The following is a 72,089-nucleotide window of genomic DNA, read 5'->3' as shown; positions in this document are numbered from 1 at the left end:
AGACGATGCAGCAGACTGAAAGGGAGACAAAGTAGAGCCCAAACGAAGTCCAGCTAAGTCCAGAGTGCCCAGACAGTAGAAGAAGGAATGATGTCTGATCTAAATCTTATTCCACGATGAATCTAGGGACCCACCCACAGGTAAGCTCTTAAGTGCCCTTAGGAGAGAGTCGGGACAATTCAGGGAACCCTACCAGGGGAGGTTCTTGATAGTGGGGAAGTTACTCCCAAGTCCTTTGTCCAGTTTCGTGCCAGAGCAGGAGCCAGTGGCCTCCAGGACTGGTTTGAACTGGGTGGGGATACCAAATGTGCCCCACATGCAGACTGAGCGGCGCTGGCAAGCACACCCAACCTGCCACAAAATACACTAAATCCTGTCTGGGAGTTGGTTACACCTCCCAGTGACAGGATGCATATTGTTCTGTTCCCCTGCTTGAGCTTGGCTCAGCAGCAGGAGGGCAGAATCGTGTCTCTGGTCGGCAGAACGATTTTGTGCTGTCTGGGTCTGGAAGACTGGTACGGGGGACATGGAGAGCCTAACGGAGGGCACTTGCAGTGCTTGCAATCATACCTCCCACACCATTTACAGTGTGGGAGGTATGATTCCAACATGTTTGATACCAAACATGATAGGGTAAGTCACAGCCATTTTCCCCTATATATGGTATATGGCTGCTTCACTGACAACCCAGGAGAATGGGCTCCGTAGGCTGGAGGGGTGTCTTGCTCATGCAGGGGCACCCTCTCACTTAGAACCAAGCACCCTGCCTTCAGGATTGCAAAGGCCTGCTATAGGGGTGACTTATAGGTTTTAAGTGCAGTGTCCCTAGATATAGGAAACCTATATGTGAGGAGGACGAGTGCGGCCAGACCCGGAAAAGCTGCTGGACGAACAAACCACTCCCACCCAGCCGATGCCATAGAGCGGTCTAGCCACAATCAGAACTCACGGAGAGAACCGGTAACATCAGTGGAGGAGCCGGCTACATCAGCGGTTAGGGATATCCCATGGAGGCAGACCGGTGGAGGCTCGGAAGCCGAATTGAAGGCAGCAGATGGAGAAGGTGGAAGCAAGCGACGCGGCGAGGACGGAGTGAGCGGAACAAAAAGGATCCCAACAACCATCAGCAAGATATCGCGAGAACCTGGCGGGCTGCTGCAGGGAGAAGACGCCCCGGGTCCCTACGCCACGGCCCTGGAGACGGGTCGCGGCTCAAGGCGAGTACCACTTAGGGCAGTGGTTCCCAAACTGTGCACCGCAGCACCCTGGTGCGCCGTAATGAGGTGCCAGGGGCGACAGTCTAGGGTGACCAACCGTCCGTAAATTTCCCGGACCTTCAGTACGCCTTTTGTCTGTAATTTTGGGCATCACAGGGAGCAGCGCTGCTCCCCTGTGAGAGGCCTCACCCCCGCTGATGTGGCCGCCTCGCACTCCTCCTAGAGCACAAGAGCAGCCCTACCCGCCCATTGTCATTCAGTATGCCGCTGATTGCCACACACCGAATGACAATGGGGCAGTCTGGGGGTGTTAAAGCATGTGGCAGCCTCCTCCTGCCTCAGTGTACAGAAGGGCATTCTGTTAGAAAAAAAGTAAAACGCCTGCCCATGCTGCAACGTTAGAGAACACTTCATTTAAAGAAGCCTGTAAAACAAGTTAAAAAGAAGGGGTTATTGTTCTTTCTCTGTCTCGTCATTTTCGAACTGAAGTATTTTCAATATTATATTCAACAAAGCCAATAGTCCTGGCTTGTTGTTGGTGTAATGATACTTGCTGTATTATATATCTGGATGCAATGACAGAAATAACATAATACCAGTCGGGCGCAACACTATGCTAAGAGCATATTTTTAGCCTAGGTGTTTTAAACTACGCTCTTAATTACATCCAACACCCCCTTTGGGGGAAGAGACCCCCCCCCCCCCAGTTTTTTTACACCACTTAAAGCCCTGGAAACAACACCATGTTACAGTCACCTCACATCCTGACACTGTGCATCATGTGTGACTCATGACTTCCACGTTTTCAGTCTGCCTATGTGCAGGGGCATAGTGAACTCTCCCCCACCACACCCCTTGCTCTAGTTCGTTCTTGATAGGCCTCTTCTGCCTGCAACTCTGCAGACAAAGGCTCAGCTCATAATGTGAAAAGGAGGGTGAGTAAATAAGTAAAGGAATGTCTGAATGGCTGGATGGATTACTGAAAGGATGAATGGATGAATAAAAGGGGGGAATGGATAGATAATGAAAGAAAGGATGGATGGATGAGTGAATGAGTGGAAGTATGGATTAGAGAAAAGGTAAATAGATGGATGTATGGGTGGAAGGGTGGATGGATGGGTAAAAGGGCAGCTGATGGGCGAGTAAATTGGTGGATGGGTGTGTGAAAGGATGGATGAATGGATGAATTAAAGGGTAGATGATGGGCAAGTGAATGTGTGGATGGATGAATTGATAAGTGAAATGGTGCATGGATGGATAAGTGAAAGGGTGGATGTAAGGATTGATGAGTGAGTGAAAGGGGGTAGATGGACAAAAGGATGGATAGATGAGTGAAGTGAAAGATGAGATTAATAATTCAAGCATTCCAACCATTATAATACCTTCATTGCGTCCCAATTACTTTAAGGAAGACAACAGGAAGTACATACCACCCACTGGTAAAAAAAATGGTGGGGAGCCACGGCCAACTGCCGGTTAGGTCAAGGGAGCCACAGGTCAAAAAAGTTTGGGAACCACTGACTTAGGGGATCGTTCTGGTGGGGTTGATGGGGAATCACAAGGAGCTGAGATGCACAAGTGTTGTTTGGAGCACACACTACACCCTCATGGTCCCTTCTCCCCTGGTGATGGCAGCACAGATCACTAAAAGCAGAGAGAGCCCGATTTTAACCCCAACCTGTTTTGTCTCCCTTTCCTACCCCGGCCTAAGTAAGAGAAAAGCGAGTGAGAGGCCCAAAGCCCAGAAGGCACCACAAGACCTGGAAAAGCAAGAGAAGATCCCTGAGAAGGAGAAGGAAGAGGACGATTGTCCTAGATGCTTTGTGTTCTTTTTTTTGTTTTGACCTGTCCTGAGGAGACACAGCAGAACTGTTGGGAAGCCTGATACCCTCCCTCAGGGAAGACCTACACCTAAGCTTTAATAAACAGCCCGGTTACTTCACTATGGTCCCTCCCCTTCTTGAATGCCCCACACCCTAAAAAGTGGTGTCAGAAGTGGGATTGACATCCCAAAGTGTTGCATCATGACACAGCTAGCTGAGGGACAAAGACACCTGCAGCTGGTGTTGGAACAACAGGCCCAGACCGCACAGAGAGACAGAGAAGCCCTGCAGGACGCATTGAAAGAGCAGGACGCCCTGCTCACGGCCAATCAACAAGTGCAGGACACTGCGATCTTGAGGCTCACAGGCGCTATCGTAAGCACCAAGGTACGTCCCACTGTCCCGGGATCAGTACTACAAAAATTTCAAGAGGGGAAGGACCTCGACTACTTTTTCATAAACTTCAAAAGGGTGGCAACCACCGTGGCTTGGCCCCCAGAATGATGGAATCAGTATATTGCAGCCCTATTCTCAGGAGAACTACAGGCAGCCTACCAAGCTGTCAATCCCGCTGGCACTATGGCATACGAAGAGGTTAAGAGGGCTATCCTGGAGCGCCTGGGTTGCGACCCAAAATTCTACAGGACGAAGTTCTGAAAAGAAAAATGGACGGCATGAGACAACCCTTGCACTCTCTATTACTGAATTAAGGACTTGGGTAACAGGTGGTTGACGACCCATACTTCCACTGCAGAAGAATTAACCAAAAAGGTATACCTGGAACAGTTCCTGGTGGTGTTACCTAGGAACACCCGCGCATGGGTGAAACAGCACCCTAATCTAAACTCTACAACGGCAGTGGACCTGGCTTGCGCATTCCACTGGTCCCCTGAGTTTAAGGCTGGTATACCACATGTACCTTACAGCCCTCCAAGGAATACTCCTCAACCAGACCCCAAACCACAGACAGTTACCCGTATGCCACATAGATATACTTCCCCTTCCCCCGGTCCAAGCGGACCCGGACTGCAATGCTATCATTGTGCTGAATGGGGCACATAGCCAGACAGTGTCCCCATCGGGTCCCGGCGGAAGAACCTATGGAAGTGGGGTACTCCAGAGGGTAGCATATGTGTAACAGGGAAAGACCCACATCAGTACAGGAGGGAGGTACTCTTAAAGACAACAAGCTTTGTTGGACACAGGATGTCGTGTCACAGTGGTGGACCAGGCCTTAGTATCCCAACCACAAGTAAGGGAAGCTGAACATGTGAACGTCACATGTGTACACGGGGCCACTAAGACCTATCCGGTAGCAGACGTACTGTTAGACATAGCACATGATCCCCACCTGCGGAAAATGGGTGTCATTCCCTCTCTACCTGAGGCTGTTATTATTAGTAACGACTATCCTAGATTCGAACAGTACATCGACGAGACCAAAGAGAACACCACAGCCTGGTTACACGATGCTCCATATAGCAGGAGCGACATTGAGCACACAAGAGGAAGGGACAAGAAGAGCAAACAGGAAAAACGGAGGGAGAAGCATGTCTTTATACAGTCACGACTATCACGCCCTGCTTTTCCTCTCTCTCTTGCAGACACGAGTAAGACGGCTCCAGTTAGTTTCCGCACAGCCCAGCGAGAGGACAACACCCTTACGCATGCTTGGGAGCAGGTCCAAAACAGAGAGCCAAACCAGGTATGACCCTATTTTTGTATTCAAAAAGGCTTATTATACAGGGCTGTGAAAGGGGACATGCACACTATCACCCAGCTGTTAGTTCCCCTTCCTTTCCGTGAGCACATTCTACATTTGGCAAATTACAAAACCGGGGGTGGGCACTATGGAAAAGAAAACACCCTAAAGTACCTGTTGGGTAGGTTTTTTTTGGTCTGGAGTCTATGGGGATTTAGCAAGACACTGTGTACAGTGTCAATACACTAACCCAGGACCGGTAAAAAAGCCCCCTTATACCCGTTGCCCATCACAAACATCCCATTTAAACAGGTAGGGATGGACTTGATTGTCCCTTACCCCCCTCAGGCCATAAGTACGTTCTGGTCATAGTCGATTACCCTAGCAGGTACCCAGAGGTATTCCCTCTATTCAGCATGACCACTCCCACCATAGCACATGCCATGATATCTTTCTTTTCAAGAGTAGGGTTCCCGTCTGAAATCCTAACAGACCAGGGGACTCCTTTTATGTACGTCAATATGGAACAAGCATTAAAAATGCAATTGGTCTCGGTTTTTTTGAGTTAGAGAAAATGGCCTTGTAAATGGCAATGTATTTTAGGCATGTGTCTTGGAGTGTGAGCATGTGGTGTGTGTTGGAAAAATGTGTTTGGCATTTGAATATTAGCAATGGTGGCGTGCTGTGCTTTAACGCATTATCTTGAAAAGGTAAAGTGTAGCATAGAGCGATTGCTACAGTATTTTATGGTGGATGCATTAACAATTGTTAGGTGCATTGATGGGTGGTGGATGTGTGTGCCTGTAGGAATTGTGCAGTGATGGCTGGTGGTGTGTGTGCTTGTGTGGCTGTGAAGCGTACAGAGATGAATGGTAATGCGTGTGCTTTGTAAAAGAGTGCACTGACAGCTGTTGATGAGTGTGCTTACTGAAAGAGTGAACTTTGGTGGTGTTGTGTGTGGCTGATGAAAGTGTGCAGTGACAGCTGCTGGTGTGTGTGTGTGTTTGGTGAAAGCATGTACTGACATTGTGTGTTGTGTGTGTGGTGGATTTGCGGCACTGATGCATTGTCGTGTTTGTGTTTGGTGAAAGCGTACATTGATGGCTGTTGGTATTTGTGCCTGGTGAAAGTATGCACTGACGGCTGGAGGTGCGTTGTTTTGTGTGTTTTTTTGTGTGTAGTGATGAGTGTGTGCTGGTGAGAGGCTGGTGTGTGTTTAGTGTGTGTGGGTGTGGTATGTGTGTGTGGTGTATGTGTATGTGGTGTGTGTGGTGTGTGGGTTTGTGTGTGGTCCTATGTATGTGTGTGGTGAACTTAGTTTTAGTGTTTGTCTCCCGCACACTCAGACAGTGTCCCTAAACACATACACTGCTCACTCTGCACATCCACACTGTTCATTCGCATAGTCACACACTGTTCATCCTGGACACTCACACACTTTGCACCCTGCACACTTACACACTGTTCACACTACATACTCACATACTCACACACTGTTTACCTTGCACACTCACAGCTGCAGTCACTGTCACTCTGCAGTCACTGTTACTCTGCAGTCACACTAACTCTGCAGTAACTCGGCAGTCACTCTGCAGTGACACTCACGCTGCACTAAGTCTGGAGTCACACTTATTCTGCAGTCATTCTGCACTCACACTCACTCTGCACTCACTCTGTACCTGATCTCACTCTGCACTCACTTTGCACCTGCAATCACTCTACACTCACTCTCCAATCACACTCACTCTGCAGTCACTATGCAGTCACACTCACTGCAGTCACTCTGCAGTCACACTCACTCTGCAGTCATTCTGCACTTGCACTCACTCTTTCTGCACTCACTTTCTCTGCACTCTGCACCTGCTCTCACTTTCCACTCACTCACTGTGCACCTGGACTCACCCTGCACTCACTCTGCAACTGCATTCACTTTGCCCCTGCACTCACTGTGCACTCACTCTGCACTCCGCATTCTGCACTCACTGCCACTCTGCACTCATTCTGTACTCACTCTTTCTGCACTCACTCTTTCTGCACTCTGCATCTGCTCTCACTTTGCACTCACTTACTGTGCACCTGCACTCATCCTGCACTCGCTCTGCAACTGCATTCACTTAGCCACTGCACTCACTGTGCACTCACTCTGCACTCAGCACTCTGCACTCACTGCCACTCTGCACTCATTGTGCATGCGCTTTGCAGTAAATCACACTCGGCACTCACTCACTGTCACTCTGCACTCATTCTGCATGCACTCTGCACTAACTCACACTGTACTCACTCACTCTCATTTTGCAGTCGTTCTACTTTACCTTTGCGCTTATTCTGCACTCACTTCTGTCATTCTGCACTAACTCACACTCTGCACTCACTCTCACTCTGCACTCAGTCTCAAACTGCACTTACTCTCACTCTACACTCACTCTCACTCTGCATTTACTCTCACTCTGCATTCACTCTCATTTTGACTGTTGGTACTTATCTACACACAGAACTCTACAGCACACAGCACTCTTCAGCACACAGCACTCTACAACACTCTACAGCACACAACACTCTACAGCACACAGCACTCTGCACTCAACTGCACACAGCACTCTGGAATCAACAGCACACAGCACTCTGCACTCTACAGCACACAGCACTCTACAGCACACAGCACTCTACAGCACTTCTCAGTACACAGAACTTCTCAGCACACAGCGCTTCTCAGCACACAGCACTCTACAGCACACAGCACTTCTCAGGACACAGCACTCTACAGCACACAGCACTCTACAGCACACAGCACTCTACAGCACACAGCACTCTACAGCATACAGCACTCTGCACTCAACTGCACACAGCACTCTGCAATTAACAGCACATAGCACTCTACAGCACACAGCACTCTACAGCACACAGCACTCTACAGCACTTCTCAGTACACAGCACTTCTCAGTACACAGCACTTCTCAGCACACAGCACTTCTCAGCACACAGCACTCTACAGCACACAACACTCTACAGCACACAGCACTCTACACTACTCTAAAAGAAAGTAAGCATGAATGCACTATTTTCCTCACACTATTCCCGACATTTTCACACCTAAGCAGAGTATCACTGTGCACGATAAAAACAACCCCAAATAACTTCCTCCTTCATACCAAATTATTTCTTTATCGGCCACACTGCAACCACACACGTCCGTGTATGGATACTTCAGTCTGCGCCAAAACAAACAAGTTTGCATACTGTGAAATGGAGCAACACTACTGACAGAAGCGCAGTATACATACATCATGTAATACTATGTTTGGTCAAATCACTTCGCATTCTTTTTATGCTCAAGTCTTGTTGAATTTTGTTAAAGCATGTCTATACCAAATTCAAGATAATCTGCTTAATTCCGTTTCAATAGAAAGAAACTGGCCTTCACTGAACAGGCCATTGTATCGCGGGGCTCGAAATAAAGCTAAAGAAAACATTGAACATTCCCCGACATAGTTCTAGCAAGGCAAATGTTTAGGTGAATTCTTCTTAAAAAGCAAACAAAAAATGCCATCAGGATGTGCAAATCGGTGAATCTGAATGAAAACTCGGGAGCCATCATGCGCGCACACAGAGCTGAAGAAAAATAAAAGCACAGCAGTGAACACGCTACAAGCATCTGCCTTCAATTACCGGCACCTCTGACAGCTGGTAATTGAGAATTTATGGCATTCTCCTGGACGGGGAGACAGCATGCGCGCACACACAGCTCAAGAAAACTACAGAGTTGTGAATGCGCGAACGGACCCTGACATCTGGTAATTGGGAATTTATGGCATTCTCATGCGCGTGTTAGCACGGAATATGCAGGAAGTGGAGAGAGCAAAATTCCTAGGGCCTATTGCGTGAAGCCTTACAAAAACACAGCCGTGAGAGGACCAATTGCCATGCAGATGGCACACAACACCACGAAAAATTCTCGCGCACTAAGGAATTTTTTCTGAGCATTTTCTGAGCCCCTTAACAATACGGCTCGGAGCTCCGCCCCACTTCTGACGAAGTGGTGACGTAGGCCGAGCCTTAAAAAGCACAGGAAACACAAAAAGCGTATTACGACCAGAACAGCCAAGAAAGCGAATTCAGCCCCGATGACAAGTTGCTTCTTGTGCTCCCATCCTCCGAAAACAAACTGTTGACCCAATGGCAAGGCCCCTACGTCATCAAAAAGAAGGTAACCCCAGTCACCTATAGTGTCCTGTTGCCCCGACGAGCTGGGGCAACAGGATCACAATATCACTTGAACCTCCTTAAAAAATGGGAGCAAACTGCATTGCCCATGGCAACAGTTACGCCTGCCCTCCTTGTAAGTACAAACAAACCCCTAAACATTACCCTAGCATGAACTCAAGAACCCAAGATCGAGGCAGTTCCAACCGGGGACGTCCAGTCCCCTTCACAAAAACCTCAACTGTTTTCTCTATTAGATGACTTCCCAGGCCTTTTTTCTTCCACTCCTGCATTGACCACTCTGGCACACCACAACATTATATCCCTGGACTGTACCATCGTAAAACAGAAATCATATTGCATCCATGGAGCAAGAAAAGAAGCAGTAAACAAGGAAGTGACTGCCATGCTGAAGGCCCACATTATAGAGCCCTCCCAGAGTAACTGATGCTCCCCTGTTGTAAACGTGCCTAAGCCCGACGGCAGCCTGCGCTTCTTCATAGACTTCTGGCAGGTGAATGAGATCACCAAATTCAACACCTACCCTATGCCTCGAATTGATGAGCTTATTGAAAGATTAGGAAAAGCTAGGTACATGTCAACCCTTGACCTTACCAAGGGGTATTGGCAAATACCCTTGACCCCGCAAGCCAAAGAGAAAACGGCATTCGCAAATCCTTCGGGTCTGTACCAATTTAAGGTATTCCCCTTTGGCTTACACGGGGCACCTGCGACATTCCAATGACTGATGGATAGAATACTGAGACCCCCATCAGGAATATGCCGCCGCGTAACTTGATGACATTGTCATTTACAGCCCACTTGGGAAAAGCACCTGAAGCACCTGGCCACTGTATTTTCAGCCATCCAAGCCGCTGGTCTCACTATAAACCCAAAGAAGTCCCTGTTAGTGACCAACTCTATCCAATACTTAGGATATACAATACAGGAGGGCCTCATAAAACTGCAAGTCAGTAAACTGGAAGCCATCAGCGTGATCCCTGCCCCCACTACCAAACAAGACATACGTTCCTTCCTAGGTTTCATAGAGTACTACCATAGGTGTATCCCAAACTTTTCCTCCCTCGCCAGTCTCCTGTCTGACCTACTAACAAAAAATACCCTTCCCATATACCCTCCTGGGACCTCGAACATGAATGTAGTTTCCAAGTCTTGAAAGAAGCCATCTGTTCAGCCCCCATGTTACACTGCTCTGACTTCCATAAGACCTTCATCCGACAAACAGATGCTTATGGCTTAGGGTTGGGCGCCGTGCTATATCAGCCTGACTCTAACGGTGACCTCAAACCTCTCTTCTACCTCAGTAGAAAACTGTTCCCCCGAGAGAGGCATTACTGATAGAGAAAGAGTGCTTGGTGATAAAATGTGCTGTGGAAGCCATTCAATATTATCTGTTGGAACGACCATTCCTTGTATTCATCGATCACACCTCTCCTACCAGGCTTGTAAAGAACAAGAACACCAACCCGCGAATCCTCCGATGGTTCTTAACATTACAATCCTTTTCATTTTAGACAGTACACATTCCTGGAACCAGGCAAGTCAGCACTGATTACCTGTCCCAACATCGGTATACTGAATGGGCCCAACGTCCATTCCTAAGGGGGGAGGTCTGTGAGGAGGACGAGTGTGGCACAGACCCGGAAATGCTGCCGGACGAACAAACCCCTCCCACTCAGCCGATTCTGTGGAAATCAAAAATATTCTCTGTTAGCATAAGCTGAAACCATCTAGTTTGAGACATCCATTTTGTCAGCTATGAAATTCTTCCATCCGCTGCTGCTCGTCTTTTTCCCTGCCTGTGCTGCCTATTTTAGTTAACCTCCTGACTCTGCTAAAAGCAATATGCATGCTAAAGAGTTTGTAGCTGCCAGAACACCTGGTCTCAGACTCAACTGTCAATCTCTTAGTGCTGCCATAAGCACCCTGCTCCCCCTCCCACTTTGCTGACTAAGTGATTTTCACATTTTCCCATGTTTGTCAGTAGTTATTCCTGTGTAGGCCTGAACCTTCTATTTGTAACTACATCATGCTTAGCAGTGCACAAAATCAAGTATAAAAGGCCCATGGTCTGTGCATTCAAGTCACTACCTCCTGGAACACTCGAGGGTGTTGTATGGACGTGGTCTCAATCATGAGTAAATAAACTTGTTCTTTTGAATTTCAGTTCCAGTGTCAATCTCTATTTTGTTGGTTTGAAGGACCAGTGGACAAAGATGAGGGTGACCCCTGTACCGGTGTGCCCCTAAAAAGGCACATTTTCAAAGTTTGGCACCCAACGTGGAGCTCATCGGAGACGTGGCTGCCTGAAGGAGTGGTCTTGATGGAAGGATGGAATCTTGCTGAGGAGACGTCCTGCATGAGGAGACCCTGGTCTTTGCAGACCGAATTGTTTTGCCGGTTTTCTCAATATTGACCCTCCAAGTTGTGGCCAGTTTTGACAGATTTACTTTGGCGCCCGTTTTTGCATTGACCAAGAGATTGGCAGTTGGAGGTTGGAGACTTTTGTTTGGTAAGGTCGCTAAAGCGGCACTCTTGATTTTGGATTTGCTTGGCCAAGATTCTGTTTTTGTGTGTTTGTTTACCTATTGCAATAGTTAAAGGCAGGTAATGTGGAGATTTTTTTCTACTTTCATATATCTGGGATAAGTAATATTTTACTATAATTTGGTAGCTTTCCTGCTTCTAGCACACTTCGTCGGTTGTGTTGCTGTCTTGGAGGTACCAAAATGGATTTAGAAAGAAGTCATCCGGCTCCCCCAGAGGGGACACCTAATAGGCATATGTACATTAAATACCGTATTTCTTCATTAATATATAGTACACTGTGGAACAAATATACGAAAAAGAGTCCTGATCTACGATGGCCAGTAAATGGGTCATTTGACTTTTAAAAGATTCAGTATGTAGAGCAGTGTCTGTTTGAACAAAAGAGTCGACAAGATATGTTTGATTGTGTATGAATGTGAAGAAATGGAGAAAGAAGTGCAGGAGAGAGGAAAGAAGAAGCTATAGCAGAAAAAGAACAGCAAAAACAATCTATAAAAAAGCGTTAGAATTAAAAAATAAGAAAATGAAGGAAATAAAAGAAAAAGAGGAAAGGGAGTGTCGTTTAGAGGTAACTGGCCAGTACCCTATTAGGCGCCCCATTTATCCCATACTTAATAGACCTCAAGATGATTCTATTTTGTTAGATAGACTTCCGTCGCCATATAAATTTCCTAGTGCCCCCTAGAATGAAGTTTCTGATGAGGAGCATTGGTCTTCGGATGAGAAAGATAAGGATAAACAAGACTAGCGGATGATTCGCTCTAATTTAACTACTGAACGCAAGGCCACTCTTAGATCCGCTGCTCGTAAAGCAGCTCATGGAAGTGACTCTGCCCCAGACCCCATAGCAATGGTTCAGCAATGGTCAGATTTAGAGCAGTTATATTTTTTAGAGACGTTTACTTGGGAAGTAATACTCAGTTTTAGAAAACATTCTGATGATCTAGAGCCCTCTGATGTAAATTCTGATTATAAACAGTTTAGTGATGGCAGCTTTCTTTCTCCACAGGCGCCCGATTTAATTAGGCAAGTGGTTAAAATACGAATTGACACATTCCATCTGCGAGAGAAGAAAAAAGCAGCTAGCAAAACTACAACAGAACACATAGTTCAGACGGCAGTGCAACAAGAAGGAACTACAGGGACAGATAAAGACACTAGTGATATTGTAGTTACTGTAAAACCGATGCGTGAAGCTGTGCCTTTGTATGTTCCTACAAAGGGAGCGGGAACAAGTGACGATACAAATTCAGATGATGCGAAGGGATATTTTATTTATAATTGGGTCTATACCCCTTGGAGTAGAGCGGATGTTATGGTTCTTAAGGCTGCTTTGCCTGATCCGCGGAAAAATCCGGCCACTTTTTATGAAGAAGTAGAAGGAGCTATTAGCTCCTGCACTATGACATTGCCTGATATTGACATTTTTTTTTACTTATTTTACCCCCTGATATGTGGAGATCAATTCGGAAGGTAGACAATAGTGCAGCTTATGGTGATACTTTGGTGCATTTAGAGGAAATAGATGTGGCTAGAGTACCTGTGCAGAAACCACAACAGGTGATATTAGATCTTCACAAAGCTATTGTAACCAAGGTAAAAACTCGTATACCCCCTAAGAAAATAGATTGAATATCGTTAGCGTCTTGTAAACAGAAATCAGATGAGTCTGTTTCTGATTTCTTTACACCATTTGAAGAGACATTCCATGACTTTAGTGGGCAGTCATTGACAGATGACACGGGTAAGCATCTGTTCGTTGACAAATTTGTAGCTAACATGTTGCCAGAAATAGCTAGTCCCCTAAATGCCAGCGAAAGTTCATGGACTACGTCTTCCCCTGTCTCCCTTTTGACTATGGCCCAGTAATATGAGCGACAGGAATCGGAAGCAAAAGGCAAGGAGGATAAAAAGGTTAAGGATTTGAAAACTAAAGTTATGTTGGCTCAACTCTAAGGTCCACCATTCAGAGGTAGTGGAAGAGGTGGACGTGCAGTATATACCCCTGGTGTACCCCCTTTCTCTCAAGCAACTTTGTCTTCTGATCAGTGTGATTATTGTAAGGAGATTTGACATTGGCGTTCTGAGTGCCCCCTTTTGCGAGGTCAGCAGTATCAACGGGGAGAGGAAGCATGAGAGGATGCCCAGGGAATTCAGGACAAAGGGGAGGAATAGGAAATCGTACCAGATTTGTGGCAGCTGAACACAATCCGAATTATTCTAATACCTTTGATAGACGAAACCAATACCAAATGTCTGATTATTCGGCTGATAGTCCTAAGGATTCTGATTATGCCTAGGAATGCCCAGGATGGGGTAAGGAACCGGTTGAGGTCCCAGTAGATCAGAAGGGTCCCTATGTCGATGCAAATGTCTTGGGTTCTACTGATCGCTTTCTGGCTGATACCGGAGCTACTCGTAGTGCTCTATCTCACCAATAGGTTCCTAGGGCTCCCCTATCTGGCACAACAATAACATCAATAGGATTCGATGGGACACCAACACTTAGCCCACTGACACAGCCACTTGCATTTAGTCTTGATAAATTAACTGCAACATGTCCATTCCTGCTTTCCCCTAACATGCCGGATAACATTGTGCGTATCGATATGCGTAAGCATTTTCATGCTACAATACGTTTTTCCTCAGAAGGTGTGCGTGATATTTTAAACGATAACTATCCAATGGTTGAGAGGTCTTGTCTCATTAAAGAGGATGTTGCTTTGACATCGTTACCTGGTACCTTGTGGGCTATATCAGATACTGATGTGGGTCAAATGGTTATCCCACCAGTACATATTCAGTGAAGGAAGGTGCTTTGTTGCCTCGACTGCCCCAATATAAAATATCTCGGGTCGGCGAAGAAGCATTAATACATGTTGTTCAGGATTTGGTCAGAGTGGGGGTCGTGGAAGAAGTCCCTTATAACATTTGTAATAGAACTATTCTTCCCATTTTGAAAAAAGACACTGATACTAAGGTTTATAGATTTATCATTGACCTCCTAAAAGTCAACAAGATAGTAGCGCCCCAGTATCCGGTAGTCTCTGATGTCACAACACTTCTTACTATGGTTCCTCCTCCTGCAATTACATATAGTGTCATTTATTTGAAAATGCAATTTTTTCAATACCTGTTCATCCTGACAGCCGTTATTTGTTCGGCTTCACTTTGAATAATCGATCCTTCAGATTCTGTAGAGCTCCACAAGGGTATACCGAGAGTCCTAGCATTTATAGTCAGGCATTGAAAAGGCAGCTTGAATCTTTCTCTGTGCCAAAAGGGGTGGCTCTTATTCAATATGTTGATTACATCTTGTTGGCTGCCGATACCCCTGAACAGTGTGAAAAAGGTACACTGCCATTGCTCTCATTCCTTGCTTCTCATCATTACAAAGTCTCTCGGAAGAAATTGCAATATTGTAGACAGCAGGTTACCTATTTAGGTCACCTCCTGTCTAAGGAGGGATGTGCACTCACACCAGACCTCATTCAAGCTATTTTAGACACGCCTGTGCCCTGTACTCAGAAGGATGTTTGTGCACTGATTGGCCTTACTTCTTTCTGTAGGCAGGGGATCCCTAGTTTTTCTGACATTATTAAACTCTTGTTGGCCCTTTTGACTAAAGACACTCCGATGCCTCTCCCATGGACTACTGAATGCCAGAATGCTTTTCAACAGTTACTTCAAGCTCTTTGTTCTGCATCAGTATTAGGAACTCCAGACTACACTAAGGCCTTTACACTTGATGCACACAAGAGGGATGGTTGTCTTCTCAGTTTTAGAACAGACACAAGGTGATAAGCAGCATCCTTGTGCATATTTCTCAGATGTCCTTGATCCAGTTGCTCGTGCGCTGCCTGGTTGTTTTCGAGCGGTGGCAGGGACAGCTGTGTCCATACGTCAAAGTGAGGGAATACTCTTGTCACATAGATTGCTTGTGCTAGTACCCCATTCAGTTGATGCTCTGTTAAATCAAATGAAAATGCAACATATGACTAGTGCCCGTTTGGAAGAATATGAATTGACACTTTTTGCCCCTCATATCAGGTTGAAAAGATATTTGACTCTAAATCCTGCTACATTATTGCCATTTCCAGCTACTCAGTCTCAGTCACAAGAGATACATAACTCTATATACAAAGGGTCGTGTTGACCTACAAGATATGCCCCTTTCTAGTGTTGATGGAGAACTGTGGGTTGATGGGTCCTGCTTGAAATTGCCTGATGGCACTACATCTGCTGCCTATGCAATCACAACACTTCCGACAGTAGTTGAGACAGCTTGCATCCCACAGAAGTCAGCTCAAACAGCCGAGTGGACAGCGCTGACAAGAACATTTGAGCTTAGTACTGATCTGCTTGTTAACATCTACACCGATAGCCATTATGCTTTTGGAGTTGCTCATGATTTTGGGCCACTCTGGAAGTAAAGAGGCTTTCTTACTTCACATGGGACACAAATACTGCATGGTTAATTAGTTCATAATCTCTTTACTGCCTTGACATAGCCCAAGAAAGTAGCGATTGTTAAGTGTATCGCTTTCAAGAAAGTGACTGATAAAATAGGACAAGGCAATGTCTTTGCATAACACACAGCTCGTGAGACTGCAATGCAGCGAAGTACTACACCTATGTATGTATTTAAGTCACAGGCTGAATATTGGCATGATGCCAGGCAAGAGGTGTTGGACATGCAACGATCTGCATCTTTGGATGAAATAGACCAGTGGTCTAAGGAGAGAACATTGGATGATGAGGGCTGTTGGAGGAATAAAGAAATGACAACATGGAAGTTACCCACAGCCTATTTACATCCCATGATTCACAAGGCATCAGTGCTGGCACATGTTGGAGTATCCTCAATGACGAAGCAACTTATGCAAGTTTGGGATCATCCAGATATTACCGGCACAGCTAAAAAGATAGTCCAGTCTTGTCTGATTTGTCTCCAGTATATTCCTGGAAAAGGAACACGAACTCCAGCAGGAGGGTTTGCCATACCCACTGCACCTTTTGAGGTCCTGCAAATGGATTACATCCAGCTTGAACGCTGTAATACTCTGAAGTATGTCCTAGTAGTGGTTTGTGCCTTTAGTAAATGGATAGAGGCAGAAGCCACAAAAGATAATACAGCTCCTACTACAGCAAAGGTGCTCCTAAAGGAGTTTTTCCCCAGATTTGGCATTTGTCGAGTTTTGTGGAATGACAACGGAACCAATTTCATTGGGCAAGTTGTTGATTACCTCATGAAAGGATTGGGAATGAAGCAGAAGTTCCATGCTGCTTTTCACCCACAATCAGCAGGGCTAGTAGAACAAAAAAATCTACCCTTAAACTAAAGTTAGCCAAAATACAAGTCTTCACATCTTTGAAATGGCCTGATGCACTGCCCTAGCCTTGCTATCTATTAGATCAATACCACATACAGGATCTGACCTCACACTGTATGAGGTGGTTTTCGGGAGGCCAATGAATATTTGGGGGATTCCTAAACCACGCCCTATACATGCTGTACCCTATGTATTGATGAACGACTATTTGTCTCAGTTAACTGACAGTTTATCTTCTATTTATCAACAGGTTCAGGAGACCCTTCCAGACAGTTTGCAGGGTGAGGGCCATAATCTACGGCCTGGCGATTTTGTGTTGATGAAGTCCTTCCAGAGAGCCAAATCCCTAGCACTGAGGTGGCATGGCCCTGAGCAGGTACTCTTGGCTTCCAGGACTGCAGTTCGAGGGACCAACCAGAAGAACTGGGACCACACAACACATTGCAGGAAAGTGTTGCAGGACCTAGTGAGCCCAGCTGTGTTAGCAGATCATCGTGACATCCTAGACACAGAGAAAGGACAAGCCACGTCACCTGAACGACCTGAGGAAGTTTTCACAGACCACACGATCCCTGGTACATCGCGATATCTGCTGAGATCCCGAAAGAGAGACACGTCATTATTGAAAAAGACTGGTTGAGTCACTCCTGGGTAGTGAAAGCCTGAGTTACAAAGGGGGGTACTCTTTTAGTGGCTACTTGTCTCAATCTCAGTGAAGAAACCAACGTCTGCCCAGGACCTTAGTGCACCATCTGTTTTGTTGTTCAAGGCCGAGATGAAAATGCCTACAGATAAGAGATCAACTGCTGCAAGAGTTTGTGATCGAAAGAGCATGTTCATTATTGGACTCACTTTGATTGTTGTCATCATTGCTACGATAAAATGGGTTCTAGAGAGAGTAGCTCCTGCTCAAAATCTACTGACTGCTACTACTCCTGCCCCCATTGAGCACATCTATTACACTCTTCACTATCATGAGAAAAAGCACAAACTGTCTTATTTTAACAATACGTTCATTCAAATGTTGCATCAGACCCATAATGCTACGATTATTACCAACTGTTGGGTGTGTGGAATGATGCCAGCTCATCAGAAAAAGGGAGGAACGCCTTTTATTCCTCTGCCGTTTACACACAATGGTTCTTGTAGAGCCTGGTTTGCGCTACTATGGACTTCAAAAGTTGCTAACATTACATATTCTGATGTAGGTGGACAGAATGCCCAGCCGAACAGAGCTTGTTACCCTGATGAAGAAGGAGATCCATAAGCTAAACGAACTGTATGGAAAATGGAGGAGTATCGCCGAGGAAATTCCTCCCCGCACTATGTTTTCCCTAACACTCGACTGTCAAGTTTAATGGACCTCCTGTTATAGCTGTTACTAGAGATTGAGCAGACCTTTGTGTGAGCAGTATTGGCAGTATTCCTGTGGAGAAAAGTGACTGTACTATGGGGTTAAATGTTACTGAAATAAACAATTGCAGTTTTTTTGTCATCACATACTACCTATTTCATTTGTGGAAGTAAAGGCTATTACCACCTATCTATTGGGTGGTCTGGAAGCTGCTATGTGTCCTTTTTGCTACCACCTGTGTTTTTGGCACCTGCATCTTACCATAAAGACTATAAACTGTATAATGACATTTCTAAGAGCCGATATAAGAGGACAATAAATCACGATGAGGTGAATCAAACTAATACTGCACTGCAGCAGTATGTTGACTTTAATTTGGGACTATTCTTCTTTGTTGGTGCGGCCTTAAACAGCAGAAAGATTAGGTGCTTGTCACATTTTGTGGAGGCTATAACCAATCAGACAGCCATGGCACTTGGAAATATCACAAAAGAATTACAAATTGCGAGAATCGTGGTACTCCAAAATAGGATGGTCCTTGATGTCATCCTGGCCGACCATGGTGGAGCATGCCCCATCATTGGGAGCAGTTGCTTTGTATATATCCCTGACCACGCCCCTTCAGTTTTTTGAAGCCATTTCCAAGCTGCACAAAATAGCCACTGAAATCCATCAGGATTCAGAGACATGGACTTTGATTGGATGGCTATGGACTATGTTTACTGTATGGTACTGGAAACTATTGTCAGCCCTATGTATATTTACTTCGATTCTTTTAGTTTCTTGCTCATGTATACAATGTGGCCCGTTGCTTTGTTCCCTTTGTATTTCTACTTGTACCTCATATATACCGACTAAACAAAATGTCACAAATGTAAATGCTCACTTGGCAATGGACCAAGAAATCACTGAATTAATGCAGATAGATGTGCAAAATGTTTTCCATACTCCCTCAAAAATATAGGAAGATGTCTTTAACATATGCTAAAAGGCCCGTCTGTTGAAATCGCAAATAATCTCTGTTAGCATAAGCTGAAACCATCTAGCTTGTGGCATCCATTTTGTCAGCTATGAAATTCTTCCATTCTCTGTTGCTCGTCTTTTTCTCTGGCTGTTCTGCCTATTTTAGTTAACCTCCTGATTCAGCTAAAAGCAAAATGCATGCTAAAGAGTTTATAGCTGCCAGAACACCTGGTCTCAGACTCAACTGTCAATCTCTTAGTGCTGCCATAAGCACTCCAGCTCCCCTCCCACTTTGCTGACTAAGTGATTTCCACATTTGTCCATGTTTGTAGGTAGTTATTCCTGTGTAGGCCTGTACCTTCTATTTGTAACTACATCATGCTTACCAGTGCAGTAAATCATGTATAAACGGCATTCATGTCACTACCTCCTGGAGCACTCGAGGTTGTTGTTTGGACGTGGTCTCTCTCATGAGTGAATAAACGTGCTATTTTGAATTACAGCTCCAGTGTCAATCTCTATTTTGTTGGTTTGAAGGACCCTTGGACAAAGATAAGGGTGACCCCTGCACCGGTGTGCCCCTAAAAAGGCATATTTCCACAATGCCATCAAGCGGTCTAGCCGCAATCGGAACTCACGGGGAGGAGCTGGTGATGTTGGAGGAGGAGCCGGCTACGTCAGTGGAAAGGGATATCCCAGGAAGTAGACCAGCGGAGGCGTGGAAGCCGAATCGACGGCAGCAGGCGGAGAAGGTGGAAGCAAGCGACGGAGGAGACAGCGGCGAGGACGGAGTGAGCGGAACAACGAGGAGCCCAATGACCATTGGCAGTATATTGCGAGAACCTGGCGGGCTGCTGCAGGGAGAAGACGTCCCTTTGCCATGGCCCTGGAGATGGGTCGTGGCTCAAGGTGAGTACCACTTAGGGGATCGTTCTGGTGGGGGTGGTGGGGAAACACTGGGAACTGAGATGCACGAGTGTTGTTTGGAGCATGCACTACACCCTCACGCTCCCTTCTCCCCTGGTGATGGTAGGACAGATCACTAAAATCCCTGAGAGTCCGGTTTTAACCCCAACTTGTTTTTTCTCCCTTTCGTGCCCCGGCCTGAGAAAGAGAAAAGAGAAGGAGCGGCCCAAAGTCCAGAAGGCGCCACAAGACCCGGAAAAGCAAGAGAAGACCCCTGAAGAAGAAGAAAGAAGAGGACGATTGTCCTAGATGCTTTGTGTTCTTTGTTTTCTTTTGACCTGTCCTGAGGTGACACAGCAGAACTGTTGTGAAGCCTGATACTCTCCCACTGGGAAGACCTACACCTAAGCTTTAATAAGTAGCCCAGTTACTTCACTATTGTGTTCTGTGGTCCCTCCGCTCCCCTTCTTGAACGCCCCATACCCTACACTATATCTTTAGTAAGTGGTGCTAGCACCATCTTACACAGACTGCAATGGCAAGCCTGTAGTTCCCTTTTGCATGGTCTCCCATAGGCGGCATAATGCATGCTTAAGCACATGGGGGACCTCTGGGGTACCTATGCCCTGGGTACCTTAGTATCATATACTAGGGACTTATAAGGGCAACCCATTATCCAATCTGGGATGCACGTAAGTCCTGCACATAACAATTTATGGATAAAGCAGATAGACTGGGGTCCTGATTAGCAGGGGCTCAGTCAGACTAGTCAATAACAGCTTTATACCAGGCAAAAAGGGGGGTAACCATAGAAGCAGATCCTACTTTTCTACAGAGGTTAGAACTAGACACCGTTCGGGGTGTCCACGGCCATCTGTGGCCAACAAAGTGGCATATACGCCGGAGTTAGTTGCAAAGATGATTTCATTTTTTATTAAGTCTGGAAGGGATCCCAGACGTGGTCTTGATAAAGGACTAAAAGGCTGTCAGGATCGGCTGCTTGATGTTTTTGGACCTTTAACAAAGATATTGAATTTATGTGATGAGGCATACCTGCAGGAGTATACAGTGGATGTGCTGGAACTGAGCCAATGGGTCCAAAGAGCGGTGTGTTTGTTGAGGAACACAAACGCGGCATTATGTGCAGAACAAAGAAAAAGTCTATTAACCCCTTCGACGCTCATGACGAGCTGGGCTCGTCATGAGGTAGCCTCCTCGCACGCTCATGACGAGCCCAGCTCGTCATGAATAAAGGGATTTACAAATTCTCAGCGTGCCAGCTGAATTCCGCCCGCACGCATGCGGTTAATGAAAATAGACCCCAAGTTAGCTGAGCTAGCAGGCAAGGAGTCAGGTCAAGAGGCAAACTGCCTTCTTTTTGGAGAGGAGTTTGTTAAAGAGATGGCTCTTTATGCTGGAGCTTTTACTCTATTCAGAAGGTTCTAAAGATATTAGGAAGGTTTTTGGAGGGGCCAGTAGAATGCGGGGTCGATTCCCTGGCCGTGGTTTTGGAATCACTAGAAACTCCTTTTCACATGGAATCAGACCAAGTGGGTATCAGAGCTTTGGATCCATTACACCCGGGCTTCTACCGCCAGAGGCAAAGGGGAAGAGGAAGATTTAGAGGGGAGGGAAGAATGAGACAAGGTATGTTTAGGAAAAGACCCTTTGTGTATTGTGGAAAGATTGGGTGGCAGCATCGCCCATTTTTTAGACAGATGGGAGGAAATAACTTCAGATCCCAGGGTTTTGCAGACCGCAAGTCAGTATCAGATAGATTTTATAAAAAATCCAATCCAGATAGGGTGACCATGAGCATTGTGTTTTTCAAAAAAGGAAGAAAAGATGGTAGTTCAGGAAGTACAGGAATTTGAAACGAAGGATGCCATAGAAAAAGCAGACGATTGTTCAGCAGGTTTTGTGAGCAATTTTTTCCTTGTGGAGAAAAAAGCCCAGGCCATGAGACCAGTGATACTTTTGTAAGAATTGAATGATTGGGTGCAGTACAATCACTTCAAAATGGAAGTGATTCATATGTTGAGGGATCTCTTGAGGAAAGCGGATTGGTTAACACGGTTTGACCTGAAGGATACATATCTAACAGTACCATTATGTTACGAACAAAGGAATTATCTGAAATTTCAATGGAAAGGGATTATGTGGAGGTTCAAAACTCTCCCTTTCAGTGTATCGTCGGCTTGTTGGTGCTTCACAAAGATGATGAGGCCAATAATCGCTTGGTTGCGAAAGAGAGGAGTAAGGCTGATAGTGTACTTGGACAATATCCTAATTATGTCACAAAGCAAGGAATTGGCAGGGGAGCATACGATGTTGGCGGTCCGTATTTTAGAGGATGTAAGTTTTGTAGTAAACAGGAAAAAGTTGTGTCTGGAACCAACACAGGAGACAGTGTTTTTAGGTTTTCAGATTTGGACGTTGGATTGTATGTTGAGGTTGCCCATAGAAAAGGTAAAGAAGATTTGCAAAGAGATTCAGAGAATGCTATCCTTGAGACAGATAGCCAGGGTACTGGGCCTATTTTCAGCTTCCATTCAGGCAGTATTCCCAGCACCATTACATTATCGAGCCCACCAGAGATTGAGGACGAAGTTCTTACACAGGGGAGTGAGGTATTCGCAGGAGGTACAGATCGATGGAGAAACGAGAGAGGAATTGGATTGGTGTTTGGAAAATTTGGAAGCATGGAATAGTAGGGCAATTTTCAGCCCAGTTCCAGATATGGTGATAGAGTCAGATGCCAGTCTTCAGGGCTGGGGCACAAGATGTGGATCATTGACAACAGGAGGGAAATGGACAGGTCAGGAAAAGAAAATGCACATCAATTATCTGGAGTTGTGGGCAGGTTTGTTTGCTGTAAAGAGTTTCATCAGGGATCATGTAAGATGTTGTGTACTTTTAAAGATGAACAACATCTCTGCAGTACGTTATGCCAACAAATTTGGGGGGACCTTGTTCCAAAGCTCTGGCTGATTTGGCAAGGGATTTTGGGCATTTTTGCCTGAGCAGAAACATGATTCAGGCTCAATACATTTCAGGGATGAGCAATAGAATAGCAGATTGGAATTCAAGAGAGTTAAAGGATGTCAGCAATTGGAGAATGGACAGGGAGGTGTTTTGGTTGATCGACAGCAGATGGGGTCCTTTAGTGGTAATCTGTTTGCGAACAGAGTGAATGCTCAGATAAGAAAGTTTTACAATTGGAGACTGGATCCGGAGGCATTAGCAGTGTGTTCCTTCAGGATTGGAGCGAATTTCGGGGGTATGCCTTGCCTCCCTTTGCTCTGATCCAGTAGGTACTATTGAAAGTGAGGAAAGAGGGGGTGCAGTTGGTGTTAGTGGCACCGTTCTGGGCATCCCAAGTTTGGTACCCAGATGTGATGGAGATGTTGATAGCCGACCCAGTACTTCTGCCGAATATTCTGGACTTGTTGATGAATGCAGTGGGAGACAGGCACAAATTGATTCTGGAAGGACAATTATGGTTGATGGCTTGGTTGATTTCGGGAGAGACTGGCAGGTGTCAGCGTTATAGTTGGAAGCTTCAAAACTCATCAAGGAGTCATGGGCTCCAGGGACTTCCAATGCATACAGGTTGGCATGGAGAAGATGGATTTGTTGGTGTGTTCCAAGGGGTTTGGATCCCACATCTCCCTTTGATCGATGTGGTGAATTATTTAACAGAGGTCTACCTCAAAGGAAGGTCATATAGTTCACTGAACATTATCAGGTCGGCAATTTCAGCCAGACGTGATTTGGTGGGTAGTGTTCCTTCAGGACAAAATCATGTAGTAAAATGACTGGTAAAAAGTGTAAGGTTAAAGTCCCCTCCAGGACCGAGGTATTCGTCTTTGTGGGATGGGATGTGGTACTTCAGGAATTAGCGATCTGGTCAGAGAATGAGTGTCTAGATTTGAAGAGACTTTCTTTGAAATTGGTTCTGCTTCTTTGTCTAATTTCATTTGGGAGGGTCTCAGATTTTAAGGCCTTGAAGGTGTCATGATGGAGATATTTACCAGAGGGAGTTTGTTTAAATATAACTAGGAGAACAAAGATAATGTCCAGAACTATTTTATGCACATTTGGATGAGTGTAGAAAATGTTGTGCTGTGAGATGTTTGCATGAATATGAAAAAAGAACTGAGAGTTTGCGGGACATCATGGATGTACAACTGTTAATTTAATTCAGGAAAACTTACAAAGCTGTGTCTACATCTTCTTTGGCTAGGTGGGTGAGGAAGGTTATGAAGAAAGCAGGGATAGATCTTGCTAAATTTGGGGGGGCGTGGCCTGGAGCTGTTGATGGTGGACGTGTAGTTTGACGGCTCCGTCCTGTGCCCTGAACACCAGCTAAATTATCCTATGATCCCCTGCCTGCAACCCGCCTGATTCATATCCAGATTGTCTCCGGGGACAAGCGGCGTGTAACGGTGCCACGTTGCCCTTCTGGAACCGCTCCTGTGAGAAGTTCGGCCGACGGACCCTGCTGCGGCCTGCTGCACTAAGTGAAGCCCCGGACTTGCGTGATCGGCCTGGCCGGCCTACCCCCATACTTCTTCGCGGTCCAATCGGGACCCAGGATCGGGCTGCGGCCGCTTTGCCGACCAGGGACGCGGGGTGAGACAAGGTGCCCACACCCCCTACCGAGGCTCTGTTGCCCCCCTCCCCCTCGGCTTATGAAGCACGGGCTGTCCGCGCTGCTGCGCAGCCCCACCGAAACGCGGGAGCGCCTCCGTGCAGTCCCCCTCAACCCGCCAAAGTGATCGGCGGGGCTCCGGCGCTGCCACCACTGGGTCCGAGACCTCAGGAAGGGCGACACACACGGCATAGCCGGCGCCGCAAACCAGCATTGTCCCGCACGGGATACCGGAGTCAAGGAGCAGGCCTGGCTGGCATCAACAACACTCTGGCGCCATCTTGTCGCTGCGTTGGGGCTAAGTGGTGACTCTTGAACCCCTGATCAATCAGGCCACGTGAAACAGGGTGGCGGACACTGGAGACCGGCAGCACACGCAGGTGGGGGACCGTGGAGAGGTGGGGTGCCTCGCGCATTGGCGCCTTCATGCAGCGCTGCGGCCCAGACATCTTTGCGCTCTCGTCAGCCACGGTACATTCACTTTGAAGCGCACTGGTTCACATCACCCTTGCCATCTGCGCGAACCTCGCCAAGGCACAGGCGGCGTATCGACTCATCCTTGGTTGACGCCTCATCTGGGTATCCTACACCTCCCTTACCAGCACTGAGATATACGCTGCATCTACCTCTTTGCAGTACAAAGTGGACAGGCCATAACAACTGCCGTACATTCAGAGGGCACACGGCGGTCGGCTGCCTCTACTACAGCGCCACCCTGCAGACAAGGTCTATGGGCAGGACGAAGGGCAAACGGCAGGATCAGAGCACCCGAACGGACATGCAGTCCACCAGTTCGGAGGACCCACTGGCCTCCTCTAATATGGACATCATCCCGCCGACCGGTAAGGGGTCTCAAGACGCCAAACTAGATCTAATCCTGAATGAAATACGCGCGACGCGCGAAGCGCTAGAATTGCGCATAGACAATATGGCGACCGGCCTATCCTTACTTAAAGCGGACCACAACAAATTGGCGGATCGAGTGACGGAGCAGAAAATAGCGCTAGACGACATTATCCCGCAGCAAACGGAACACTCTGCGAAACTAGAAAATGTGGAGAAGCAACTGAAGCAGCTGTGGGGAAGGGTGGACGAGGCGGAAGGACGGGCCCGCCGCAACAATGTCCGCATCCTGGGCATTCCGGAGAGGAGCGAGGGGAGAGACCCCACACAGTTTGTAGAGGATTGGCTTAGGAAGCTGGTGGGCCAGAGAGCTCTCACCGCTCTCTACAGTGTGGAGAGGGCGCATAGGATGCCATCACGGCCCCCACTATCTGGGGCACCCCCGCGCCCACTGATCGCTCGTCTCCTCCATTTCAAAGATCGTGACACTGTCCTCCGGGCGGCCAGGGAGGAAGCGCCGATACGCTTCGAGGACAAGACCATCTCGGTCTACCCTGATTTCACGCCCACTGTGCAGCGAGCCAGGTCCACCTTCATGGGGGTGAAGCGCAGACTGCGTGACAGGAACATGAAATATGCCCTTTTGTTCCCTGCTCGGCTAAAAATCCTGCATAACAACAAGTCCCACTTTTTTGACTCGCCTGAGGAAGCATCTGAATGGATGGAGGTCGCCCTGACTCCGCCGACGTCGCAGGACCAATTCACAGACCACCACAGCAACGCCAGTAGGGGCTCGCCAGACCGACGGAACGACACTCACAGCCCTGGGCATCACTCATCTCATGGAGCATCGGGGGCGGCGCATACTCTCGGACACCAGGCGACGGACCACACGTCATCATCCACACATCAGCGTCTCACTGAGGCGGCCCTGGCTGCCCACGACGCGGGAGCAACCGGAGACAGACTCACCGTTACCACTGACACTCATACTGAGGTGTCTGGTTCAGTTGACAGCCTACAACTTTTCCCGAAGGTCACGGCACAGATGGCAGCGGAGTTCTGAGCCACGACACGATTACTTCTCTCCAAGTGGTAACGTATGTCAAATCCCCTCCCTCACATATGGTGGGTTGAATGTGCAGGGATCTATCATATTGTGGGCTCTCACGCCCACGCAGACAGTTCAGTGCCAACCGTCGGAGGTCCACCACCCCCCGGTATGCACACGTACTTGACTGTGTTGTGCCCACGTTGGACACCATGGTTTGGCTCCTGGGTACGTTGGCTCAGGGACCTTTTTGTTTGGGGGTTTATTGATTGCGAGACACTCTTCTATTTTAGCACAGCAGGACATATGGGGTCGCCCAGTTGTTACACCTTGCCACACCGCACAGATGGGAATGGGACCTCTTAACAATTACCACTTGTGCACCTGGAATGTTCGTGGCTTGGGATCAGTGCATAAACGTCATAGAATCCTTGCACAACTCAACCGGAGGGGGACACAAATTGCCTGCTTACAAGAGACACATTTGAACGCTGCTGAAGCGGTGAAATTGCGCAAGAAGTGGAGAGGACAGCTCTATGCCACCTCATACTCCGCATTCTCAAGGGGGGCGGCAATTTGGATGCGTGGGTCTCTTCCTTTCCAGTTGTTGGAGCAACGGGTTGATAAGGAGGGTCGCTATGTGTTTGTGAGGGGTCTGTTGGATGGGGAGGAAGTTGTTGTGGGATGCATGTACTCGCCTAATACGAACCAGTTGGAATTTCTGTCCAGTGTCAACGGGGTACTTGCAGACTGGGCTGACCTTCGCTGGGTAATAGGGGGAGATTTTAATGCTGTACTAGATGTTCTGCTGGATAGGTCACACCCCCCCTTACTGGCTACTGAGAGCAGGAAACAGGCTGCTGCGCTTGCGAGTTGGGCTGAGGGTTGGAACTTGGCGGATGTGTGGCGTAGCATTCACCCCATGGACAGGGAATACACCTTTTTCTCCCCTCCCCACCAGCTTCACACCAGAATCGATCATATTTTCTGCTCAAGGTCCTTTACTGCATTGATTGTCCAAACACAACACATGGGGAAAACGTTCTCGGACCATAGCCCCGTGGAAATTACATGGCAGTGGGGTAGGAGGCTAGCCCCCATACCGACCTGGCGGCTAAACCCTGAACTCCTAGAGGACTCGGTTTTCCGGTCCTCCCTCTCCGACACTATCGATACCTACTTCTCCACGAATGCGGGCACGGCTAGCTCCCGGCAGGTAGAATGGGACACTTTCAAAGTATGTCTGAGGGGGGCTGCTATGACTACTAGGGTGGGAAGGAAGCGGGAGGTACTTAGCCAGCTTCAGGAGGTGGAGGGCTCGCTTGCATCCTTAGAGAACGAGGCAGCGGGTACCAACGCTCCCTTTCCGCCGCTGCAGGAGGCACGTATTAGACATGCAGAGCTGCTGGAAGAGCTGCGAGTTATTGACTTTAGGGAATTCACGAATAGGCAGCACACACAGGCCGATCGGGCCGGCCCCCTACTTGCCCGCATCCTGCGGGACTCCCCGATCAGCCAACCCATTCTGCGGATTTTGGACCACTCTGGCCAGCTGGCTACCACCCAAGTAGGGATTAATACAGCATTTAAGGACTACTATACCGCACTATATGGCCCCCCACTACCCCTGTCCGAACCCGCATTAGTGACCTTCATGGCGGAACTGGTTCTCCCGCAGCTTACTGCAGATCAGAATAAAGCCTTAAAGCGTGCCATAACATTGGCAGAAATCAGACAGGCAATCAGAACCCTCCCTAAGGGTAAGGCCCCTGGAACGGATGGCCTGCCAACCGACTTCTACGCCACTTACATGGACCTCCTGGCCCCGCGCCTACACATTGTTTATCTGGAAGCTCTACGCACAGCCTCTCTACCACAATCCACCATGCAAGCTCTGATTACGTCCCTCTTGAAACCGGCCAAAGAAGGTTTGCAGTTGGCCGATTATAGACCCCTGTCCCTTCTTAATACTGACTCAAAAATTTTAAGCAAGATTCTGGCATCGAGACTCGTACAATACGTGCCACATTTGGTCCACCAGGATCAATGCGGCTTTGTCACAGGTCGTAATACGGCCATGAACCTTCGGCGATTGGCCCAGCTCATGCTTGGGAGCGATGAGGGTATGGGCTCCGAAGGGTGCATCTCTCTGGACTTAAAACAGGCTTTTGATTCCTTGAGATGGGACTATATGTTTGCCACATTATCAAAATATGGGATCCCGCCGGAATTCCTCGATTGGGTCAGATTATTATACACAATCCCCACGGCGAGGGTACGTACTTCCAACCAAATCTCGGGCCCCATGGCCATTGCCAGAGGCACCAGGCAGGGCTGCCCACTTTCCCCTCTCCTCTTCGTTCTTGCCCTCGAGCCATTGCTCTGCAGACTTAGGCTGCTAGCCCCCCGTTACGGTATACGGCGGCATGGTAAGGACCACATTGTCTCTGCGTACGCGGATGATATCATATTATATCTCCGAGATTTGAGGGGTGAGCTGGGCCAAGTCTCCCAGGTTTTTGAGGATTTTCGAGAAATATCTGGCCTCACCATCAGCGAGTCTAAGTCCTACGGATTCGCCTTTGTAGCTGCGGGTGATTCGACCCCCCTGTCTTTTGCCCCACATGAATTCCAGATGGCGGAAACCACTTTCCGTTACCTGGGAATACAGATATATAGAGAGGCGAGCATGATGATAGACGGCAACCTGGGGAGGGCCATTAGAGCACTGAAGTCACAAGTTCAATTTTGGCTTACATTGCCGCTCTCCATACCTGGCAGAGTGGCAATTTCCAAGATGGTGATGTTGCCCCGTCTTATCTACTACTTCACCAACCTGCCGTTCCAGATCCCAGCGGTAACATTCAAGACCCTCGACTCCCTGCTCACAGAACTTGTGTGGGGACATGGCCGCAGGCGAATAGGGCTGGCTAAGTTGCAGCTTCCCTCCAACTCCGGAGGCATGGGCTTACCGGACTTCAGGGCTTATCATTATGCATGTCAGCTACAATGGTTGGCTTACTGGGTGGCGGGCCGCAATCTTCATGAGATTAATCTGACCCAAGATGACCATGCTAAGGGGAAAATACACATCTTGCTCCTGCCTGGATCGGATCTACCTAGAAACACTACGCCACTCCTCAAATTGGCGGTCACACATTGGCGAAGGGCATTGAAATATACGTCCACTGGGACACCTTATGCCCCCACAATACCACTCTTGGGCATACCACTGGGCCCGGGCACACTTACAACGACTCTACTGGAGCCCTGGCGTGACGCGGGTGTGACACATGTGGGTGACCTGTTTGCGGAGGGGCACTTGTTGTCCTTCGAAGACTTCAGAACCACGCAGGGCATACACGGCGGCTCCTTTCTCCTGCATGCCGGTCTCCGACACTATATCTTGCGCAACTGGTCACCCGACGGACGGGAGCCTATTGCAAATCCTCTAGTCACAATGCTTTATCTCATGGGGACGGGCGGCCATCTAACTAAGTGGCTCACTGTTAGCATTAAATCGGGGAGGGCGCTTACACTGGCACCACTAAGGGCGACATGGGAAGTGGATATTGGGAGGCCGTTAAGAGATAAGGAGTGGGAGCGCATACTGCAATTCCCCAGAAAGGTAGCTAGAAATCCCAAGTACAAGTTCATCCAACTGATGTTGCTGCATAGAGCCTACCTAACACCACACCGCCTACATATGATGTTCCCTGCATCCAAGAGCAACTGCCCCCGATGTGATGCAGACGACGCATCTCTGGTACATATGATGTGGCAATGCCCCAAACTGGGGTATTTCTGGACCACTGTCCATGACTCACTTGAGAAGGCTGGTACATTGACCCGATCACCTACACTGGAACACATGCTCCTAGGGCTAGGTCCATCGACCCGCACCAGGACCGTGGCGGCGCGCTTCTCGGATCTGGCCCTGTTGTTGGCTAAGCGTGCCATCACGATACGGTGGAAGTCATCGACACCGCCCAACCCTGACCTATGGAGGGCGGAAGTTGTACGTTGGGGTAAGGCTGAGGGCGAGGCATTACAAAGGGAAGAGAATAGGGGCCTTCGCAAGACACCTATCTCACTGGATTGGTTTGCCACTTTGGGGGTATTTGAGGCTGGCGATGACAGTGATGATGAGGATATTAGGGAATAGCCAATTGGGGTGCGGTTATGCCCGTACTCATTCTTATATGCACTACCACGAACAATACCTACGATGCACTATGAGGCAACACGGGTAGATCGAACCCGTCTGTCGCATTCCGTTACCTAACCAATCTGTGTATTAACCTCAACTATGTGTAAATAACTAGAGTGTGACCCAAATAGCGATATTTAGATCATGTGCCTATTTAGAGAGTGAATAGTGGGAACTCGCAGGGTGGAGGGTGGGATCGGGAATCAACGGGGCTTGTTAGTTGTTATGATTCATCGACAAAATGAAAAATCGAATTTACCAAGTTTGTATATTCGCTATGAGCAACCGCATACATGTACAACAGAGTTTAACATTGGTATTGTATAAACACATCTATATTCTGTTGTTGCTCTTCAACTTTGCTAATAAAGAGATTTTCAAAAAAAGATCTTGCTAAATTTGGTGCACATTCTACTAGAGGTGCTATGGCATCTAAAGCATACTTATTGGGAAGTGGATTAACTGGTATTTTTACGGCAGCAGATTGATCATCAGAATCGGTTTAAAAAAAATAATATTTCAAACCTGTGGATTCAGTGGTTAAGAATATTATGGCAAGGCTTTAAACATGCATAATATTGGCCTCCATACCTTGCCATCAAATTCAGATTTTCCACAGCTGGGTGGGTAGAAAATCATGGAATATTAATCGAAGGTGGACATTAAAGTTTGTTTGCAGCAAAAGAAGGAAGATGGCTGCCTGACAAGAAGTTACATACAGAACGGAATGCTAATAGATTCTTATTCTAAGTTCTTTTTAATTATTGATGTTGCTGCTGTGAGTTGGCAATTAAAGAGGTATGCATAATATCAGCCTCCGTGTCTTTAATAAAATCATGATTTTCTACCCACAAAGGGAGCTGCAAACATGCAGCACCCTTTGCCCAAAAGCAAATCTGTTTCGCTTCACGGAAGCGAGAGCCGTTTTCCTGCTCTTGCTTCCATGAAGCGAAGCAAAAGTTTGCTATGGCTGTGCTCCCACTCTGCCATAGTAAACTGCAAAGTCCCGGGGTGGGCACCCCGGGACATTGTTGGAGCCGGCCCTGCGAGGTGGCGGTCCCCAGGGCCATTGAGGGCTCCTGGAGTGGTACGCACGGCCCCCTCTCATCTTCTGTGCAGCCCCGGGAGGTAGTGGTCCCCTGCAACGGACCCCGTATTTTAATTAATGAATGCCCCTTGGAGATGCTGGTCCCCGGGGCAGTGTGGGGTGCAAGAGCCACCCTCACACTTCATTTAAGAACTTGAAGCCCTGGGGAGGTGGTTGTCCCCGGGGCTTGGGGGGCCCACAAGACCCCACACCCATAATTAATGAATGCCCTGGGGAGGTGGTAGTCCCCGGGGAAACATGGGGGGCAGGAGCTCCCCCCCACATTTTTACTAATAAAAAGCCTTGGGGATATGCTGGTACCCGGGGCTTTGTGGGGGCTGCGTGCCGCCCACATAGCCTCAAAATTGTCCCAGGGAGGGGGTGGTCCCCGGGGCTGCGGGGGCCCCATAGGGCCCCCGCATCACATTTTGGCAATGGCCCCAGAACCTGGGCCAACTGGGGGCTTCATTAAATGAAGCGCGGGACACCGTCCTTCATTTTTTAGGGTGTTTTTTTGTTGGTGGAATTCGCATAGGGTCCGCGAATTCCGCCATAACAGTATGTTTTTTTTATGCTTTTTTGGGCCCTCTTTGTCCCTGTGGGACCCCCTGGGCAGGCCTAGGGGGTCAGGGAGTTTCTACCCTGCTCCCTTTTCTTGTTTTTTTTCAAACCATTTTTCTTGTGACTCGGTTCTCAAGTTTAGATGGAAAGCAGCTTCTGTATGTATTACCTACTGGCGGTCGCCAGTAGGTATATATAGTTAGGATTTTTTCTCTATGGGTTTTTTGAAAATTCTATGTCTAATAACTTTGGCGTTTGTGGACGGAATTGGCTGAAATTTTCAGGAAAATGGCACATTTTGTTTCTGAGCAGCCCTTGAAAATTTGGGGGGGGTTCGTCCAGTGGGGGCCGAGAAAAAATGGGGGTCCCAAAACGTGTTTTTAACATTGAGTTTTCCATAGGGCGGTTGGCCTCACTTTTAGCCCGAACGGCTGAATGGATTTGCACGAAACTTGGCAAAATTGTAGGGACTGGTAGCCCGATGTGCCTTTTGTAGGTCTCAATATATGTGCTCCAGTGGATTTTGAGAAATTAACGTTTAAAAAAAGATATATATCTGTAACAGCGGACCGGGCAGCGACTCCAGGACGCGTACTTTTCGCGCAACGGAGCTTTGTGAAGCGAAGCTGATTGGTTCTCTGGCGTCTGTCAACATTCCAAACAGTCCGTAGCGGCCGCCATCTTGTCTCTCGGTAGGATCGAGAGACAAGAGGAGGCCAAAGCGAAGGGGCAAATGACCATAAGGGGGAATAGTAGATCCTCGCTGACCCCCTAGGTTTGATGTGGAGGTTTTAAAAGGGCCCCGCGGGGCAAAAAAAAAAAATAATAATAATAATCGAACGGCTGAATGGATTTGCACGAAACTTGGCAAAATTGTAGGGACTGGTAGCCCGATGTGCCTTTGCTAGGTCTCAATATATGTGCTCCAGTGGATTTTGAGAAATTAACGTTCAAAAAAAGATATATATCTGTAACAGCGCTCCGCCTCGCGTAACGGAGGTTTGCGAAGCGGATTGGTCATTCTGTCACTGGGCTATAGTTGGGCTACATCTGGCTGATATTTGGGCTACATTTGTTTTTTTGTGTGTCTGGCGGCCATCTTTGGGCTACATTGGGCTACATTGGGCTTCATTGGGCTACATTGGGCTACATTTGGGCTCCAACATATATATAGGCCAATGTAGCCCAATATATATTTTTCAAAGTTAATTTTCGTAAAAACCACTGGAGCATATATCTTGAGACATAGCAAAGGCACATCGGGCTACCAGTCCCTACAATTTTGCCAAGTTTCGTGCAAATCCATTCAGCCGTTCGAGCTAAAAGTGAGTCCAACCGCCCTATGGAAATGAAGGAAATGAATGGGTAATTTGTAATTAGCAAATAGCTAATCGCAAACTAGGAATGGTAAAGAATCGCTATTTATTCCTTAAAGTTCGCTATTTAGGAAATGCAAAAAACTTTGATGATACATATGGCGGTTCATCTCTAACAAGATAAGAAGCATAGGGATACATTTATGATGACTGGCGCATCACCAGGGATGTGTTAGTCATTCTGTGCCGCTGTTCCGTCACCTATGGTGTGCTGCATTTACAATGCGGCGCATCATGGGGCAAAAACAGCACAGATGCGTGATGTATCTGTGCCGTAAAGGTGGCGCATTGCTGGAGTTGTATCGCAAGTGTGATGAAGCTCCAGCAAGGGTCGGGGGTGCCCCTGTCGCAGGGTTTCTGTTCTCACACAGAACTGTGGACAGAGGATTGGAACCTCGGCGAATTAGGGTGTCCCAAAACTCACGTTAGTAATCAAAAACTCCTTAGCAAGCTAGGTACAGTGTCACATTGGATATAACAAACTCTCAATGTTTAGACAATCCAGAATATGAACTTATAGTACCTCAGGATACGTGGAACTCATGAACAGTCGGTCGTTATATATTTCTTAGAAACCAGAACATGGAGTTAAGAAGAACACATGTGTATTTGAAATGTTTATTTACTAATGCCGTCTTCTGAGGCGTAGTATCTTAGATTATACAAGTACACATATTATCAGTAGCAAAATTACCAGCATAGTCAGTAGTACATAAAAAGCGAATGGTGACAGTATGTTAACATGCTGTAAATGAATAAGAGTTAGCAACACTTATAAGCAGCCGCGGGCCGTGGAGGGAGTTACGGTGAGGCAGGGAGGCGGGGAGGGGGAGAAGCAGGGTGGAGAATACAAGTACACATATTATCAGTAGCAAAATTACCAGCATAGTTACTAGTACATAAAAAGCGAATGGTGACAGTATGTTAACATGCTGTAAATGAATAAGAGTTAGCAACACTTATAAGCAGCCGCGGGCCGTAGAGGGAGTTACGGTGGGGCAGGGAGGCGGGGAGGGGGAGGGGCAAGGTAGAGAGGGCTCCACCCTGCTTCTCCCCCTCCCCGCCTCCCTGCCTCACCGTAACTCCCTCCACGGCCCGCGGCTGCTTATATCTCACCCTCCCTAATACACATATTATATTTTTTGCTAAGAAGGTCTCTTTGTGTTGGTTTAGGGCGTGCCCATACTTTAGTGTCTTAGATTTGAAGGAATCACATCAGCATACACCAGCTCTCTCTTCATGTGAACCGCATCAACTGTTGTGTATGTGTGTTCGGCAAAGCAATATAAAACCCGCCTCATGCCCAGAATTGGCAGAAGTTGCACTTATGTTATGAGTATGAAGTCGTGGAGATCAGACCTCATAACAATTCTGTATCGTGTTGTTCTTGAAACTTTAGCACTCGCTGTACAGATATAGTTTAACAAGCAAAGCAGATAGTAGAGCAATAACATATTATTCTCATGTAAACCACGATGAACTACTAGGTGGAAAGCTAAAGCAACAACTAAGTCTCGTGTGCAGAAGTTGCAAAAAAGGAAAAATGGCGTTTAAACCGGTAATGAGCCCATGCTAACTTAACACGGTGTAAAGATATCCAGGACCTAGATGACACCTCCCCATGATCCGGAAACGAACTGAATAAGATAATAGAAGTGCCATCTCATGAGAGTAGATTGCAAGTTTATATGTGGACGGTCCGCAAGGTAAAGCATTAAAAACTAGGAAAATTTAATGCTAAAGAAAAATAAAACAGCCAAGTACTTTATCGAGTCTTAAGCCAATAGGCAAGGTAAATAATAAAAACTTGACAAATAAGTCAATGAATTGTCAATGAAATGCTAGTACTCAGCATATCAAACATGAAAAAGGTCTATGACATAACTGTGTATGCAAAATAAGCTGCAACAGCCTCCAATAGGAAGTCACCGTCTTCATCCGAAAACAGTTCAGCCATCCAATTTAAAAGCGGAAAAGAACATACGTGCTCTCCCAGCACCGGATCCTCTATCACCATCAGAGGACAGCTCGGTGGGTTTTCAAGAAAGCTCTGTTCCAAGAAAGACTGTGCTGCCGCCAGTAAATTCCAGGGACCAAGTAGTCCATGCATCAATGCCACAGCCATAATCCTTTCGCCAGGACAAACCAACTCGTGAGTAATGATAGGAGTCATCAGCTGATTAAAGTCAACGTCAGGAGAAACCGGTCCGCAGAGACACAAATCAATGGCCCAATCGAAATCACAGGTCAGGCAGTGAAATACAGGCTGGACACAGGTGAAGTAGGAGAATCGAAAAGATAATCCATATGCCGTGCTTAATATCGCCAACGGCATTGTGCCATAATATTCTAGCATGCGATTGCGGAACAGTGTCAGCAGCTGCAGGGTGGGAGGTTGCATAGGAGGGACATCCATATTTAAAAATGTAAAAAAGCACAAGAGCGTCCGCTGGTAATGCAAGTAAAAATGCCAATCCACGAACCAGAGTGGAGAAAATAGAATGAAAGGAAGCAGGGATGACTCCAAAGATTTTCTCAAATGAAGTCACGAGACCACTGGTAACAACTTTTAAAAAAGTGCGCCAGGGTCTTTGTGGAGGATGCGTTAAAGATAGTCGGAACCATCTTGCTGAAATTGAAAGGCAAATCTGAATTAAAAGTATTCCTTTTATCGTAACAGTAAGTGAACGGGTTATTTGCTGCAGAAATGTTCTATTTCCTCCCACACATGAACATAGGGAGTTTTCAATCTGGCCACAAATACCAACCTTGGGACAGATTTCAACGGCATGGCAAGAATAAGAGCTCTTTTGTCTCAGAGAGAGGTGGCCTTGAGTTCGGCCCGTGAAACTTTCGTGCTTCACATAGCGAACACCCGTACAGAGGTGCAGACCCTTTTCAATTAACTCAGAACAATCTTCATTATTGAGCATCAAATAACTACCATTTTCCAATAACTTGAACGTGGGGATGATAGCAGGAACTGGCGTGCCTTGCAACACGCAAGCCATATTTGGTCGGTGTTTGTTGCATGAACCGTGTAACTGTATGTGCCTACACATTAGTGAATGATCTGGCGTCTCAGTGCATTCCTCTCCATTCAGATAAACTTCTTGATCATCTTTGAAACATCTGTATGTGTATGGAAGCGACCAGACCTCATGAAGAAAAGCACTACCTAAAGGTTCATAACGACCTATTGGTATATATTTCAGACAATTTGAAAACTTATATAAAGCAAAAGGCAGCGTTATTAAACCGTGGATAAGGCACGTTGCCAAAAAACCCGCAATCCTCTGCTGATGATGTCACTGAGCATGTCATGAATGATGTAATATGTGACATCATCAGCAGTGGATTACGGGTAATAGTATCTCTAGTTTACTCCCCTATAGCTGTCTTTCTTTTAACATAAGTGTCTGTTTCCTTCCCTTATACTTACTGTTTTTGGTTCGCTTCTAGTTCGCGTACCGGCGAGCGAACTGGGAAGCGAACTAAGAGAAATAGAGGGTGGCACAGTTCCAAATATTGTACCAATTTTTTAATAACGGGGAGGTAGTTCTGAAAAGAACTTTTTTTTTTATTGTTTTTGTTGTTTTATATTTTTTTTATTATTTTTCGGAACATTTTTTTACTTTTTTTGAATTTTTCTGAGGTTTTATATTTTTTTGGGTTTTTCTTGGAGGGGGCAATGAAAACGATTCATTGTAAAGGGCTCAACAGGAGCAACAAAACAAAAAAAGAAGTATTTATTATTTTGGGCGTTTCGTACAAACTTGCATATGATAGTCATTAGCTCTGTTGATCAGAGTGATGCTTTTTTCTCCGTAGGAAATGAATCCATCGCAAAATACGCAGGTGTGTTTTACTTCACCAAATTTCATTTGTATATTTGGCACCATCTCCCTGCCCTCTGGTCCCGTTACTTCCGGTACAACAGATCTTCTGGCCATAATAGGGAGATTATCTAGGTCGTTCCGAAACTGTGCAGCACTGTAGTTGTTAGGATGCCACCTAGTCATATGGCGATGCATTGTGTAGTTTCCGAAACTGTATTTTTTCTCGGTTCCTCTGGACAGTCTATCTTGACATATAAGGCAAGTTACGTATCTTGCATTTACTTTTTTCTGACCTTTGGGAATTTTAAAAAATTGCCAAATGAAGTTTTCTTTCCGGTGAGACGTCTTGGGCTGCTCAGGCAAAAACTGCCTCTCTTCGTGCTCGTCGTCCTGTTCCTCTTCTTCCTCTTCTTGTTGAATTATAACTTGAGCAGGTGGTCCACTCTTCCTTGGATGTGGTGGAGGTGGTGGGGAAGCCCCAGCTGAAGCTACTAAAGAAGCCATTGCTCAGTGATCACAAAGGGTCTTTCTCTCACAATGATGAAAGTCAGAGTGAGGAAAGAAGGAGGGATTTTCATCATTTGGGAAAAACAAGAGTTCTCAACCAATCAAAAGTGTTCATTTTAGATTATATGACCTAGTCTTACATCATTAGGAAACCAAAAGTGAAATGAACCAATGAAAAGTGTTATTACCAAGTCACATGACTTGCTGTGTTTACGTTAAGCGCTTTGCAGGGCCTCACGGTTTGCTTCCAGAAACCTGCGCTTTGCGACTCGCTTCGCGTACCAGTTCGCTAACGTAGCACGTCATATGACGTATCACGCGACAACGTGGAACGTCATGCGGACGGGAGGCGTCACGATGTTGTTTTCTAACGCGGCACTTGCGGTAAAGAAACGTTTACCGGCTCGCGGTCTATTTCGCGGCATCAAGGTCAGCTAACGGGAAGCTTCCCGATTCGCGAAGCGGGAACGTAGAAAAAAAAATATTAAAAAAAAAAATTATTCATAAACATATAAAATATATTTTTGGATTTAAAGAAGAATACATTTTACAGCTACAGATATTAGCTGTTAAAAAACCAATGAAATTCACAGAAAAAACCATAGGTTATAGACCATATATAGTTAGGAATTAGCATTTACAAAACCTTGAAAATTCACTGAAAAAACCATAGGTTATAGACCATATATAGTTAGGAATTAGCATTTAGAAAACCTTATTTTACTCACACAAAACCATTGAAATTCCATATATAGTTAGTTGCACTAACTATATATTGCGCACCCGCAATCCACTGCTGATGATGTCACATATTACATCATTCATGACATGGTCAGTGACATCACTGATGACATCACTGATGACATCTCAAATGACATCACTGATGATATCTCATTTGACATCAATGGTCACATCAATGATGATATCATTAATGTGACAATACAATGCATCTCCTCACACTTTAATATAACCTCTGTTACACCCAGTGTTAAATACAGAGTATAATTTTTGAAACCATTGACACACCAATACTAGTTACTACATACGCACTCACTGATTCCTACGTCTACACACACATTCACTCATTCACCCATACAATCATTCATACATACAATCACTCATCTTTACAACACTATCATATACACTCATACACCTATACAGACACTCACACTCTGCCACTCATCCATGGAGTTACTCACACACCTAGTCAGTCCTGTAAAGAATCAATCACAGTTCCATTTTCTAATCTACACAGTTAAACATAGAGTACCTTACATTTTCAAACATATACTAACACATACTTACTCTCTTATAGAATCACTGATACAAGTACACATTGATCTGCACAGAGTCACACACCTCCCAGCCAGCCATACACACACTCAGTCTCCCATACAAATACTTGTGCAACCAATCAATAACCCATATAGCTACTTATATAGCTACTGATCAACACATGCAGCAGCTTGCACAACAACAGACATGCTGATGCACACTTTCAGACAGTTTAGTCACTAACCCGTGCATTTAGTAAGACGCATTTAATCACTCACTCATACAGTCAATCACGCACCTACTAAAACCTTCATTCAGACACTTATACATCCACTCATTCTTCAATATGTAAAACATATTTAAACTTTACAGAAACACATAATCACTGGATGTTGTCATCAGTGATGTCATTTGAGATGTCATCAGTGATGTCATCAGTGATGTCATCAGTGATGTCACTGACCATGTCATGAATGATGTAATATGTGACATCATCAGCAGTGGATTGCGGGTGCGCGATATATAGTTAGTGCAACTAACTATATATGGAATTTCAATGGTTTTGTGTGAGTAAAATAAGGTTTTCTAAATGCTAATTCCTAACTATATATGGTCTATAACCTATGGTTTTTTCAGTGAATATATATATATATATATATATATATATATATATATATATATATATATATATATATATATATATATATGTGTGTGTGTGTGTATATATATATATATATATATATATATATATATATATATATATATATATATATATATATATATATATATATATGTTCATGATTTTTAATATGACTGTTATCTGCACTCACGATTAAAAGAAACGTCCAGAATTCTCTGCATTAATATCGTAATATTGAGAGAAAAACGCCCGATCGCGCCTAGTGAGACTGGAGGTCACGTCACGGGTCGTAACATTGTATGGTTTTGCGTTTTGTGTCTCAGGGGGACATTAATAACACTGGGCGTGAATGGTGATCAATAGCTGTAATAGGAATGCTGGTGAATGGGCAGCTCGCATGTAACAAAGATACCACGAAGGAGTCAACAAGCCATTGACAAACCAGGGCTGTTCTCTTGCGTGAAAATGGCAATGAAAGCCACTATTGTGAAATCTAATAGGAGCACGCGTTTTTAATGACAGCACAGACACTCGGAGATAGAATAATTTAAGAATACATGGGTTGATAGTTACAGGTTATTAATATCGAAACCCGATTGAAAATAAAAATATCTAGAAGGAAAGAGAGACCCAAGCGCTCAGAATAGGGTGGTGGCGGAAGTGTGAATGGGTATTGTTTTCAGCACACACACCACTAATACAGGGGCTCGCTCTAGCCTCGCTCTAGCAGGTGTGAGGTGCACCCCTGCGTCCTCCCCGAGGCAAGGTTGCGGCTGTCATGACAAACAGAGGCACCGGTGTTAGGGTATACCCTGCGCCCAGTCTGGGGGTCGTGCATTCCAATTTCCAATTGTCCCTCTTAAGGCGAGACAGTCCCAATTTCGCGAAGTAGAATTCAGCCTTTTGATGCATGTACCTTCTTCTTCCCTATTACTCAATTATTTCGGTTCGGACTGGAACCTACACGTCTTTCTGACTCCACACGGACCTCTTCTGATCGGAGCAACGTAGAGTAGATAATGACATTGACTAAAGTGCTCGAATGAAGACAAATGTATCAGTAAAATAGTGGCACCCAGTGGTTTGTTAGTGAATTGCAGTAGTAGACGGGAACATTCGTTGGCAGAAGTTTCAGGCTCAGTTGATGAAGAGACAATTATATTCACTGGTGTTCCGAAGTAGTAGTGTACCCGTTACACCAGGGGCGTCTAACGTATGTGCAGGTTCATCTGATACTTGCTAAATAGTCAGGATAACTACGAAGTCATAACAATCTCTATTTAGATATTCCATGTCTGTATGCATTTGTATGCTTTTGGATGTACTGAAAATATGGCATAGATCCATACCTTCTAAACGTATGCTTTACACCTCTGAGTTACAATAAGTGGCCGACTAGAGCGTGGATTTGGTGGTTTAGTAAACAATAATCAAAGTTTAGGGTGCCATTGACATCTGATGGCAAGTTGTAGCATGGCACATGCTGGGGCAAAGCATGGTAGCAAACATTGGGGCAGTAGCGTAACCTCGTGGCTAATCAGAGTATGGTTTGGCTGCAGTCCTAAAAGGAGAATTCAGCCAAACTGCCACAACAGTTGCCCCAGCGACCGAACGACTATAACATTTGCTGAGACAATCGAAGGAAAATGCAAACACCGCAGTAAAGTTCTCTCAAAGTGGCCAGACAGAATGTGGCCATGTTTGGGGTTTGAGGAAAAAAGACAACGGTGCAGGGAAGGTGGGCCAGCTTTCCAAAAGAAAAAATAACGGCCCTTTGTTCATGTTGTAAAGAGTCGGCAAACGCCTGGACTTTATTGGAACTTCATTTAAAATCACCTGTATTAGTGTGTAACATAACTTTTCTGTTTTTGTTCTCTTTCCTTATCAGTCAGGAATGATTAAGCAGCTTTAAAGTATTTGTTTCCTTATATTTGCTGTTTGAAACACGTAGAAATAAAGGGGGAGGGGGGAATAATGGGGTCAGGCGATTTTTTTAAATTGTGGTACTGACCGAGGTAATAAGGTAACGACCATGCCGGTAGAAAACCGGTCAGGTGTCAACTTCAGGTGCAACAGTTCCACATACTGGCTGATATGACCCTGACTGAATGAACTCCAGGGGGAACAGAGTAGCAGTTGAGAAGCAACAAGCCCCAATAGTGAGCGAGATTCTCTCTTTGAATAGACCATGCTGGCGATATTCACCTCGCTGAAGAAGTGATGCAAAGTGACCAGCCAGGATATGCCATCGGCAAGTTACTGGTGGCAGCAGAGACACGCCAGTCAGAGCATGGAAACGACTCAAAACTTGTAGAAGATAGTCACAGTCATGTGTGTTCACAAACTATCAAGGCAAACCATGCCTCTAACCTCCCAGTCCCTGTCCCTTGCATGGGGTTTACTACTTTGTCATTCTATGCAGTTAAAGCATACAACAATCCAGTAAGACCTTTTGCTCTTGACAGGTATTCATTCTTTTGTGAATAGCTGTCAGGTGTAAACTGAGCATTTATGGTGATAAACAGAGATTTACATCTGTAAATCGCTTTGTGAATCATGCCTAATAACATTTTACAAAGTACCTAAATATATACTAAAACAGTGTTTCCAAAACCGTGGGTCAAGACCGACGGGTGGGTAGCAAGCCCATTTTTGGTGGGTCATGAAAGTCCAAGCAATAAATAAAGATTTCTTTAAATTCTGTATTTTTGTGACATTTGCTGCGCTTCAAAGACAGAGGTCACATTTCAGGCCATGCCTTCAGACAAAATGCTGCTTATTGATTGGGAATTGGTGTTTACACCTCATCTAACTTTGCAGTCAGAAAAAGAAAAGTAAAGTGAATGATGTGACAAATCTTCCCTGGGTTACAGGAAGTGTGAAAGGAAAGGCTATAGGACAGTGGCGGCTCGCAGAGGTAACGCTGTGGGGTGGTGAGGCGGGCGGGCTGGGTTGGGGAGTAGTGGAGTCCGACATACGACGGCAAAGGTAAACATTAATAAATAAATAAATATCTACCGTCATATGTTGGACTTCACTACCACCCACCCAGCCCGCCCTGCCTCACTGCCCCACAGCGTTACCTCTGCGAGCCACCACTGCTATAGGATGTAATTTTTTGTAGCCCACAAGAAAATGAAAAAAAAACATGTAAATGAACTGCACACATTCAGCAGTTAGGAAAGCAAACATGAAGTACATTTTTTTGTAATTCAGATGTGATGGAAACAAAGATTTTAATAGGATCAAAACGAATCAAGACACTTCACTTGGTGATGCACAAATGATAAACATTCACTAAAACTCGATTTCCACATATTGTTTGAGTGCAATATAGTTTTATCAGTAAATCGTATGTATGTGCAAATTTATTGGCCATTTCAATGGAAAATATGCTGTCTATATATGACAGTGTGCTTTCACCGGTGGCTGGAAATCTTCACTACATGCCCCAGCCTCACTTGTGGCAACAAGGGGCTGCCGACGCTCTTTCCATCCCAGGAGGCGGCTAAACAATGCTCTGTGTTCTCGCAGTGTGGGAGACTATCACCGGTGGCTGGGGGTCCTTCACTTCATTCCTCAGCCTCACTTGCTGCAAACAGGGGCCATCAACGCTCTTTTCATGCAGGAGGTGCTTACACAATTCTCTGTGTCCCTGCAGCGCGGGAGACTTTCACTGGTGGCTGGGGGCCCTTTACTTCATGCCCCAGACTCACTTGTGGCAACGAGGTGCTGCCGACACTCTTTCTGCACCAGAAGGCACTTAAACAACGCTCCATATCCCTGTAGCATGGGAGACATTCACAGGTGGCTGCTGGGTCTCTTCACTACCTGCCGCAGCCTCACTTGCAGCAGAGGGGCCACAGATGCTCTTTTCGTACCAGGTGGTGCTTAAACAATGCTCAGTGTGGGACGCGCCTGGGCGCTTGCTAGGGCGAAGCGCAGGCCTGCCTGCACCAGTCTGCAGCCGGACGAGGCTGGGCTGGGCCACCCGTCTTGGCTCCATCCTGCAGGAGACTCATCAAGGTACTGTGCAATTACTGTCTCATTCCTTTAGCTGTTTTTGATGGTTCGTTCACCTTTGACTCATTGAACCATGGGTAAACGAAAAGTCCCTCCTCCTCTTCTAAAGGCTGGTGACTCCATGCTAGATGGCTAAATTAGGAAAGCAGTGGGAGCCCTTAACAAAGAAATAGAGAGCACGGAACAACAACTATCTGCCTCTGCAGCTTTGGCCTCTGATTCTTTCATGCCCTCTAAGTCAAACGCGCAATTTCCTAATGTGGTTACTAGTGACTGTCATCAAGCCATATTAGATGCCCCTTCCATGTCTGTTGTGCATAGCTGCAGACAGGGACAGGATACCAGCCTATTAATCTCAGTATCACCCCATGATAGAGTCCTTGACGGTGGACCTCCAACCAAAAGAACAAGCATTGGCACAGCCAATAGGTCTCGCCGGTGGGATCTTTTAAGTGTTTTGCTGAGCTACTGGCTTTGCCAATGTTTTAAGCTGTGTTTTAGAGCTTTGTGACTGCTGTGCAGCATGTTCAAAAGTTATAATAAAAAAGTGTCGTAGCATTTTTGTTACCTTCCATATAACCAAGAAGACATTGTGTACAACTGAAGAATCCTATTAAAAAAGAATTAGCCTAAAAATAATTCTTCCAGTATTTTGTCCTTGCAATGCTGGCAACTTCTTTCTGTCTGTTTTATTGCTTGTTTGTTATAGCATTTTTTTGTTATGGGGGAGGGGACATAAATGGCGGGAGGGTCGATGTTGGGAAACAGTACCTGAATTTGAACACAAGCAGCAGACGGACACTAGGAGAGATACAACAAATGCCAAATTCAGAGGGCAGTCTTAGGTTGTGCTGAACTGCTGCTGAAGTGGTGCTGCGTTGGTGCTGAATTGCTGCTGAGGTGGGGCTTTGCTGATGCTGAATTGGCACTGCACTGGTTTTGGTGCTGTGCAGATGCTGAGATGGTGCTGGTCTGATTTTGAGGTGTTGTTGCACTGATGCTGAGGTAGTGCTGCAGTGGTGTTGCACTGTCTACTTGTAGCATATATTGTTACATAACCTCACATTACATGTCATGTTTGGAGAGCACAAGGAGGCAATCCTTGAAATTAATTTTGTTTCACCAACAATTGAAATGAAAAAGAAAGCACTAAAAGTTTAAAGCATGCATCTTAATTCTGCTTCCATTTTCATAAAACTGAGCAATAAGAGCATGTTTGCCTCTTTAACCGTATCAAAATATTCACGCTTCCATTAAGTATATTATTTAAAGTTTGGACGTTTGAGCTAATGTAACCAAAAATGATATAGGATAAAACCCATTAGAGAACCAAACAGTGGAAGTTTAAAGCTTTTGAGGGGTAGACAGCTTTTTTTTTTTTTAAAGATAGCCAAATAATGCATTATGCAAATATACGCTGAAAATAATAAGCCCATTTTGGAAAATTAATTATAAGGAAAATGAGAGGATCTATCATATTTCCAGGAAGAATTACTTCGGTGGCACGAGGCACTTATTGTCCTTTGTCCAGCTGTCCCCAGTTTTAGAAGACTAAGCATATGGGTGTTTTAATTAGGCTGACTGTGCAGGCAGTTATACACCTGGGGAGGCAGGCCTATGTCTCCTGAAAGATCATCAGCAATCAGGACAGACTTCTTACCTGAAAGGGGAGGGACGGCGGAAGGAGGGGGTGCCAAAAGTGTGGGGGACGGGGCAGAGTGTGGTGGGAAGAGGGGAGGGGGAGAAGCAAAGAAGGGCGAGAAACAAAAGCAAGAAGATGTGGGCGAGAGAGACTGCTGAGTGGAGACAAAAGGCAGAGAGAGAACAGAAACAAAGCACATATGAGCGACACAAGATAAGTAGGAAAAAAGGTAGAGCAATAAGGTAGTGTGAGAGAGGTAGGTGGATAGAGGTGAAAGAGGAATGAAAGGAGAGGTATACTGATTGGGAGGGAAAGAGAGAAATAGGCAGGGCATAGAAAGACTGGAAGAAAGAGAGTTACTCTGGGTTTCACAAAGGGTTGTGGTAGGTGGAGCGAGGGGCAGAGAGAGGTCAGCAGAGAATGGAGGAACGCCATAGGTAGGGGGCACTTAGAGGAAGGTATGAGGTAGGAGACAGGCACAGTGAGAGAGAGAGAAAGTGGGGACTGAGATTGGCAAGACCAAGGCAAATAGGAAGAGAGAAAAGGACATGAAACCATTAGGCAAAAAAAAAAAAAGGACAGTAAAGGTGACAGGCTTGTGGGGTAAGAGGGTAGCTAAATACTGAAAGGGGTGGCATGAAAGAAGATGAACGGGCATATAGGCAGGGAGGGAGCCGTGAAAACCTAGACTGAGGGATAGCCTGGGAGGCAGGGAAGGAAAGGAAGGACAGACGGGGAGGTGAGCCACACCACTAGAAAAGCAATGGACAGATGAAAGGAGAGGCGTGAGGGATCCGGGGGTGAGGGTGAGATAAAGTGAGGGAGTGAGTCAGAAGAGGAGAAAGGGAAGTGCATGCCCATGGGAGGCAGAGGCTGAACACTAACAGGCATAGATACAGTAGACAGGGACGGAGAGAAGTGCGCACAGTGAGTGAGAGGGTTTATTTAGAGGCGTATTATACAAAGGCAAAGAGAAAGGCGTAAAGTTAGAGAGACACACGCACATGCTAATAGCGAGGGTGTTATAGACAGGCAGAGTGAGACCAGGCAAAGTAAATACAGGAACAGAGGGAAAGAGACAGACAGAATGGCAGTGAATGGAGAGAGGTTTTGATGAGGAGACAGCGCAAAAGAGGGACGCAGGTGGGTAGAACGGGGCAGAGAGGAGCAGAGGTTTCTATAGAGCACTGCTGTTCAAACCTTCCACAGAAAGGCTGTCAGAATAACCTAAAAGTTTTCAGTGCACATAAACAACCAACAAACATTTTAAAATCTCGAAATTAAGATAATTGAATAACACTATTGCTGCTAAAAATGGGAATTAGGATGCTGCATCCCAAAAACAGATGTGGACACATCGTCTCCCTCTCTTTCATCATATTGGGAGTTCTGACAGTGGGAAAAACCCCATCTCTGCAAAACCTAGAAAGATGTACTGTATATTCTTTCGTGGCAGGGTCTGAGAAGAACACGACCATCACTTTCGAAATAGCACATGCCTGTGCATAAATAGAATATACAGTCATTCAAATGCGAACTTTCCCTTTGTATAGTGATAAAAACTCATCCAGATATTTAAACTTTGCACCACTCACCACGGTCCAAGTTAGACAGTTTGCAAAGAACAGCTTTTATCTTTCTTCGAGGGACGGTTTGGTACGAGTAAGGGTGTGCAGTGTTGGCCAATGCCTTATAGAGGATGGTATAGGGGTTAAGTTGACCTTTTATGAGGCTTAGCGTTAGCAACCTTACAGAACTCCCCAGTGTAGTCACAAGCTTATGGAACATCCCAGTGTGTTTTATGAGAGAATTTAAATTTTAATTTAGTCAAATGACAAAGGAAGAAACTAAAACGATATCTTCCTAATAGAGGTCTAACTCAATTGTCCACAGACCACAGTCCAATCCGCAGTGTCAAAGCGTTGGATCGATTGCATCCGTTAAATAATAGACTCACATAGTTCTAATGCTTTATAATGCATTTATTAGAGTTGGTTTTACAAAGATCACGGGTATCTTCATCCTGTGGAAAACACCTGTTGGTATATAACTCTCAGTTTAAGAATACCCTGTACTCTTCTTTGCACTGGATGACATTATAATGACGATAGAACACATAAGAAATAATATAAATAGGATCCTATTCCGTAACTATTGATTTGGAATTCTATTTAATAAATACAATTAAAGACTCCAAAGGTGGAATTGGTGTATACAAATATTCCATCTTAAAAGTGTGTGGTGCTAATCTCCAATAGACTGGAGTTACCACCTCAGTACAGAAAGCATTTGCAATTATTGTACACTTTACACAGAACGGGCCATACTTTACAAAACAGAGATGTATTCATTACGCGTTTTAAAGACAGGACTTCGAAGCACCGTGCAGGAATTCAAGACGCAATACTATTATTAAGAAAGGGGTTGTTTACTCAGATAAATCCTGAGGGAAAGGGCATCAGGTTATAGACCTCAAGCACTAAACACTTGCAAATTACCAAATGCATCATTAGGGGGAACATCCTTTACAACGCAACTTTTACTCCGCACTACCATTACGACGCAGCTATTACAACGCAAGTCGTTACAACGACTTGCGCTGGAGGACGCTGTAGGATAGGGAATAGTTGAACGTTCTATCCAACAACTTCCCTACTATCCACGGGGACTGGAGTTGGAATAGAAAATAAAACTATTCCACTATCCAGCGCCCCCAACGCAAGTCGTTGTAACGACTTGCATTGTAAAAACTGCGTTGTTATGGCATGCAAGTTCAAGTTCGGGCATTTATATAGCGCACTACTCACCCAGAGGGTCTCAAGGCGCTAGAGGAAGGGGTTCATTATTTGTCGAATAGCCAGGTTTTTAGTTCTTTTCTGAAGGAGATGTGGTTCTGAGTAAGGCGGAGGTGGGTGGGGAGTGAGTTCCAGGTCTTGGCAGCCAGAAAGGAGAAGGATCTGCCACCCATGGTGGATTTCCGGATGCGCGGGACTGCGGCGAGGGCTTGATTGGACGATTTTAGTTGGCGGGTGGGTTTGTAGAAGGACAGTCGAGTGTTGAGGCATTCGGGTCCTAGATTGTAGAGGGTCTTGTGTGCGTGGGTGAGAAGGCGGAAAGTAATTCTTTTGTTGACGGGAAGCCAGTGGAGGTCTTTTAGATGCCCGATGATGTGATCTTGGCGCGGGATGTCTAATATGAGTCTCGCTGACCCGTTTTGGATGCGCTGGAGTTTTTTCTGTAATTTTGTTGTGATTCCGGCGTAAAGTGTGTTACCATAATCCAGTCGACTCGTGACCAGTGCATGGGTGACAGTCTTTCTTTCCTCGAGGGGGATCCAGCGGAAGATCTTTTTGAGAATGCGAAGGACGTTGAAGCAGGAGGACGAGACGGCGTTGACTTGTCTGGACATCGAGAGAGAGGAGTCTAGAATGAAGCCAAGGTTACGTGCATGGTCTGTGGGTGTGGGTGCTGTGCCCAGAGCGGAAGGCCACCAAGAGTCGTCCCAAGCTGAGGGGGAAGGTCCTAGGATGAGCACCTCCGTTTTGTCTGAGTTGAGTTTTAGGCGGCTCTGTTTCATCCATTCAGCTACTTCTTTCATGCCTTCGTGAAGATTGGTTTTGGCGGTGTTGGGGTCTTTGGTGAGGGAAAGGATTAGCTGGGTGTCGTCGGCGTAAGAGATGATGTTGAGGTTGTGTTGACGCGCGATGGAGGCGAGAGGACTCATGTAGACGTTGAAGAGGGTGGGACTGAGTGAGGATCCTTGAGGTACGCCGCAGATGCCTTCGGTGGCCTCTGAGTAGAATGGGGGAAGTCGGACTCTTTGAGTTCTCCCAGCGAGGAATGAGATGATCCAGTCCAAGGCTTTTCCTTGTATGCCGATGTTGCTGAGGCGATGTATAAGGGTGCTGTGGCAGACTGTGTCGAAAGCGGCGGAAAGGTCGAGTAGGATGAGGGCCACTGTTTCTCCGTTGTCCAGGAGTGCTCGGATGTCGTTGGTTGCTGCAATGAGGGCGGTTTCGGTGCTGTGTTTGGCTCGAAACCCGGATTGAGATGGGTCAAGGGAGTTGTTGGATTCAAGGAAGGCGGCGAGCTGGTTGTTGACGGCTTTTTCGATGACTTTGGCCGGGAAAGGGAGGAGGGAAATGGGTCGGTAGTTTTTCAGTTCTGAGGGGTCTGCTGTGGGTTTTTTCAGAGGGGCGCTGAGTTCGGCGTGTTTCCAGCTTACTGGAAAGGTGGCAGAGTTGAAAGAGCAGTTGATGACATCGCGGAGTTGGGGTGCGATGATGGAGTCAGCTTTGTTGAAGATGTGGTGGGGACAGGGGTCAGAAGGCGAGCCAGAGTGGATTGAGTTCATGAGGCGAATGGTGTCTTCAGTGGTGATTGGGTTCCAGGCATTGAGGTTGTTAGTTGGAGGAGTGGGATCTGAAGGGGGTGGGGCGGGTTGATCGCTGGGAGAATTCTTGAAGCTGTTGTGGATGTCGGCAATTTTGTTGTAGAAGAAGGAGGATAGCGCATTGCAGAGGTTTTGGGAGGGAGTGATGTCGTTGGATGCTGCGATGGGGTTAGTGAATTATTTGACGATATTGAAGAGTTCCTTGCTGTTATGAGTGTTGTTGTCGAGACGATCCTTGAATGCTGATTTCTTGGCGGATCGAATCAGTTGGTGGTGTTTGCGGGTGGCTGTCTTGAGGGAGGCCATGTTGTCTGAGGTTGGGTTTTTTCTCCAATTCTTCTCCATGGTGCGGCATAGCTTCTTGGATTTTTTAAGTTCATCATTGAACCAGGGAGCCTTTTTGCTGGCTGATTTCAACTGGTGCTTTTTCAGGGGTGCTAATTTGTCCGCACTGTGGGTAATCCATTGCCTGAGGTTGGTGGCCGCTTGGTCTGGGTCCATTGAGAGGGTGGGAGGGTTTTGGTTGAGTGATGTGAGGAGTTGGTCGGTGGTGATTTTGTTCCAGTTTCTCCAAGGAATAGGTTGTGGACGGTTGTGGGTCAGGGTGGTTTTGTAGCTGAAGTGAACACAGCTGTGATCCGTCCAGTAGAGAGCTGTAGTGCGATCGAAGGAGATGTGCTTGCTGGAGGTGAAGATAGGGTTGAGCGTGTGTCCGGCTATGTGTTAACAAGTTGTTTGAGTCCGAGATTGGCCAGGTTGTCCAGAAGGGTGGTGGTGTTGCTGTCGCGTATATTTTCAAGGTGGTAGTTGAGGTCTCCTAGAAGAATGTAGTTCTCGGAGACGAGGGCGTGCGGGCTGACGAAGTCTGTGATGTCATCGCTGAATTGAGTGCGGGTGCCTGGAGGCCTGTAAATGAGGGTGCCTCTGAGGGTGGTCCTGGGGTCGGTGTGGATCTGAAAGTGGAGATGTTCGGCGGTTGTAAGATTGTTGTCGGAGCCGGTTGTGATTTTGATGGTGTTTCTGTGGACGATGGCGATGCCTCCTCCTGTTTGATTGGTGCGGTCTTTTCGAATAATCTTGTAAGCGTCCGGTATGGCTATGGCGATGTCGGGAGCGGAAGATGTGTTCATCCATGTTTCAGTAAGGAAGGCGATGTCAGGTGACGCAGTGTCGATTAGGTCCCAGAGTTCTGTTGCATGTCTGTGGACCGAGCGGGTGTTCAGTAGGATGCATTTCAGGCGGTTGGGTTCGGAGCTGTGTGTGGAGGAAGTGGGTTTGGTGAGGGTCCTGAAGCAGTTGAACTTGCAGGAGAGGCAGGCGAATGGGCCGTGGGTATGTCCTGGAGTAGCTTCGCAGCATAGTGGTGTACGTCCGGGGTTGAGGGCGAGGAGAGTAGCGGCATCATATGTGACTCTAGAGGGTTGGGAGCGGCGGGGACCAGAGGGTCTAGCGCTGGGTGCGGTCCAGGCGCGGACGGGCGTAGACGGGCTTACCTTTGGCGCACCTTCGGCGCGCATGGGGCGCGACCGCTGCGCGTGGACGCTGCGCGTCGTCTGTACTGACATATGTAGATAGTGGAGGGGGAGGGGCGCGGGAGGGTCAGCAGGGAGGCGGGAGCGTGATTGGATGGACGGGCTGGGACTGCACAAACAACAAAATGGCAGCAGCAGTAAACAAGAGTGATCAGGGAGAGGTTGGGGCGAGCAGTGAGCAGAATAATAAAACACACAGCAGCGCTATAGTTATAGTCATGCGTAGTAAAAGCATGCGTTGTGATGTCATACATCCCATCATTAGTATTGTCAAGAGAGTGCAAGTGCTTGGTATGCAGTTGGGCCGTTTGGTGAACTCTTTAGAAGCCAGGGCGTGCACAGAAGGACTGGAAACCAGCATGGCTAAGTTGGGAATTAATCACTGGTCCACCTCCCTCTCAGCAAAAAGAAATGTGAACATCGGAAATCAAGTTCCCAACATATATGCAGAATGTATTGTTCCCGCCGGGACCGGGGATAATGCCTCCAGCCACAACGTCCAGGATGGTAACCGGATGAAGGTGTAAGCTGCAGACAAGGCAAATGTATAAAACAACAAACACACCACTTCAGGAAATCGAAAGAGAAAAAGTTGTAGAACACATCGTGCACAATCTTCGTGAAATCAAAACAACTAGATAAGGATGGGCGCGTTTTGTATGCAAACTCAAAGGAGATGTAGGAAACTAAAAAGAAAAACGTGCGCCCCAAACAAACATTTGCAAAAGTAAAATCTTTATAACAAAAGGCAGAGTCAGACTTTTGGCGCGCATGCGTACGATGTATAGCATCGCGCGCATGCGAGAGTCTAGGTCAGGCAAAATAGAGTGCGAATGCAGCCAGCCAATCAGAGGGGAAAAAAAAGCATTTACAAATGCAACAGGACTCGTATTTACGCGAGCCCTATTGCATTGTAAATAAAACTGCGGTTGTCCAAGAAGGCTGGAATGGGAGTGGGTGTGGGGTTGTGGTGGGCAGAGAAGTGACGGACTGCGGGAGGGAACGGGGGAGGCAGGTGAACAGAACAGTTTTAAAAGTAAAGGGGCCGATAGCATGGAAGGAGAAAAATGATGACATGGCTGTCAGGAGGCGGGATTAAGCTGAGGAGAACCAATCAGTTTGCAGCATATAGGAATTCGGCCAATCAAAAACATAGGCGGGAAGTGGGCGATGCTTCCCCACCTATACTGTATACAGCATCTCTCGAGGAGACAGAGCATGCGCTGCCTAGGTGAGACCTAAAAAGGGACCAGAGGGTAAAAAAAAGTGCCTCTTCCCACGTCCCACTGCGTCTCGATCAGACACTGATTGCTGTTAGTCATCTTGCCCACAGAAACATGCTCTCTTCAGAAGTCCTGACAGTCTTCCAGGGCAAACATTTTGAGAATGTTAGGGGTCTAATTTATTTATTTATTTATTTCATTTATAAAGCGCGCTGTCAACTTGCAGGCATCCTGGCGCTAACTGACTCATAGGCGTACAAGTATCAGGCAGGACAAAACCACACAGTAGATCACTTAGGAAACAGCCAGGAGTTGCTTCTACTTATTACCAAGTGATTGGAAACAATTGAGTACCTTCTGCTTAGTATAAGGGCTACAAGAACTGACATTCAGGACGCCTATTTATCCCAGTCTTTGAGCACAGTTGGTTGTCCATATGCCTAAAGGAGGCCCAGGGCCTTCTACAAGTGAGACCACCAGCAGCAAATCTTATTGGGGCACAACTGTGCCATCTTACCAGCCGCGGCCTGTACAGGTAAGAGTGGTGGGGTTGGGTGGGGGGCATTTGACAGACGAACACGAGGGAAAATTAAATAAATGATTAATTTTCACTCGTTGTCGTCTTTCGAAATCCCCCTCACCACCCCACCACTTTTACCTGCAAGGGCCGCGGCCGCATCTTACACCAGTCATATTGAATCCTATAGATGGTAGATTCCCATCAATACCTCTATTGCCCATGGCTAGTATACAACTGAACCAGGCACTCGTTTCAGTTAATCAGACGTCTGTACCACCATTAAATTGCCCTGTGAGTAATGATACAGAGACTTTATGTAATCCAGTGACTTTTAATTTACTACTGGCTTGTTGCCCTTAAGTGGCAGCTTTGGTTACTGTCCCCCCTTTGAATTCTGGCTTAAGTGAAACCCTGGAGATGCTAAAGAATACAGTCATCCATTGGCTCAATGTGAATCATATATTTCCGACTAATAGAGCCAATCAAATACTGATGACCGAAAGAGTTAGATGGATCGGCCCGCTAATGAAAAACTAAAGGGTCCTGTCTTATCATCAATTTCAAGCAACCTAGAATTGCAGGGGAATCCATAGCATGGTTGATCCCTACCACCACATTTGCCAGGAACATGCCTCTACTTCCACTGTTTTTTTTTACCACCATCTATGAAGTATTGAATAGGCATATAGTGGCAAGCCAAACAATGACAGGTGACTGGTTGTGATCTTCCATATATTTCTCCTAGAGAAATGTCCAACAGGTCCAAGGGTTTGAGTTTGTTGCAATGTAATGACTACTCTTTCCCTCGTTGTGGGGGAGAGAAGCGGGGACAATCTGTCAGATTTTGCTGTAGTTTCGCCTAACCCCAATTCATAATGTGCAGCTGGAACTGAGGGCTGTATTGTAGATACTACCTATCAGACTGTTGTAACTACTAATGAAGATAACTGTAGCTTCAATGCGCCACCATCTGTTGAGCCCTTTAGGAGTACAACTAGTCAGAAATATGAAGGTGTCTATAAATGTGTTACATGGAATATGTGCAGGTTACCGAATAAGTTGGGCTCTCCAGATTGGCTGTGTATTACCCCTGGTTTTTAATGATATCTGCATACAGGAACCTTGGTGTGTAAACCCAACCCATGTGGAAGGTTTTTCCTCACATTTTCTGGGTGCTGTACCTCCCCAAGTAGGGTGGGCCAAAGGAGGGCTACAAATACTAATATCTAATAAGCTACCTGCTGCTGCTAAAAGGCTTTCATCTGTAGGACCCCACTCCCAGTTCCTGTGGTTAGCTACAAAGGGGGGCCCTGACATGGTGATGGTAAATTTTTATAACAGCGTATTTGATACCTTCAGCAGGATGGTTGTCCATGCCCCTGATATGGCCCTGGAAGTCTTTTTGCACCCAATCCATTCCAATTTTGTATTGATATGCGCATGCAATTTCAATATACAGTCATGCCCCTTCCCTGCGAAGCATATATGTGGTTATACTATCCCTTATGTGGATGCTATTACACATTTTTGTCACAATGACTATGGGAATGCATTGAACTCAGCACATTTCAAATATGATCTTCTTAAGTTAGAGTGTAAACGTGGTACTAATGGGGAACAGATCCCTTCTTTTATTGGTAGAAATGCTAATACTGTTATTGACCATGTCCTGGTATCTGCTTCCACTTGTGATCTGATTGGTACTCCTAGTATCATTCCAACTGCAATGAGTGACCATAACCCAATCATGTTCTTTCTGAGCTAACAACTGTGAGGTGTTCTAATGATTCTCTTTTGACATAAATTCCGAGACCTACACAAACTAGAAATCGTGGGTGGTTTGACCACCCGTGTACTGAGGACTCTCAGTACTTGAAAGCGGCCATACATAGTTGTCCCAGGGACCATATTGCTATTAAGTCAATGAAGGATAATAAGCTATTCTGGGATACCGTTAATGCCCCTTTTAAAAAACGACCTAATTCCAGAGCTTAATTCCTTTGTCTCCTGTGAAGCATGGGTAGCCAATTCTTCAGATATTTTTAAACAGAATCAGGAGGACTGTAGCTTAACTGTGTGTGAGGGAGCCCCAAGTTGAAGCTCTCTTCCCCTAAATTTTACTCTTGAGGCGGTTCTGCTTGCTTTACATCAAAGTTCAGGTGGAAAGGCTCCCAGCCCTAATGGGGTACCAGTAGATGCTTTTAAAGCAGCCAGGGATCTGAGGGGACCCATTCTGACATGGGTGTTTAATGCGGCTGTAGAGTATGATTCCACCCTCCTGGGCTGTAGCAATAATTGTACACATTTTAAAGAAGGGTATTAAATCACATCCCAAATGTTATTGCCTTATTTCCCTCCTGGACTCCTCAGTAAAGTCGATGAGTTGGATTCTACTAATGAGGCAGGAGGAATGGGTACACGATATTCTATTCTATCAGAAGCACAGTTCGGATTTGGACTGGGCCTGGGGATGGCTGTGCAATGTGTAAATTTGGACCTGCTGATTGGTAAGTATACTAGGGCCAAGCTGGGATCCTTTTACCTTTGCTTTGCTGACCTAAGCAGTGCGTTTGATTTGGCTGACCATTCTATTCTTTAGACAACCGTGATTTCTCTTGGTGCTAGAGCACAATCATTTGCTTTCTTGCATGCCTGAATGGGAACTTATCTTCTAAAGTTCGATATGGCACCCAGGTGAATGTAGGGAGAGGTATTAGACAGGGCAGTGTATTAGCCCCCTACTGTTTTCACTTTTTAATTAATGAGATTGATGATGCCTTGCAGGCCCTGCTGGCCGATGCGCCCAGCGTTGCCAGTCATCCCATTCCTGTGTTGTTGTACGTCAATGACGCTGTATTGGAATCTAGGACACCCAATGGCCTACAGAAGCTCATGAATGCATTTGGGAAGTTTATGGTATCTAAAAAATGGTGATTAAAAAACCTAAAACTTTCATAATGCTATGTGGGAATAAATAAAAAAAATGTAGACCCTTTCTTTTAGCTGAGTCCCCAATTTCTAGAGTAAATGTCTTTTGTAATTTGGGGTTTTTACTCCTGAGCAACAGTACCTTGGCTCAGCAGGTTTTAAATGCTAAATGCAAGATAAGCAGGAGTTGGGATCTTTAGGTTTCCCAATAAACTGGGTAGTCGACACATTAAGGAGATGGTGGAAACATATAGGGGTGTCCACTGCCACTTTTGGAACATGACTGTGGGGCTATACCCCCAGTAACCCTCTCCAAGTTGAGAAAAGCAACTTTTTTAAAATGCCTGCTAAGTCTACCGGTTTCAACTTCATCCCTGATGGCCCAAAAGGAGGTGGATCTTCATTATATGGAGGACTTGCTGTTAATGAAACCTTTATTACTTTGGTTCTCCATATATTCGAAAGAGGAAACATGTTTTACGAGATCCATTGTTTTAGACTGCCTTACTCTGGATAATGTTTGTCCTATTCCCAGGCTCTCTTACATGAAAACATCCTTTAGTACTTTATTTTGTGGAATATTTTTATTGATTTTCACAATATCTACATAAACATAGTTACAGTGCATTTCAGTACATGACATATTAGAAAAGTTGGATACATGTCGAGGTACAGGCATGAATATACAAGGTTAACACTGAGTACAATATTCCGGTCCTACAAGGGGCAGGGAGCTCACACATTTAAGTTCACTACAACCCCTGTGATATCCCAGTGGTCCCGAGTATTCCCTCCACCATCCCAACCATTGCAGGGGCGTGTTGTGGCGATGGTGAAATGCCACCAGTGTCCTGTGAGGCCCGCAGGTAGGAATGGAATGGTTGCCCTATATTGAGGGGCCTGGCAGTGGGTGGCTGTAACAGTGCATATGTATCACTGTTGGTATTGCAGTAGGTCATACTGCGCAGCCATGTGTGTAACATGGGTGAGCGTTTACTGCCTCAATTAATAGTCAATTTGCATTTAGCGATGAGAAGTGCGATCGCGACAAATCATCGCTTACATTTGGGGAGGCCGCCATCAATGGCGTGGGTGCGAGCTCCATCTCTATCATACAGGAGATTTCCAGAAAGACTACTGTCCAATAACCCGCTATCTTGGCACATGTCCAAGTAATATGTGTGAAGTCCGCCTCTGGGGAACAACATCTGGGGCAAAAATGTGACCAGGATGTGTTGATAGGATGTAATGTGCTGCGTGCCATATATGCCCTGCAAAGAAATTTAAAGTGCAACAATTTGTGCCGGTGATTGGGAGAGATGGCGTATATGTGTGCAGCACCGACCCCTCTGTGAATCAGAGATAGGGTGGCCGAGGTCTCGCTCCTAAGCTGCTCGCACCCTGGAGTCCCAGCATGGGAGCATCGCCACTGCGGCCTTATACATTCTGGCCATAAGGTGACTCCCATCCCCATCTTTGATAATGGCGTTCAGGATTGGGAACTCAGGGCGCTCTAATGGATAGCTAAAATGATTAGCTCTCATGGCCCTCTGAAGCCTCTGTAATAGGAAGTGATCCTTGACTGCGGTCTCGTGATAGCGGGGGTCCTCCGTGTGCGAGAAAACGTGCCCCTTAGGGAACAGGTCTCCAAACGTTACCAAGTGAAATTTAGCTAGTGTACACCTTACAAGCGTGTCCTGAAGAATATGGATCCAGCCATTTCCAGCTGGTGGTTGTGCGGGAGAGTACACTATGCGGGATCCAGTTACGTTTAGTAATTTGTGCAATGCCCAGCTAGTTGTGGAGAGCATTTGAATATCATGTGTATACCACGGGAACCCAACCGGCAGCAGGGTGTTAAAGGGCGCCAGAAGTGCTAGATCGGACTCTGGTTGGAAATATGGGATCCTAACATCTGTGTGGTACCAGTGCTGAGCAAAGCTCGCCTGTGCTACCAAGCAATAAATACGGAAATTTGGTACCCCAAATCCTCCTCTCTCATACGGCAGCATTAGGATGTCCCAGCTAATTCAAGGCTGTTTACCGCCCCACACCAATCGTATCAACAGTGTTCAAAGGGCTGAGAAAAAGGTGTTATATAACAGGAATGGAATGACTGTGGGGAGCAATGGGATTCACATCCAGTCGGTCAAGCTCTGTCACCTGCGCTTCCATTTGTGCGAGTGTGCGTCTCAGGTCCCTGTGTACCCCAGTGCTCTTTGATATACACACTCCCCTGGCATAAGCCTTAAAAGCCTCCCATAGTGTGGCTTTGGATTTCACAGTACCCACGTTCAGCGAAAAGTACTCACTTATCGCAACACACAGTTCAGATGCAAATACCGTGTCTCGCAGGGCCATGTCGGGGAATCTCCATGGTTGTTCTACCCCCCTGTGCGTGGAACTCTCAGCTGAAGTATGACAAGGGAGTGGTCCGACACTGTTTGCGGGAGATGGTTAACTGTGCTGACCTATAGCTCCACCCCAACCAAAAGGCACCAGTAATCCAACCGAGTCCATGTGTTGTGTGGTGCAGAGTAATATGTGTACCCATCCTGACTGGAGCCATGGTATCTCCATGCGTCCACCAGCCTGTACCTATCAATGATGTCTAGCAGGGACCGCCTTGCCATGAACTTTGGAGTTGCTGTGCTGTCATGCACCGGGTCTAGGAGTAGGTTAAGATCCCCACCCAGGCAAATTTGGTCCACCCCCATGTGCTCGATTTGTGTGTGAATGGAGCCAAGGAAATCAGGGTCATCGATATTCGGTGCATAAATATTATCAAACAATACTGAGTGTACGATCAAATATCGCCCCCCATCATCCTGGTACACCTCCACCTCCCTGAACGGCACCTGTCTATGTATCAGTATTGCAACATCCCTGGAATACTAGCTACACCCTGCAAATTACATATGTACCCCCAATTGGTTGCCAGGGGAGACTTAGCTGAAGGCGCCAAGTGAGTTTCTTGGAAAAAGGCAATGTCCACCTGTTGGCGTTGCGTATAGTTGGTCACTTGCTTCTATTTACGGGCATTGTTAAGGCCGTTTACATTCCAGGACATCATCACAACATTGGCTTCCAGTTGTGTCTTATTAACCATAACCTATTTCTTTGTTGTTAAACTTGCTTGTATCTGGATAACTATTACTGCACTGGAATTGAAAATCTTGACTAGGCCATATTGTCAAAATGTTCTTGAAACCACAACGTCCCCCCACCCACATCCCATCCCCCATACTGAACTTCAGGGGAAAAACACAGCCCCCAACAGCAAAATTTAAATGTAAATGAAAAAGCAGCGTTCCACAATACTTAAACAGGTGCATTTGCACTATGGGGTGACAACGCCACACCGCTTCCCCGTTACCCTTGGCACATAAGCATCTGAATGAATTAATATAACCCATCCCTAGTGACTGTCCAACCCAAACATAATTGTGAAATAACCTGATCTGGGCATTACACCGTGCGTTCAGTCACAAGTCCACTATTAACTGTTAAGGGCCACATGGTTAATCTAACTGGCCGTGAAGAGATCAGTACTTGCACCTGGGTCAGTATATTCTTTCTGCGAATGCTGTGGGGAAGGCGTTCCGTGCTGCCACCCCGACTTGGAGTAGTTCTGGCAAAACTCTTAGGCATCATGGGGAGAGTGAAAGACTTGTGAACGCCCATCCACATCCACTTTTAGCCGTGCAGGGTACAACATCCCATAGCGCAGCCCCGGCTTCTGAAGGTTCGCCTTCACCCCAGCATATTTTCGTCTTGCTTCCTGCACCATTGCAGTGAAGTCTGGGTACAAGGAAATGGATGACCCTTGCCATTCTAGCTGGCCCATCTCACGCGCCGTCCTCAAAGTGGTGTCCCTGTCTCTAAAGTTTAACAGACGGGCTATGATCGGCCTCAGTGGGCAGCCCTGGTTTGGTTGCAGCCCATGGATGCGATGCGTGCGTTCCTCCACAAATGTAGCAGTGACGGACTCCCCACCAAAGAGATCAGAGAGTAGTGTTTCTATGAACCGGTTCAGTCACCTAAATTGGTGGATTCAGGTACACCTATGACCCGTATATTTTTGCGCCGCCCGTGCCTCCAAATCTTCATTCTTAATAGCGACTGATTTAAGGAGTTTCTCTATCCGTTCAATCTTTTTGGTGGTCTGGGCGATGGTGTCCTCTAGGTCAGAGATCCTGCCCTTGGCTGTGGTAAAGCGCCCTTCATGTTTGTCGAGCCAGGCGCCCACGGCATCTAGCCTCTTGTCTAGGGCATCAAAACAGGTGTCAAAGGCCCTGAAGCCCGCCCTGAGCTCCATCAACATGGTGTCAGACCCAGCAGCTCCAGCCATGTGCGACCCTCCTACCTCCGCCATGCTGGCCGGCTGTGTCGCTGTGCTGTTACCTGACGGTTTGAATGAGAGGGTGCTTTGCTTGAGGTCTTTCCAGCCCATGCCCCAGCTAGTGGGGTTTTACCCCCCTCAGGCTGTTCTACGTAGTATCAGGCAAACTGTGCCATAAGCCCGGGACTGCTGGTTCCTCAGTATATTCCGATGATGATTCTTCATCTGCCGAGGTTTTGTATACTTTTAAAAATATACTCCGGTGTATCCTGGCATAGGCTGCAGCTGCACTGTTTCACTTGCAGGCTGTGCCTACGGAGCAGCAAGGGTGCAGCAGCAGGGGAGCTTTCAATGGCGCCCTGCAGTACACGGCCCGGCAGCCGGTCCAGTGGACCCTGGCTACCCGTGGACCCGGGGCCTTCGGGGAGCGTATGCGGGACTTGCAGGGAAATACCTGTTCACTCTGGATGCCCCCATTGCTACCGCTTACCCCGCCTTTGACGTTGGTCGGGCAGGGCCCTCGGCAATCTCCTCCAGTCACACCAGGGCACAGGTCGGCTCACGCTACCAGAGTCCATGGCTTCACACGTCGCTGTAGGCCGCGCCCTGCGCAAGCTCCGCACACCGGTGCTGATCCACACTGAGATTGCCCCCAAGGTCTGTATTCCGCACCGGCCGCCTCCATTGTAAAACTTGGCAATTTTCGCTCAGGGAATACTTACTAATATAGCAAGAACTTGGCACAAGACTCTGAAAATATGAAAAATACATCTTTATTAAACACAATTAAGTGAGGCTACGTCACCCAACTGCCTTAGCAATTGAATGAGGCAGTCTGCTGAATGGTCTCAGCACAGACCTTTTATACCATTTATTATGCCCTAGGCACACATGTTCTCTTTGAAGTACATTATTGTTGGTCACTCCCAGGACGTGCACACAAAGCACTGTGTGATGATAAACCCACTTTTCAGTTTGTCCAGCCCAAAATTAATCATCAAACAAACCCATAATAAACATTCTTCTTTAGACAAGCTGGACAAGACCCATAATGAAAAGGCCCGCAGCCCACATCATAAATAGACCATAAAGAAGGAACAGAAACAGATAGGATCAAGATAAAGGGGTGTGTGCGTGTACAATAAACATTGCAATGTCCTGCTCTTTGATCTCTATCTGACCAGCTGCCTAACAAGGAACTGGCTCCACGAGGTCAGCCTCGGGCAAGGGAGTCAGCTTTCGCCAGGTCATACAGGAGTCAGCACAAACCCATGCTAAGGTTATGTCCTTAAATACTTGTTCTGCCACAGTGAGGGCCTACTGTAAGGGCAATCCACAAAATGGCTGCCGTTTACAAAATGGAAGCCAAGGGTACCAGGACGAAAATGACGATTTCGAGGTGAAATCGTTACTGGAATATGACGAAAATGCTTGTAAATAGTGAACTAGCCATTCTCGGTCTTTTGATACCAAAATCGCCATGCTACGACAAAGGTTATTACACGAGTCCAGAATTTTCAGTACCACAGACGCTCCTTTTGCCCTTACATAGGCAATAACCTATACTCACGCTAGTCTGAGTCCAGGTCTATATTTATCAAATCATCAAGATATTGCTGAAGCATAATCCTATTACTTAGCGACTCTCTCGGGACAGGTCTCCTTACACACGCAGTAGCACAAAGGCCATATATGGCAGGACCAAATAGGGAATGCCTCTATCTGTAGTATGTGGTACAAGACCACACACCCAACAATTAGTGATGTTCACTACTAACTGGTGTTGATGCAGAAACTGTACAACAAGAATTATCAGTAAACTCTGACCTCCTAACTAGTCCATGTTTAGGTAAAATCTGGAAAGTATGCAAAGAAGTAGAAGTAGGAAGAGACATAGGTTGGGAGGTGGGTACAGATGTGAATTGGGCAGCAAAAACAATCCCACCCATAAAAGACAATGCCATGTTTAAAAAAACACTAGAAAACACGTCATTAAGAACATATAGACAAAGTATTGACCGCTATTACAAATGAATCATAATTTTCCACAACCCTAAGCAAAAGGTAAATCCTAAAATTATCTAGTAACATTTTAGGTCTTCCTATGCCTTTCTGTAATTCATTATATGTTCAAGTGAAACAGTGGTGACCCTCATTAATGCTCTGAGGTGAAAAGGGGATACTCTTTCACAGAAAATGGACTTTATTCTGCTTTTACTAAACAGAATACTACTTTAAAATAATGCCAGTAGAACAATAAAATCATTCTCCTAACACGTAGTCTATACAATCACACGGAAACCTCTTGTGAAACCAACAATGCCCAGAGTCTGTTAAAAAAACAACTCTCTGGCAGACTTCTATTGTCCAATCAAGTCTGCTCCCGTTGTTGCATGGGCCTTTGGATTCAGGCCTCCCATGCTCTTGATGTTCAGTATCTGTTGGAGTGCCCTCCTGGCAAACACTCAGAGCTCATTCACAAAGTCTCAATGTCTCAAGGCAGTGCACCGTATCTCTCCTCTGCGGCAGACACTACAGATAATGTGCTCTTCTCGTGCAGACCCGGGACCATTCTCAGACTCCAACACTCATCATTCAGTGTCAGAGGACGCTCAGGCCGCTCTTTCATGGGCACCAGAATGGAGTGCCTTTTGCCGCTTTTGGATCCACCGGTGCACTGCACTTCCGTTGAAGCAAGGGAAAAAAAGGGGTGCGTGGCCAAAACTCAGGCCAAGGGGCTCAAGGGACTGCACACTGTCAGAGGTTAACCAGCACATAACAGGCGCTCTTTTGCACTGAAATCTCAAGGGACTGCACACTGTCAGAGGTTAACCAGCACATAACAGGCGCTCTTTTGCACTGAAATCTCAAGGGACTGTGGCAAAACCAGCTCCTTCTTCTTTTCTGATGTTGAACGCCTTCTGATGAAGCAAGTGCGATGCTTTAAACAGTTCATTGTACAACAAGGGGACTGCAAACAGGTGGCCTGCGATCTTCAAAGGAGTGGCCACACGCCATGGGACAATTCTGTGTTGAAATACACTGTCATTCTCAAAGGCAATACAAAAACAAAGCCAATAGGCAAAACAGTGCCTCTAGGCTTTTCAGTTGGGTTTCCGTGTGAGAGCATATCTTTTATCATCATAGCGACATGGGAATTCTATCTGAATGGATGTCCTCACACATAGTGGCATGTCTCATGGGGCAAACACATTTTATCTCAATGATACACATAGGTGTTCCTAACTTCCTCATCTAGAACATCTCAAAAGCGGGGTCAAATACATGTTATCATAATAATTGTGCATCAGGTGGGACTATGCAATGCAAAAGCTAATGATCAAGATGTGGGAACAAAAGACAAGAACTAGAGAGTCCTGGTATTTCCATTATTTATAATACATCTGGTCCATCAAAAATTAAAGCAGTAAAAAAAAGACTAAAAACCAATTTTAGAATAGGCATTGAATTTGTCATATTAAAAAAACGTAATGTGTCTCCTATTGAGGTGGAAAGCTTATCTTACTATAGTATTGAGTCAGTTAATCAGTCCTAACAGTCAGACTGGAAAAACATCAGAATAGGCCTAAAAAAAATTCTTAGAAACCAGTCTAGTTATGCAACAGGGAATTATACATAAAATGGGGCTCCATGGTACATTACTGCAATCTGAAAGTGCGAACCTGAACAATACACTGATAATAATAAAAGCTGACTGGTGAAAGGAATACGAGAAAGAGAATAGGACACAGCTAAAAATCCCCAATAACTAGGCCTGATGTGCTTGGGTGATAGTCAGGCATGTGACAAAAAATTAAACCTGGTTTCTTTTACGGTCCAGAGCCATAGGAAGGCCACTTAGGAAGCAGAATAAAACTGACTAATGTGATATAGAAATGAGGTCACTATGTACAAGAGTCACAAATCTATAATTTATCCTTACGTCCAATCAGGATATATAATTTTAGGGCTGCCTGTTCCTTACAGGAAAGGGCAGTATCGTGACTAAAAATTACACAATTTGCTGTTTATTTTTCTTCAATATTTTTAGCCAAATTTGACATACACTGATGAAGTGTTGTCTGTCTGGTTCACAATATGAAAAAAGGAAAAGTCATATCTGTGAATTTTAGTATCAGCGAAAATTTTACCCAACTGTTGACAGCGACACGTATCGTCATACATGTCACAACAACACGGGTGAATTTGTAATAATTTCTTAAGCAGCAACATACAACATAAAACATGCAAAAACGCACAAAACGGATGTCAAGCCATCAGATATACTCGCTGTAAAACGTAGCATATATAAATGAGCGGTGACGCATAATACCGTGTAAGGATACCCTCCTGTTTGACAGTAGATCACCAATAGTGGGTATCTGCTGTCAAATACAACTTTCGGACACACAGAACCAGTAAGAACAATTCATGATAGAACAAAATACACAAGCATGAAAAACGCATGGACATTTCTTTTTCAAAGGAGTTGCGTAGAAAAAAACAAAACATCTCATTTCAACCAACCAAACTCACGTGTCTTGGCATAAAATTCCCCAGAGCAATCCATGAATGATCTGTGAGCAGAAGCGAAAAGGAAAAAAATACACAGCACACAAAAGAGAGACATTTCTTATAATAAAACAGACATCAATTGTAACATTTAAGCAGAAGACAAAACATGATACACATTAACAAACACAAAAATAAATTTCCATTACTTAACTGTTACCATCTTGTCAGTCACCTTGCAACATTTTTTACTTTTAGATGTAAAATCCTTTCCCTGACACCTAGAATTAGCCTTGTGCCACAATCTCCATTATAAAAAAAACTTCTTAATTGGCAAATCGTTCTTTCTTATTTATGTAGGCTTCAAAATTTTAGTAAAAGGCTGCATCCTATTTTTTTGTCTAAGATGTAATGCAACACTTCGTTTTCTGTCAAAATAAAAACGACTAGCAGACATTATTTTTTAGAGCAGAAATACAAATGTCATGATGTTGGGACTTTTAAAGAAACCTTTCAAGAAACCTTTTTTATATTTCCCTTTGGAATTAAGTCTTTAACTTTAAACCAGAAATTCCACCTTTCAGAGTCCTGTTTAGCAATGTTATTCTGCATTTCACAGAGACAAGGCCCGAATTTAAAAGGTCACAATGCCAACATGACAGCGACAGAAGGCCTACTATATTTACTGTGAAGGGTTCACACATACCAGTTTTTAGAACAAATGTTTGCTACCACCCTATACAATGGTACTCATTTTAGCAACCTAACATTGATGAACGTCTGAAATGGGCCCCGCTAAATTTAGAACCTTCAACCCTGATATTAAATACAAACCTCTGCACCGGGCACATTGGCTCACCGAGCTATGAAAAACAACCTAACAACCCATAAGTTTGTATTATGCACAAATGTATGCATTTACTGAAGCCAGAGACACTTTCAATCTATGGTAAATGACAAGAATCTGTGTTTAAAACCCATTTACCTCAATTTCGAATTTTATCTTTGGGGCACTTAAAAATAAATATGCTATAATTGTTTTACATATTAATCATCCTCAGGATGTTCTTTACACGTTACAGATATTTGACATTAGTCATATCTCATGTAAATCCTTGGAAAAATGAGTTTTTTACGCCTGCGCCAAGTGAAAACCAACATGCAAATTACCTAATTACACCGTAACACATAACTTAAATCAAATTTTAATACTAGGAGGTCATAGTATGAGTATTAAGCTTTATAAATATCAAAACACGATTTTAAAAAAGCACTTAATTTTTTCTCAAATAATTTTTCCATAATTAATAATTTTTCGTTCAATGAAACCAATTATCTGTTTTTATGATAACTCTACATATAAAGGTAAGCTGCATCCCTTTCCTATCATTTTTAAATGCATTCATTTATGCGCCTACGCACAAAAAGCCTAACTTAAAACATGACATTTTTCACGCCATGTTTAAAAAGGGCAATCAGCATTTTCAACAGAACCAAAAATATACTTTGAAAAAGATGTTTTAAGAGAGGAAAACCGTATTTGGAATGTCTTCCAGTGATACAAAGTGATGAACCTTATTTTTGTAACCCTCTAAAACACTATTCTGAAATGAAAAAGATCCAACTGTGATTAACTAACGGCTAAGTCCTGGGCTAAATAAACATTCCAATATTATTCATGGCCTTTGAAAAACAACATCTGCTGCCTTAATGGCAGGAAAGGCCCTGCACAGGGCTGAAACTGAAACCTGGGCACGCCTTCAGTCTTACTGAAAACAGACATTTCAAGTTTTTTTTTAAAAATGCGCGTGCAAAAAGATGCATTTAAATCTAGCAAGAAAAAATTCACTTTTTAAAAAAAAAGTGTTTGCCTTTTACATGTACACAATGCATGTAAGTAAAAAAAACTACAAATTCGTTTTGCTACAAAAGACACAATTATTTTTGAGGCCTTCATATTCCTAGTGAATGTCAATTTTAACTTATCTATTTTAAGCATTTAACAGTTTGCACATATGCGTTTTTGATTAGTCTGTAAATAAATAGCAACATATAGCGATTTTAGCATGTGACATAGTAAATTGCTGGAGTGTTATTTAATTTCTACTTAATATTAATTAATCTGACATTTTACTTAACAGACTGAAAACATCAAGACACCTACAAACACACATTGAGAGCTCATTGCAGACATAAAGAGAAAGTATTCAAACACTCAGGACACACAATACAGCGCTGTAAGCTATTACTGAAGTTACACTAATGAGAAAAACCACATAGACATTGAAACACACATTGAACCCACAAATCGACACTTTGGACGAAAACAAAGCCATTTGTAAATACTAGCTAAGTCATATTTACAAGAAACACGTCTCAATAGTATTCCAAAAGACTGCAAAAACACAGCCCAACAGACTGCTGTATGTGCACGAAGTCACAATACACTTAATTCACTAGCTTTGGCTGGCAGAACATCAAAAATCGTTCTGCATATTTCCATTCATAAAACTGCACAGAACAAAGGATCCTTGTTTTGTATGTCATATTTTAATTCCCTGGGGATACAAAATCACCAAGGAAGAAATATGTTTTTTAAATCTAAACCTATTTAGATATCCCCTTTAGGGGAAAGCCGGCTAATCAAAACATATACAAAGTTGGCTAACACAAATCTCCAAATTCGCTAAGATCAGGCATCTTATAGCTCACTAATCTAGCTTCAAACTTCAAGGGGCTATCTCTATCGATACACTCGTAAATATACAAGACCCTCAGTTTTTGAAAATTGCAATATTCAAATAAAACTAAGGACAAATCAAACTAAGAACCTATCAAAATCAAAGAATCAAAGAACAAAGGACTGGGAGCGACCCACTTATATTTAACTCTTACTTTTACTAATCAAAATATTATCCAGATTCTAACTGTCAAGTGCTACATGACCTAATGGTCTTTTTAAGAATACTCACGCCAAAAAGGTTATCAGCCAGGAGTGACATCATGCGGAGGATCAAAAATCAGGAAGGTCAGAAATATACTGGGCCGCAGAATCAAAGAATCTCTAGAATCCCCGTGCACAGAGTACCTTCTTAGTAGAATCTTGTTCTGTCCTCCTCAGTTTATTTCAGTCTCCTGGCACGATCACTCCCACAGAAAGTCACTTCTCTGATGAGCTCCACGTTGGGCGCCAACTGTAAAATTGGCAATTTTCGCTCAGGGAATACTTACTAATATAACAAGAACTTGGCACAAGACTCTGAAAATATGAAAAAGACATCTTTATTAAACACAATTAAGTGAGGGTACGTCACCCAACTGTCTTAGCAATTGAATGAGGCAGTCTGCTGAATGGTCTCAGCACAGACCTTTTATACCATTTATTATGCCCTAGGCACACATGTTCTCTTTGAAGTACATTATTGTTGGTCACTCCCAGGACGTGCACACAAAGCACTGTATGATGATAAACCCAATTTTCAGTTTGTCCAGCCCAAAATTAATCATCAAACAAACCCATAATAAACATTCTTGTTTAGACAAGCTGGACAAGACCCATAATGAAAAGGCCCGCAGCCCACATCATAAATAGACCATAAAGAAGGAACAGAAACAGATAGGAGCAAGATAAAGGGGTGTGTGCATGTACAATAAACATTGCAATGTCCTGCTCTTTGATCTCTATCTGACCAGCTGCCTAACAAGGAACTGGCTCCACGAGGTCAGCCTCGGGCAAGGGAGTCAGCTTTCGCCAGGTCATGCAGGAGTCAGCACAAACCCATGCTAAGGTTATGTCCTTAAATACTTGTTCTGCCACAGTTAGGGCCTACTGTAAGGGCAATCCACAAAATGGCTGCCGTTTACAAAATGGAAGCCAAGGGTACCAGGACGAAAATGACGATTTCGAGGTGAAATCGTTACTGGAATATGACGAAAATGCTTGTAAATAGTGTACTAGCCATTCTCGGTCTTTTGATACCAAAATCGTGATGCTACGACAAAGGTTATTACACGAGTCCAGAATTTTCAGTACCACACCATTCCCTCTCTTACAATATCGCCTGTCTTGTTGGTGCAGCCGACGCCATCTGGGTGGACATATCTGCAAGAGTCAGCGGTGGAGCTCCAATCCTACACAGCCATTATGGTCGGCGGCCTCGCCACGCCCCCTTAGTACTTTATTTAACTTGTCAGTGTGGCAAGAGCCACTTAAAGTTTTATCTCTCACCAAGAGGCATATTAAGGTTACTTTTTAGGTATCGCGCCCAGCGTTGCAGTGCGCAGCACTCCTTGTGCAGCGCGAGACCTCCTATAGGGGCTTCAGAAAGCTAACCACACGCTCGTGCATGTGGTTTTGCTTTCTCCAGCTGTTATTAGCTTTCGCATGCTTTTTAAAAAAAATACAGCACGCAATTGGGCAAAGGCGGGCGCATGGCCCGCCTTTGCTTCTCCCATTCCTACTGGTCGCTAGCATGCGCAGCAGCACGCGTTCTCCCCGCTGCCGCTGCTGCGCTCCCTCCCCTTCTCCTCTGTGGTGCGCGCACACCACTAGTTACTATAAACGTGATGGGCCATAAATGCTTCCTGGCACGCCAATTGGGGCGCCTCCTCGCAGTCAGTAAATTGAGGAGGAGCTGGGCCAGGGATGTCGCTTCACACCGGTAGCTGAGGCAACGGCTCGTGACTGTAGGCCGAACCTGCAGGAAGAGGCGGCCAGGGGCACGGGCTTGTCATCACCGGGATGCGCTCATCATCCACAGTGGGAACCGAGCGGCCCTGGAGACGGCTCCTTCAGACGACCCGCTTGCGCCGCGGAGCCTGTGAGAGCAGAGCAGGCCATCGATCCCCGGTGTAGCGCAGACAGCCTCCCCGCGCTCCAAGCATGCCTGGGCTGGTGGCGTTCGGCAAGCGCTGAGCTATAGCCAACGATGACCTGGTGTTCCCCGGAGCCTTTGAACTCTTCTACAGGATCATATGGTGAGCAGAGCGGCCTGAGTTTTACTCGGCGGTGGGAGGTGACTTTGTCCTCTCATGGCGTGCATGGAGTAAGCACACACAGAGGTAAGCATAGAGCTGTCAGTTCTACTCGCCTGGGTGAGCTTTTGGCTGGTCTTCCCTGCTTAAGAGACCAAAGATGAATGAAGAGAATTTGGTCTCTGCCTTGCTGCTAAAAAGTCAAAAGTGAAAAGATGAAGCAATTTCTTACTTAAAACAAGCCAGAAATTTGCGATGTATGAAAAGTGTCTTGGAGAGTGGAATTTGAAGTATACAGAATGTACGAAAGCGCTGCGAAGATAGGGGCGCGGCTTCCTTCCACGGGCATTTAATACCATTTTCAGGGTCTATTAATTACTCAAATCAAGATGGATTAGCTCAAAAGTCAATCGTGGTAAAGCAGAGTTTGCCTATTTTATTTAAATGGCAACTAACGCCAGACATTGAGTGCTTTCACGTTTAACTATACTCTACACACAATATTATGGGGTGTTTCTACAGTACTTGCATTTCTCGCCATGGTGCTATATTTTAAAGTGGTATTTTTCATATTGTGTTTCACTACGGGGAAGTATTAGTAACAGCACTTTTCACTAAGGCTGGGGTACTTTTTTATGTGCTGTTCCACCCTATAAACAGGAATGCTATACTCCAAGTAGGGTTCTCCAGCTTTGCCTATGATGAGAGCTGCTTCTGATCAATGGAAACTGAAGCCCTGCAGACACATGCCATGGACAGCTTGCAGGCAGTCCCAATGTTTTAGTGTACTGCAGCATTTCTCCCATTTGGGCTAGGAGAGGTGGGCCTCCCAAGGGATGCCAAAACTACAAGTCCAACAATGTAGGGGGATTGAGTTCAAGCCAGACTTGGTAAACCTCACAGTTCACACTTACCAAATGCAAAATGCAGTTTGAAATTGGCAAATACTTTCAGAACTGTGGAGTTTAGGCAAATGAAACTTTTTTAGAATGTATCCTTTGATGAATGTATATGGCACATTGTACTATTAAGTGACACCATTTACATTAGTATAAAATACCTGTGCTATATGTTGGGTTACAAGCAACACTTCTCCAATACACCCTTTAGTTGGCTTATCTTTTTGCAGTGATATTAAAACACAAAGCAGGGGAAAGGGCGTTGAAAAACAATTTTTATGATAATAAACTCTGGAAAGTACAAATAGCAGTTAAGGGTTTGCATTCTTTGTTCAAGGATTCTATCCATGTGTAACATAAATGGTACTCATGTAACCTCAAATACCTTTGCAGTGTAAAAACAGATCGCCAAATCCATGCACTTTCAATGGTTGAGAGGAAAACTGTTAAATGACCTAGCGATAAAGCAGCACATCCACTTTCATAATCAACCAGCATTAACGAAGCAACAGGAAAATAATTATAGGCTCTTGCTTCCCGGAAAACCTCTTTCATGTGCTCATTAACTTTTCATTGAGGTTTTGGTTTCAATGTACACAGTCGTGTAATGCAATTTATGCCCCTTCCTCCACTTCACAGAACGGGAAAAGCCCTTATTAGTTTCCCATATTTCACACATTTTAGTTGTGCTTTTCTGACATTTTTTAATGGAAGCAAATATTTTTGGGGGGGATGTGTGCACAAACAAACGCCACCTTTCTTTATAATTGTTTCATCATTTTAAAACTTGGTAACACACTCCAAACAAATACACTCCACACTATACCACATAATTTCAATCAGTATAATTACACTAAACGGCATACACTTCCACACTACACAATTCTACTCTACACATTTCCATTCCGGACCACATAATTCAAATACAAACTCATAACTCAACAACACAATTGCACAACACACCGTATACATCCAATCCAAATTGCAGA

The sequence above is a fragment of the Lissotriton helveticus genome, chromosome 3_1 (genome assembly GCF_964261635.1).
Source record: "Lissotriton helveticus chromosome 3_1, aLisHel1.1, whole genome shotgun sequence".
NCBI classification, from domain to species: Eukaryota; Metazoa; Chordata; class Amphibia; order Caudata; family Salamandridae; genus Lissotriton; species Lissotriton helveticus.
This window is presented reverse-complemented; position numbering follows the sequence as displayed.